Below are 60,948 nucleotides of genomic sequence, written 5' to 3'. Positions count from 1 at the left end.
CATCTGTGCTAAATTATTCTAGAGTTTTTAATGTTTTTACAAATTAAAATAATGAACTAAAAATTATTTAAAACTCTTACAAGTCTTACTACGGAACGAAGAATATTTCACATACTTTAAACTATTTGAACGAGTGTTTGAAATATATTTTCGTTTTAACCTAACCTCTAATTATATAAAATAATAAACGTTGATTTATGTAGGTAAATATTATTTAATTTTTTTTTTAACTTCGAATAATTAATTAAATTCACATTTTACTTATTTATATACATATATTTTTACTTAAAAATTAATATTATTTTCTAATAATAAAAGAATTCAAGTTTTTACTAGTATAAATTTCCGATAATCGCATATTATTATTATTACTTTGATTATTATTGCACACCAGTTTTTGAATACCTATAGAATTTTAATACCAAGAAATTACCTTAGAAATATAGCATAATAATATCATGATATGATATTATAACTATAATATATTTTATAAACTTCAGTATTTACACCAAAAAATTAAACATAACCAACAAATTATAATTATTTTCAGTCCATAAAAATAATAGGTTTATAAAGCACATTAATGATATTTTGTTTTCCTATACATTTTACTCGTTAAAAAATAGTTCCACGTAATAAACATTTATATTAGAATATTAAAGACTAAATTTTGAATTAATTTTTATAATTAAACTTTTTGCACGATGGTAATAAGAGCGGTATAACGGTACGTGTAAAAAAGACCTTTAGCGTTCATTAACTAACAACGTGACGAAACAATGTAAAAGTACTTAATACACTTAAGCATCGAGTATTATTCGAGTCGTTTACGCCAGTGAATGAGTTAACGGCTTAAATATTACATGCACATAATCATTATATTACTTAAAGCGTAACGATTTCCAAAACAGATTTACTTACGAATGATTATTTTTATTTATTCGTTTATAAAAAATAAAGTTATACTATTATTTGAAATCTGCACTTAGAGCCATGTATTGTAATTTGTAATACTGTAATAGTACTATCAATAATCTAAAATTCCAAACAAGCGATTGCTGATGTTAAAAAACATTTAATAAACATAGTGCAAACCGTTCAGAACTCTATACGTCCTTCTGTTCAGGATTCCCTGACGACGTGATGTCTGTTACGCACCAGTACACCACTGTTCAGCCTTCACTTTCGTGGTACCGTATGTATGCATTGTTTTTAACAAGTAACGGTGCTATTTTCATTTGGTCACATGTAGACATTTTTCCATGGAAAAAATCCCACGAGGCAGGGTCCGGGTTAAAAATGGTTTTTATCAGTATAAACTTTAAAAGCTAAACAAAAATAAAAAATAAACGTCCCTACGTGTCTTGAAGAATTCATTTAAACGACTTTACCACTAGAGCGGTAGGGAGTTAGGGGACAAAAAGACATTTCACGACATTGTCTCCGATCAGCTTTCATATGCTTTTGGTATTCCGAAGCGATTCTTATGCCACTACAGCCTAGGTGGTTGGAATAATATCGTTATTGCCACCGTGGGACGATTTTTCAGTTATAAATACGTAAAATATTCACTTAAGCCTCGCGTCGCCATTACTGTGGGCTGTGACCATTTAAAGCACACCGTCAGTGAATAAATGATGGACACCAAATACGGCAGTGTCAAGAATAAATGGTTTTAGGCTTCCGGTACGATTTAAATGCGCTCGCGGTACATAATATTATATACACAGTACTGAAACCACCGTACAACTATAGGCTACTGATCAAATTCCGTGTGGTTTTCCGGAGGTATTTGATACAATTACTTAATTTAATAAATCATATTCATAGCCACAATAGCGGTGCCTGGACTTAACTAATAATAGCAAGATCGTGATTAGGGAGTCATTATTTCAACCTACTACCTACAGTACTAAGTTCGTTAGTGCTATCCAAATATGTAGAAAAAATATAGTGTAAAAAAGTAAGTTGTATTGCCCACGCGCGTACAGGAAAGGTTAAAAATTTGAAATTTTGTTTTACAATGTGTATTTTAGTACTTTCTTTCATTCCTCTAAATTCCACTTCAATACAAGATTATCCAACTGAAATATTTAGTTGTACCTTGTACCTACTACCTACCTCTTAATATGAATACACTGTATGTATATATTATGCATAGACCTATAAAGATATGGACTGCGCGTTGACCATACTAGCTCGTTGTAGCTGCGTCCTCATCATTGTTAGAAAGAGACCATAGACCTATCTTTAGATTTATGGTAAATACCCGAAATATATATCTCACCTGTTACCCAAGATTTATAGATTATACTTAATAGTATTTAGTACCTATAATCTTTAAACCTTGCCTGTTACTCACAGTCCATCACTATACATAGCCAACATGCACGCTATATTACTCTATATTGTCATTCAATTTGCCACCCAGCCACTAGATAGTGTTAAGATCAGCTGTGTACTGACATTATTTGTTCTGTGGTACTATTGACTACTGTTACTAAGGAAATCTTTAGGGCTCGTTTCCAGTGTTTCCACTGTTTCCAGTCCTTATTATCTTAGTCCAAATCCGTTATGATGATACATGACAAAATGAATGCACCATCATTCTGATTTCAAATAACTGGACAATATTTGGAGAAACACTTCTATCGTGTATTAATGATAGAAAGAAGATAAAAATATATTCATCTTCATTTTTTTTTTTTTTGGACTATATAAAGTTCATCATATATATTTAAATTTTAAAGATTATTTTTGTTCTATAATGTGTTCATTTTTATGCCGAGTTAGGAATGACAGATCAAATTTAAAGTATTAAAAAAAAACATGATTTAAAGTCAACAAATATAAAATTACAATAAACTTATTAATAATATACATTATATGGTATAGTAAAGGTAACATATAAAATAGTGTTTTTATATTGTACAACTTCAGTACTCTGCTACCTCTATAGCCTTGTTTGCAGATTCCAAATCTTATATCACATTGGGCAGTTGTAGCATGGTAAAAGATGAGCTATTGTTTGAACCTTTCCACATTCACAGTTTGTCTACTTTCTCACCGATTGAAAACAAATAATAATCAATTCTACATTAATTCTTATGAATACATAAAAGAAGGGAGTATCTGAAATGTTGACAATGTTTATTCTCAATATAAATGAAGAAACTGTTCCATATTGAAATTATTTTCTGTTGTACACAGCACCAAGGATAAAGACCAACAAACAATGTAGTTGTAGCCAAAGTATATTCATCAAATGTAATTGAATTGTTTTCACATCCATTATCAATTATATTTCAGCCATGTAAAATGAACCCCAATTATTTCAGTGCACTTTTCTAGGTTTTTAAAAACAACCTTGTAGTGTTACCATTGTTTGTATTTCCTTTTCCTGAAATATTTGAAAGAGTATTTGCATCTTTATAGCTCATATTTTACCAAATTAAAATTAATTCATTTTTACCTTGTAGCAAAACATCAATCAATAAATCCATTTCTGTATGAAAACTTTCTGGAACGATATTTTTTTCATTATGAAAAACTTATGCATTACCTAGAGGTTCTGACTTATAAAATGTAATTATTATTGTTTAATGCAATAACTGGTTAAATAAATTTTGTATCAGTCTTTAGTCTTATGTCTTGCATTCCAAGCGATATAAACAATCAAATAATCGTACCCATGCATGAAATCTATATAGTCCGAATCTCAATGGTTAATAACAAATTTATTTATTTATTACACGTTGAATATTGTTTATGTCTTTAGTAAAACCACAAAGATGACATTTTTGACTTGAGGTGTCTGTTATGGAAATATAAAATTAATTTATCTACTTTACTAACAATGGTTTAAATATACTAACGGATGTTTAATGCTAGCTACTTATTTACCATTGAAGATAATAAGTAAAACAATTTTTTTATTTGGCTTTAATATCATTTACCATTACATTTTGTAATTAATTTAATATTTAAATTTAGATGTTTTGTAATAATTAATTTGTATAAAAAAAAAAAAAAACAATTTCTTAACACAAATATATTATAGGTTTTCCCTTACCTTCAAATCGTTTGTCGGCTTTGTAGTATATTCTTTCACTTAAAAATGTATGTGTGGTCTCGATAGTCAACACTTAACTGCTGTCTGGTCTATACCACAGATTAAGAAAGAAAAAAATGTACATCTTTATTCTTTTCTGTACAGTCTGCACGCTGATTATTGACTAATGACTAAGACATAGAAGATTAATAACTAAAGACTAACAGCAAACACTATATATGTCTATATACGACGTCGGATAGTACTATTTTGCTATAGTAGAGTAACACTTACAAGTGAGCACTGAGCACTGATTAGTATATTTTAATATATTAATCGTATATAAATATCCGTGCAAATGAGTAAGCGACAAGCATGATTTAAGATAATAATTATCTTAAATCATGGTGACAAGTAACGAAAACTTAATAGTGATTAGTGAGTACTGACTAATTATTATCATTATAATTTAATTGATTATCGTTGCATTGGTTTATGTTTATGAGTTTATGACATAAAAATACCAGAACAATATAAATTATTTACACTCAGTTCAGCATATTTAGATTAAAGCGGCTCTTAGTGGATTTTATTTAGGCTTACTATAATGAATTACGAAAATTTTAATGATTTACATAATTATAAGTTATGACTCACTTAAAAATTAAAATATTAATAATAGCCTATGAGATGTTCTATAAAGATATAGAGTGTTACCTTTATGTTTAATAATAAGTAATTATAATAAATTGGCTCTTAATATTAATGCTAACTGCATAAAATTGATTCTGCTGAACGCAAATTTGCTGTTTTACGTTCATAAGACGAAAACGTCAGAAATAATACCCGCACGGTACCACCATTATCTTAAGAGGACGTAGTACCATCGTTTGTTGTCTCTTGTTTCCGTATTACACACGTACGGAAGTTAAGAAAATAAAGCCCTGTACCAACTAAATACATTATTCGTTATTTTATTATGAATTATTACATCAGTGGTTTTCAACCGGTGTGCCGTGAGCGCTCTTGAAGTGTGCCGCGAAAAATGTATTAATAGTTTTATTACTTTATTAGTATGTATTTATATGTATATAATAAATATATTGCCATATTGGTATTTGTATATATATATAAAATATGCTTCACGTTCACATATCATATGGATTGGTGTGCCATGAAAATTTTGTAGATGAAGTGTGCCGCATGGTTAAAAAGGTTGAAAACTATTGACTTACATAATTAAATATAATCATTACATTATGTACATTTATCTATGTCACAATGTAACACTTCTTTAACATATCTATAAGTATAGCTGCAATCTGCATTTAACGTTTTCAATAATTGTCATTTGCCATATTTACCTACAAAGTTTTAAAAAAAATTGAGGATAAAAATTTAAAATAATTAAAAAACTAAAATAATTTTAAAAAATGTAATGAGTTGTCATTTATTTTATCAAATGGTTGTTAATAATAAATTATTTTAATTATTTTAAATTTTTACCCTTAAACATTTTTTTAAATTATCTAGGTATAAATGACAATTATCGACAATGTTAAATTCAGATTGCACATTGTTAAAGAAGTGTTCAGTGTTACATAGTGTAATAATTAGAGCGCGGATTTTTATGCACGTAAAAGTATCGAAATATGCCATATAATATGCAGTAAAAATGATGAAAATATGCAGTCAAAATTATGAAAATATGTAAAAAATATACAAGAAATTTTTATTTATTTCAAATTAACAATAAAACTTATAATAATTAATTACTTAAATACTTAATAAAAAAAATTTAGGGAATTTTCTGAACTTAATTTATTTTTAAAAATGTATTTATTATTAAAATGAATAATCATATGCATTTCAAGCTTTTCTTCTGTGAAGCTGTGTCGTTTATCGATTAATATATTTTTAAAGACTGAGAACCAACGTTCGACGTCAACCGAAGTTATTGGGACATATTTGAAGTTTACGTCGTAATCGATTATTTATCTAATTATCTAGATATATTTATAAATTATTAATTAGTAACTAGGAAATTTAGTTTTAATTTTTCTACATGACAAAATATTATTTAATAATTTTTTTTAAATTTTTGCTTCAACATGCAATAAATTTTGAATTTTGCCAAAATATGCAATAACCTTTAAATATACAGAAATATGCAAAAAAAATTTCACCATTAGCTTCAAATTATGATGATTCGTGGAGATAACTGAAAAAAATCCAAAAATATTGAAAGGACAAAAATATGCAATTGCATAGAAATCCGTGCTCTAGTAATGAAATACTCACACATCATAATTTATTGTGTAACTTATTATTTTATTAAATAAATAACGATAAAGTTGTCGCACGCAGATAACCGTCAATAAAAACCAATAATCGCCCTTAATCACTGATGAGGGAAACAATTTACATTGTTTGGTCACGTAGGAACTCACATGTAGTTGTGACAATGTAGCACAAAACGTGTGATCTATTTCGTGTGCCGCCAGAGACAAGGGATGGCCCAATGAGCATCTCCGTCGTCGGGGAAAAAGCCGATTTTTCTAAAGACGCGGAGGCCTTTGATGGAGCCGCCTGCGACCATGGCAGGCTTGACCACGTCGTCTTCTCTCATCAATGCAGACGCACCACTCTTTTAGGTAACGTCTCTCTCCTGAGTGCAGGAGCACCAGCAATTTTAAAAACATATTTTTTATGAGTGCATGAGCACCAACCACTTTAATAATATATCCTTCAAGAGTGCATGAGCACCATACACACCCACCACACCGGATACTGCAAGCGACAACTGGACCAATTTCATTTCAACGAAATACTTAAGTGTTGTTCTCTATTTGGATCCGTGTGATTAACACTTTCTAGTTTTATTCATACAACTAGAGGTTAACGAATTCAACAGCGAATAAAGTAAGGTGCATGAGTAACGTAACCATATTTTTTTTTCTTCAAAGCGGGACACCTGTACATTTTAATAAGAAAATCATATCATTTTGCGAAAAATAACAATTATTTTCGTCGTAAAGAACGTCAACTAACTCGAGGTACAGTACAGAGCGTGCCAAGGCAACGGATCTACTAAGATAATAATATTATGTGTAGGTATTCGGCCGTATTCCATTTATCGCCGATTCCCGCAGTTGACGCGGTGGCAGCGACAATAACAATAAGATAGTTATTTTTGTACCATTTTTATCTATGGACTATGGACTATGGGTTTTAGTGTTCTACGTAATACATAATATATATATATATTACGTAGTTATACTATACGTCTATACGATTATACAGTATAATAGTTTAAATAATGTATGATTGTGATTTGTGATCAATAAATACTTACCACAAGTCGACTTTTCTTGAAGCGGGACATTTTTGGGTTCTTTGGGGACAGCGGGACACTTAGCTCGAAAGCGGGACGTATATGCATGAGCATCATTTTATTTGCGTTAATTTGTATAAATCTACTTTTCTACGTTTAATTACTACGGTGTATTTGATCATATTCTCGAATCACGATCTCGAGAGCCCTCCGACCATCAGGAGGAAGGTAATAACAAAAATTTAAATAATTTTTAATATTTACATCTGATAGATAACTATATTCTCCAGCATCTTATAAGTGTAGAGAAAAGGTTCCACAAAACCGACATTTATTCAAGGCTTGGGTCCCTTGTATTTGTCACTTTAGAATTAATATACTCTTACTATAGCTATAGATTTTTACTTCTTTTTTAATTTCGTTTATTTTTGCGTTATTACAATAGATAAATGTAATGATTATATTTAATTATGTAAATCATAATAAAATAACAAACAATGTATTTAGTTGGTACGGGGCTTTTTTTTTAATACTCTTGTAGGATATGGCAAATTTTCGTTCATCAATTTTAAATATTTTAATAGTGAAGTATAATTTAAAGGTAAGGCTATTATCTAAGACTACATGTGGGCTTTTATTGATATTTTTATTTTTTAATTTTTAAATAGGCTACAATCTTTTTGAAATTGTACATTTTAACATGATTCATATTGTAATATGTCATTAAAAGTGCTTACTGATTTACTATTACATATTACCTACCAGTTTTGTCAGTATACAATAATGTTTATTTTTGTCGAAAACAGTCGGTTTCGGCATCAAATCTCATTTGAAGCTCCATTGAATTATTCATATAATTTAATTTAAAAATATTTCTTCTAACAATACAAGATTTATTAAGCAAAACGCTAATTCATTATTCTGTGTATGGTTCAGAAATAGAAAACAAATAGTGTGTTAACATTCTTATTTATCATAATAATAATAAAAATAACTTTAGAAATTCAAATATGATAATCAATTTATTTATTTTAAAAACCATAAACAGAAAATATTGATACCATGCCTTGGTTTGGCTAACACAATAGTGTATTATAAATTATAAAATAATGTATACACAATAAATATTATAATTGTTTAGTTTATTTCAAAATGAATAAATATTCAAATTTAATATTTTACAAATAAATTAATATTTATTGGTAACATTTGCACAAAATTAACATATAATATTAAAAATATAACAGTAATAACATTTTTATTTTTATGTTCCATTTTCCCATTATTTGTTCATATTTTTGGGTAGTTCTAATCATCGATGAGGAATGGGCTGTCCAAAACACCATCACCAGCGTGAACACCACCCTCGTTGCACGATGTCAGTTTTGTGCGCATCATATGTCCCACTTGTTTGTTGATCAATATTTCATCACCGTCACTAAAACATTTGATTCAAATAAACAAAAGAAAAAAAGTACTACCATAACCAGAGTACAGTATGTTAGCTAAAAATCCCCTTTTCTTAGTTTCCCTTATATTTGGAATTCGATAAAACTCATATTGTACCAACTTGCCACTACCAACTAAAGGTACAGAATTATTACAATTATTACTAAAATTCAACACAATAATTAAATTTTTATTTGTACTCTTTGTAAAAATTTTAATTTTTATCAGCTGTATTAATAATAAAGAATTTACTGTGTTATACCTATATTTAAATTAAATTTGTAAATTGTGTTAGCTATGATTTGTTTATAATAAATAAATTTAAGTGTCCATAACTTTTAATGAATATAACTGTTTTAAACCTTATTTCTTTACAATAATAGTAAAATTAATTTAAACTATAATCTTTGTATATTAGTGGATATCTATTTAATAAGGCCAATATAGGTTAATTTTTTTTTTAAATAAATTAATACTATCTACTTATCATATAATACTGTAATATATGTTATAATTAATTTTATTAACAATTTTAAAACAGTTAAACTTTTAACTAATGTACCTCTTCCTTCATATAATGAATATATCATATTATATTCTAGTTTATACATTATACCTATATGACATAGAAAATTACACACCATAATATGATACCAAAGATACCCATCTCAGATACAACTTCGCACAAAGCAGAGTTTTTCTCAAAATCCTGATTAGGTCTAATTAGGTAATTTTTTTGAACAGGAGGATTTATTTTGTCCATCAGAATCCAAGCTGATCGTTCTTTGCTTTTCATGCAGCTCATGAGTTTCTATAAAATGTATAATATATAAATAATGCAAGTATTTAAGTATTTATTAATTAAATAATATTAGTAATATTAGGTACTTTTCTTATATCTTCTCCGTACAAATTATTGCCTCCGCCTTCTCTTTGTGGTTTCAACACGAACCGATCCGGCGCATCTAAAGCCATTTTGACGGCTTTATCTCCATTTTCATCCTAAAAATATGGTATAAAAATAATTCATCCACTAACCAAAACTGTCTTATGGGCAACAATTATCACTTACCAAGTCAAGGGCATACAATCCCGTGAACACTTTTCGGATTTCGGCAACTTTTTGAGGGTCTTTAAAAAAACGTTCTAGCGTTCCTGGAGTCGCCAAAGCTTGTTGTACCTGAAATAAACAGGATACATGACTCAATATCATTTAATATGTGAGAAAATAGCAATAACTTATGGCGGCGTTCGACGCATAATTCTATCATTATTTTAATCACATAAAATTAAAAGCAAACTACCAAATTTGTGGGTGTTTGTTATTTAAATAATTCTATAATTCTAAATATAGACCTAGACAAGATGACAATACATAACTCGTTTCAAACCTCGGAATTCACATTTTATTAACGTACTTTTTTAGTTCCCGCCAAATGATATTGAATATTTGGGCATTTGATAGCTGTTGAACGTTCAATCATCAAACGTGCGGACCATTCGGCCTCGCCGAAATAATGATTAGGCGAATAACCAGCCCGGTAGTACACAACAGCGACTTTTTTCCCTTGGCTAAAAATAAAATATTTATTATTATATTATATTAACCTGTGGACGCTATTTATTAACAGGTCCATGTATCATTTTTATCGATTTACACAAATAGGCCTTTGGAATCAGATAATGTTGCTTCATTAGACATCTGTGTCAGCGTTTTGACGATGACTTTAACTTCTGGTCTTTGACGAGCTATTTCGAATTGGTGAAAACGTTGGTCGCAGATGTTCATTGGTTGATTTTCAATAATTATCAAGATAGCTGAACTGAAACGTTTTAAAAAATGTATAATAATTATATTATTATCATTATTCATCACCTGCTATTATTCAATTAGTGTATAATATGTGTAAAAAAAATCAAACCGGTTTCTGCCCGGGATTTAAATGTATTTTAATTTTTAGATTAATTATATCTAACAATGCACATACTCTTTTTCGTTGAACAGTTCCCAAGCTTTAATAATCGCTGAAGTCAGACCTTGTAATGCATTATTTTCGGGTAACTGAAAAATCGAAAATAAATCAATAAAAAAACAAGTATTACTACACATAGGAACAACGCAATATAATCGTATTATACGCAGGTGACGGGCAGAATTAAGTACATTTAAGTTTAATAAAATAATGCTTACCACGTTCAATTTATCCAACATTCCCAACTGTTGAAATACAAACCTACAAAAAATAAAAAAAATATTTTTACTTTTACCAATAGTATAATCCTATAATGTACGAGTTACTTTTGATATATATATATATTGTATTATTATAATGTTCTTCGTGGTATAGATAATTTATCGATCTGACATTAGACCTCTGTCCTTGATCAAGTTTACAATTTCGCGGCTTAGAAGAAAGAATAAAAAAAGTATCTAAGAGGCGTTAATATATACTTATACAATATATTAAATAAGTATCTCGAATAGATGCGCGTACTTATATCTATATTATTATAAAATATGTGGAGTCAATAAATATAAAAACATAATGTATTATAAATTATAATCATTATCTACACTTATAACTTAAAGATATGAAAATATATAATACATATAGCCGGCAAAGATGCGTAATATTATATTGTTATGGATCCGCTTTATGTCAGTATAGACCAAACGAATTTTTTGCAACTGCTGGTAATTGTTATGTACCTGTGAGTTGGGGCTGAAGATGTCAAACCGCCAAAGCTCGAAGCGATCGTGTTCATTTCCACTTGTTTCACGGAGGTAGAATTGCAAACGTCCAACAAGTAGTCGGATCTCAATAATCCCAGACACCGCGACTGTAAAGCACCACACATCAAAACAAATACACTATGTGTATCTTTCTACAGAAGAGTCATCAAAACCCCGCGCAGATTTACACAAATTATGATTTATGTATTTTTACCATCCATCCAACAAGCATTTTAAAAATAAAAAGATCTCTTTAAAAGTTTTTAGGAGTAACCAGTTGTGCATGAGTGTACATAATACATACGGATGTATGCTAGTATTAGGCAATAGCTAATAAAATTAGATTAAATAGCCAAAAACAGCATCGATACCAATATATTGTTGTATTATAATTATATATATTATTATAATAAAGTGTATGCGCTGCGAAGACGTTTTCCATGATATCTTTTTTTCGGTTAAGAACGGAAGTTTCATAATATTTATGTCAAAAATGCGGATACGATAATACTAGAGCTAATAGAGTTGATGGTGACTGCACGTGAGAAGTGACAATATTTTGTCACCACATCTTTTAATATTGAAACAAAATATTGTATACTGCAATCGTACATTTAAAATTACTAAATCTTTATCGTTGGGAATTTATAATACTTTAACGAATATTGGAGAGACGTTTAACTGTTTAAGTAATAATTGATAAGTATAATCTAAACTTAGAGAATATGTAAAATAAAAAAATAATTATGTCGCACCCCTATTATAATATAAGGTTATAACGGATCTTGAACCGATTAGACCAAATTTTCAAAGATCCAAATACTGAAATATATTTAAGCTATTACCAGAAAATATGAAATAAATACTAACACAACGTATGTAAAGACTAATTAATAATTAGTAATTATGTTAAACCTACGCTTTTGAAGGGGAAGCAGTATAAAAACAATTAAAAAGCCAACAATAGAAGCGTAAAAAAAAAACGAAGAAACGTTCAGTTCAAGCAAAGATCAGTTGTTAATAGGTGCTAGGAGTAATCATAAGTTTACAAAATGTAAGTATAATTAAGAATATAGATGCAAATTATCTACTTGAAATACTTAAGTAATTGATAAAAGTAAAAAAAAAAATAAGACACAGTTGAATAAATTCTGTACTATAGTTTCTGTGACTATAGGTAGTTCTAATTTAAATCATACGTCACATTTATATTATAGACTATGCCTAGCTGGGTATATATTCATAATGATATTGTTATTGTTTATAAATTATAATATATACATTTTTTTATAATTATATATACTTTATGTTCTCCTATTCTCTGCCTATTTAATTTTATAATGCAATTTTTTGCAATTTTTCACGTTTTTGGATTTTTTTTTTTTTAAATATGGTATTTTAATGAACAAAATACTTAACTAAACTTAATTCATTATTACATAAATAGATTATTTAACAATGGTAATTAATTTGATATATAAAATCTAAATACATAATATGTAACTTATTTCGTTTATTTTAGGAAAAAAAGGTTTCTTAAAAGTAATACCATCGAGAATAAATAAATACAGAAAAGAAATGCCGGGTATACCTATATCTTTACCTCCCGATTCCCGAACCTATTATTACAAGTTCGGAAACATGGTTATTGCTGCAATTTTCTATGCAAATTAATTTTGAAATTTTTTTAATTGTGATTTAAAGTTTAAAAAACGATGTTAATCCCCATCAGTGTGAAAAAGCTGAAACAACTTGTACAATATAATGCAGTCAAATATGGTTTATAGTATTCATACAATTACACTTATCTGAGTAATCCATTAATCTTACGAACTTGGAAGAATCGAATTGTGAGCTACTTAATAGTATGAATAGGTTTAAAAACTTGAAGATATTTCAACAAATATTCCTAGTCCAAACAGGATAAAAAAACTATAGACAATTGTATGTATAATGTAGACATAATTGAAAAAAAGTAAAGGATATAACTACTAAATAGGATATAAATCTATTAAATCTTACTATAAAGTCATGTCAGGTAAAGCAGATGTTTATTTAGATATAACGCCTAAATTATTGAGTATTTTTAATATGCACTAATAACTAGAGTAGTAGAAGTAGAACGTATTTTTTCATTGTACAAACATATTTTAAGTAACAAAAGATTTAATTTTAATAAACATAATTTGGAAATATATTTAATTATTAATTTTAATTAAAAAAAGTAATACATTTATCAATTTTTTTTTTAGTTAATTTAATTATAATAAAGAATTTAAAGTTATTTTATATGACTTGTTTTTTTATTGTGCAATTTATTACGTTATTTCTATGTATTTTTTGGTATAATTATACAGTTTTTGTATGTTTTTAATGGAATTAAATCCTGTTTTTTCTTATAACATATATCCTCCCCCCCCATCAAAAATTCTTGGGCACGCCACTGCCAAAGAGTTTCAGCCAATTAAAAATTGTAAAACAAAGTGGGGTACTACTCTAATGTTCAGTAAGTGTCGAGTGGGTGGATTATAGGTAGAGACAGTCTGTTAGCCAAAAGGTATCACTAGGTACATTTCATGATAAATATATTTTTTTAATTTGTTATAAAAGTAATTTATTTTACTATTGGTACTATGATAGATTTATTTAATTTTTGAAAAAACATCGGATTTATTTTATTATTATAATAATGTATACGTATGTTGTATGTATACCAAATTATATCATGAGTATGTTAATACCACCTTACCGTAAAACAGCATGGTATTAATAGCTAATATCTTAAAATTAATGATCTACATAATTTGAAAATTTCAAAAGATCATAATAAACGTACAATTTTAAAGAACCCACAAATAATAATTTTAAATTATGATAAAATAATGTATATCATTAATCATTGTTTAAATATGTAATTTGGCCAATTTAAACTTCAAATTCATAGAAGAAAATGTGCATAATATGTATTTTCAATATTTGTATACACATACAAAAATAACTCATATTTAGAAAATTATATTACATGTAGAAAATACTAACATAAACATTTTGTGAAAACTCAAGTATCTATGGTTATTCATTTTTGAATTTTAACAAAATAAAGAAATACATTTTGTCAAAAACTGGTTTGATAAAAAATTCCCGTTTTTCTTTAAGAAAAGTACATGAAAATGTTTACTTTTGAGTTAGTGGTTGAATTGGGGGGACAGAGGGGGACGGAGTCCCACTTCTATTTTAAAATTATTTTAGCGTACCCCTTCTAATTTCTTTTAATGGGACGCTGAGGACAAGCCAAACATGACATAGATCATTGATATAAACATTTATGGGCATATTTAAATTTATAAAACAAATAACAATTGTTATTATACGTACTATAAAATATTTTTGTTTTTAATTTTTAAATAAAAAGGAATATTTATTTTTTGCTGTAATTTTGTAAAAAAAAATGTCATTGATACTAAGGGGGAGGGGACATATGCTACCACTTAACAATTAGACATTTAAATGTTTGGGGACGCTCATATTTTTTATCATTTTGCATCCCCCTTCTATTTTTTTTTCCAATTCAAGCCCCTTTCAAAAATTAGATCCAATTTTTCAACAGAAATTCCCCTTAAGTTATTAATAGAACTATTTAAATATTTTTACTATTCTACTGCTCCAAAAGGTGATGACACCCGGTGTAAAATTGTTATGTTGTTATTGTTATTAAAATACATTTTTTTTATTAAAATAGAACATTTACAATCTGTAGCAAAGTATGCACATTAAGAGAATAAGATAAATATGATGGAGAATATGTACATGACAATAATATTTATGAGGAGAGAGCTGGGATGCTGTCCAGTGACAGAACCCTCAAAAATAAATTGAAAAGTTGTAAACGAATCCTCCAGAAAAATAATTGTTATAATACATATTATATAATATTCTATAATAGTAATTACTAATTAGTAACACAAAGTGTTTAGTTTTTATTTGTTAATATAGCAAGTAGTTTTATGTACATACTTTTCCATAACAAAACAATAGATCAACTAAGATCCACTATTAATAAATTATTAAATAACAGCACAATTTAATTATCAAATTATTATACTAGTCAATAGTCATATAAGAGTAAGACAACACTATCAGCTATTTCATTATTACTGATGTTTTTATATCAAATTAATTTTAACTTGTATAAAAAAAAAAAATATTGATTATGATTTTTTAACAATAGGTTAAGTTAACTAAAGTAACCTAAATCTACTAAGTATTTTAACTAAATCAATGAAAAGAGAACTAAATCAATTAATTCTTTGTAATTTTCTCCGAATACATTAAAAATATATCAAGAACTTTAATCTTTAAAGAAAAGTTAAAATACATTTGTGTTATGCTTAAAATAGTTAAGTAATTTGAAAATTTATAAATCTTAATGACATTTCATACTAATTTATACTAATTTAAATATAGCTAATCAAATGTATTAGTAAAAAAAAGATTAATACTATAAAAGTATAAAATATTAACTTAAGTTATAAATTTAATAAATGCAAAATAGTAAAAATTAAGATTGAATATTATTAAATTCACTGCAAGTACAAATTTATAGATGAAGCTATAGAAGCTGAATGCTATTATAAAGCCAAGCATATTATACAATGCGTTGAAGATTATAGATTATAAAATACAATAAAATAAAATTTGTATGCGTGCATCCTGTTTATGCACATACTCCCAAAACATTAATTGTTAGCACGCAAATTTTAAAAAGGACTGTGACAAGCTTGAGCATAATCTTACAATCTGTTTGCAAACTAAATTTTAAAACAAATCAGTAAATCAATATTTTTTTTTTTAATATATAATTGAAAATTGTATCAAATGTATAATGTATAACTTGTATATTTGTTTTTTTTTAAGTAGATTTTTAATTATTTAAAACATAATTTTAATAGTGCTCAAAATAGAAATAGTACCTACTAAATAATTTGACATTTATGTATTTATATATATTTTATAATATTTTTTCTACATAAATCATATAAATTGTTTATAAATTGTATGTAATCTATTAATTGTATAACTTAAAAAGTAAACAATTCTAAACAAAATTTAAAAAAATTTGAGTAATAAATTTTCCCATTCATTTAACAAATTTCTGGCCTTATTTTACCACAAAAAATAAAATTAAGAGGACGCTACACCTAGAGTGAAACGTATACAATGTTATAAAAACAACAACAAAAATCTAAATTTTTCAAGACACGTAATAATATGAAATATTTTAAATAAATTAGATATTAATGTTCACCTTATTGGTTATAAAATTGTTTGTTATAACTTATAAGTACTCATGGAAGAAACTACGGTCTGGGCCAACTGGGCTCAGGCTAATTGGCTCGTATTAATGTATACATTTGCTAAGAATATATTATTTTAAATGTAATAAATAAATACAAAAAATAATAGAGAAATTAATTGTACGTAATAAATAGAATACTTTAAATGTTTAAAATATATTTAGTATCTGTATTTCACATGTAAGATTTTTAAAGTGATACAATTTTAGATTTATAAGTTTAAAGCATTTATAATTACTTATGTTATATATTTGTATTACAATAAAATACATTGGTATTTCCTATCGCCCTTCACCCTTTCCTTTGGGTATGATTGGTGCAAAATGACTCACATGAGTGGCCCAGTCTAATGAAAATGTTTAGTTCTGCCTATGTAAGTACTTATAATTTATTGTATTAAACTATACATTTTTATGTTTTTTTATATTTTTTATGCAATCCACATTCAAAAAAGTATTTTAAGTATCAAATTGTTATATGTATTAATTTATTTTTATATAAAAAAAATTAAATAAAGTAAACAATTATGTGCAAATGGGTTGTTAACTTTTGGACACTTATGCGCAAACAGTCTATTAGTTTACAGGCAAAATTGTAAGAATATGCACAAACGAGTTATGCCCCATTGTATAATTTATATTTATTATTAACTGTATAATGATTGATTTAATATGATGAATACATATTCTAAAAAAATTCATCTTTATCGTTATATTGTCAGAACATACAAAAATTATTTAAATTAAAAGGAGCATATACCAATCAGTATCTGATACTTGATAAAGACAAAGGTCTGATATATATACAACAACAAAAAAGATTTGGGTCCAGATATATAGAAAGTTAGGTGTGTTTAATCCTGACCTGTGAATGTCCCCGGAAACGATACCAAGCCAACCAAATCCGCTAGCAATTGTGTTCATTTCAACTTGTTTGATGCGATCATCGCTTGCTTCCTTTTCCTGCATGATGTCTGAGCGCAATATTCCCAGGCTCAAGCGCTTGAAAAATCATACGTGATAAGCATATATGTATATCCCCAATAAGATGAAATGTTATAATTTTTTAGCATCTCCAAAAAAAAATACTAATAATTATAATGAATTTTAGTCTTTTATAGTAATGCGATTATTATCACTAATTGAATAATGGATTTTCCTATTTTAATTATTCAAATTACAAATACAAGTACATTTACATTGCATTCTATTTTTTATTAGTAATCTTTTCATAAAACCTTTAACTCAAGCTATTAGTGTCATAAGCATATACTAAAATTTATTTAAGTATGAATCATGTAATATCTAAATTATTAGGCTGTTATTATATTATTATAATTTAAAACATTTTTATTAAATGTATTAAAAAAATCCAAGACCAGTCCATAAGAGTAGTCAGTGATTATTTGCAAAAGATATCTTACCATCTGCTTACCCCCTTTACCCTGGGGAGAAAGCCTTTCCATTTATAATATGTATTATTATCTACAATATTGATAAAAGAATAAAACTTCTAACAGTAGCCACATATAAACATTTCATGTGCATGTGCAAGAGCATTGTGCACGTGTACATTCTGCCCCACCAAAGTGTATATTTATGGAATAGTTTTATTAGATTGGGACTTTGTTTTGCATACTGTTCAAAATGCTTGTTGAATGTAAAAATGTAGGTATATCTATTAAATAAAAAGTGAAAAATGTAACACATGCCTTACAAAAATTAGAAACTTACCTGCGTAAAACCTTCATTTCTCATAGTTTCATATAATTTAAATAAATTACATGTAAATTCATCAACTTCTATTGTTCTAAAAATAAAATTAATTTTTTTACCAACTATTTAATGACATATACAAATTTATAATACTTTTCTAGACATGAATATAAAAATTCATGATCATTAGATACTCGATGTGTAAGCTCATTCAGCGCTGGTTGTATTGCAACTGCTTTTTGGAATTCAGATCGTGGAAAAACTGATGGTAATAGTGTAAATGGTACCACGGTTAAAGAATCATACGAGAATTGTGTTTTTGACCTCATACCACCTCCTAAAAATATGTGTTAATTAATAACATGTTTATAAAAAATTATAAATATTATAACTACCATGCATGATGGTCCAATCTTTAACCTTCTGTACAAGATCTTGAAAATCATTTTTATCCAAATTAATTGGAAGTGATATACATGGATTTAAATTTTCAGACATTTTATGATGTATTGATGTGCGCTCACAGTTTTGAATCTAAATAATACAACTTTTATAAAATTATTAATTTAATAATGAATAGCAAAATAAATGTATAAAATATTACATAATAGAGTTTATTTATATTAAGCCAGAAAATATGATTTCAACTACATTTGAAAAACATATACATAATATATTGTAGGATTGTAGCTATTTTATATAGTTCAAAACTAATATGGGAATTTATATGCCTATTTTTATAAATATTAAAAAGTAAAAATTGAAATGGTAAATATACCATATTATACCTAAATAGTAAACATTTAGCAATGACTCGACTATTGTAATAATATTGTACAAAAATTTTAAAAAAAATTTTCACCTTCTTATCCAATGCACAGTAATGTTGTTAATTATAATTTAGTTTATATTTAAATTTAATAATAATTTATTAGAGGTTACTAACAAATAACTACATTACATTAATTTCAATTATTTTATCTTGACAAAAACTGTATGAAAAATATTTCAGTTTTATAAATTAATAATAAATGGCATGATTCTTACTAATTTTTTGTTTAACACTTTCTTAATCTTAACTACTTACTTAAATATTATCTCTAATTTGTGAGAAAAAAACAAGTCAGGTCAGTCAGATTAAATAATACTAATGTGTCTTTTTAAAGTATTATAATAGTCTAGGACTAGTAGGACTCATGGTCTATAAATTATACATTATATAATAATAATATCCACTAACTCACCCACACCTAAAACGAGTTATCACAATAAATATGTTTCTGTATATGAATGTTTACAAATATATAAATTGATGGTATGAAGTCCTTTTGAGTCTTATTACCTAGTCTTATTAGTCTTCTGCTTAATTTTAACTTTGTTTTTATTCTAAATCTATTATTTTAATATTTTATTAATATTAATTATGTAAAACCAAATTTTACAATAAATATATACTATTTATACTAACGTTAAAGTAAAATTGAAATTATTTGGAAATATTTAAAGCTTTAGCGCCGAGCGGCTGAGCTCCTGACTAGCTACTTCATTTTATACTCACTACTCCCTACTCCGTAATATGTAAATTAACACGTCTTATCGCTTTCTGATAAGCATTATTACTTAATACTTATTTTTAACCGTTTACACTAACCTAACCGATATGTAGACGACACAGACCATAGAGTAACTTTACTATGAGCATTACTCTATAACACTGACGGTGATTACTATCACCATTCACCAGCATGATTTAAGATATCTTAATCTTAAATCGTGGTGAACATACATAATGTTCATAGATGGTGCTAGTAGCATACAGTAGCGTGGTGAATGACATATTTTGTTTAATGTTATTGCTTAGCTCTTGAAAATTTGTTGAGCTTAAAAATTAAAATTTGTGTGGATGAATGTATAGTTAATTAACATAATATTTTTTTATATTAAATTGTTGATGGCCTATGAGGCTATGACCTATAATGAAAATTTTAAATTACCATATATTTTTAGAGTATATATTATGTTGTAGGGATATTGGGGTGGGTCATTATTTAAATAGGTAGGTACTTTGCTTAGGCTTAAGGTTTGAAATATGCTCGCCATGCCACTGGACTAGCATGACGAAGATAGTGCCTTGTCTTTATCACTTATCAAGAATCAAGACACTCTACTACTCCATAGCTCATAGGTAGTACTCTCTAGGCGAAAGCTGTTTCTTCTTTTTTAGGTCTGTGTCTCACTAAAAATCGGTAGATGAGTCCAAAATGCTGAGATGCATGAATAAGCATTATGTTCATATTGTATATAGTTAGAGACCCCGTGGAAATCCTATTCTTCGATTAGCTTAGCTCTAATTCTAATGAGATAAAAAAATTAATTATCAGTTAAACATTCGTTTAACATAATTATTCCGTTTTCTATGCTAATTGCTAATTGACCAGAAACAATATTACTATAAAACTTAATTATGCTGCTACTAAAATAAAAAAATAGTTCAATACATAAAGAATACAGCATTAACTTAAAACAATTAATCTATTCACTCAATACACAAATCCAAGAATTAAAGGCTTTAAATTATGATCCACACAATTTGGGTGCGTTGTCATTACAGGCCACACACACAAAACTCAACATAAGTACAATGCGTTAATGAGAAATAGAAGTGTCGAAAAAGGAAGTACCAAATATGTCGCCAAAGGCGACGATGGAGTTTTTGAATAAAATAAAAGTCAAAAGTCGATCAAAAATGCCAAAATTATTAACAAGATGAATAATTTTTACGTAAATTAAAAATTTAAAATTCGGATCATCAAAAAAAGACGATTAGACATTTTAATAATACACAAACAAAAAAACCCATACTAAATATCTAATTATTTAAAGTAGGTAATACGATATTTATTTTAAAAAATTATAACGATATAAAATGTTTACTTTTTTCAATTTAATAATGATAATTTGCATAATTTCTGGTTTAATTACGTATGTTGATTGGTAGGGTAATTAAATAGCTTTTTTTTAAAAAAAATATGTTAAAATGTTGAAAAGTTTTGGAGAAACTTGCGTGGTTTTTGTTTGAAAAAAGTTAAATTATCCACAATTAAAAAAATATAAAATTTAAACCCCCTCTTTAAAAGGTATTTTTTCATCATTTTAGGTATACTTTCGTATGACATCGGCCAGTCACTTCCCCCCTCCCCCGAATAGTAAACACATTGTATTTGTATATGTGTCAACAGACTCGCCCAATATATAGATTATAGATGCACGATGCACAATATTACTGACACTTGATATAATGTTAATAATATAATAAAAGTCAATGAATTAGTTATGTAAAAATTGTTAAAAAAAGACGATCATCAAGTAAAACAATGTCCTTCGAGAAAATGTGGTAAGTGCTATAATAGCCTATAAACTATAGTCTATATACAATATACTTTTACATCAAGATAAAGAAACGAACTTTGTAGAAATACTAATGGCAAATTGACAAATGGTAGCACTTCAAATGATATGCGTTAATTGTTGCGCATATAGCAAATGTCAATATCAATAATGGCGATAATCTAACACTGTTAGTAATAGCAATAGTAATAAATGTCTGAAAGCTCCACTAGCAGACACAAACATGAGCGGTCATTACTGGATAACGGCTCGCAAAATAATTTCATTACGAGTAATTTGATAAATAAATTCGGACTTAATAAACGTGAAAAGATATAAATATTCCGACATGTGAAATAAATGAATACAAAAATAATACACAGCATAAAAATAGCCACAGTTGGGGGGCAGTCCTTAAACAATTCTTATACTATCGAGTTTTTACTGTTTTTAGTGTTATCAAAAGTAATACAGAGAATAAAAATACATTATTGCAAACCCCTTCATAATAATGAATGATCATATTATAATGTAAGCATTCTTGACAACGTTACGTGACTGACCTGTCGTTCAATTATCTGGACAATATCGATGTTCTTATCGGAGGAGAATAGGAGATACATACTGGGATATAATATGTGGAGAGCAACTCGTTTGCATACATTCAACATTTTTTACTTGAACATTTACGACTCATTTGCGCAGAACATGAATACTGAGTAAACACATATTTTGTATTTTAATATTTGAACTTTCATAAAGTAATTGAATTATTGGTACAAATTATAAATTTTCGAATAGGTATTCTATAATAGCAATAAAAGTTTATCTTAAAATACAAATATATCTTTAGCAGAAGACTAGAAGAGTACTAAACCTAGGTGTATCAAAAATAATCGTCGTGTATTAAATATATAGATATTTAGATATTGCTAGGTTTCAAACTTTTAAACAGTTGTTCACCAGCAAGTGGTATTATAACTAGGTAAGTACTTCTAACAGTTCTAACTAGGTATATGGTATCCAAGTTTGTATTGTTTCATGTTTGTAATGTTTTTGAAACGCACCAAGGTAAAAAATGGATAAATACAGTTACCTAGTTATAAATTTAGTGATTATCGAACTTCAAAATCTGATGATACAAATAGGCGTGTAAACGAGTTGTACTTTTATTATTTAAACCTAAAATATATGTTCGCAAACGAGTCGAGTCGTACTCAGTTTACCTAAGTCGATTAAATCAAAGGGCGATTGTAAACTCTCCAGGGTCTACTCCAGTAGGTACTACTAATTTAATTTTAAAAATGTCGTGGGCTATAAATGCTATAATTATCGTAAAAATATAAATAAAATGAAAAATCATAGAATAAATCAAATATATATTTAAATTTCGTTTTTTTTTAAATAATAATAATAATATAAATCAATGTCTTTAAATACTATAAGCCTAGACATACATATTAATAAAAATAAATACAAAATATATAATATATTGTAAAATAAAAACATTTAAATTTAATTTTTATGATACTAAAATATAGGTACAGATTTCAAAAAACTTAAGGTATCTATTTTTTGATCTTTATAGTCTATTATTTTTTGTGATATGATTTTGTCTTTACTTTTGGTATGACTGTTTTTACTTATTTTATTTTGTTTATAGCAACTTTGAAGTTTTATGCATTTTTAAAAATCAGAAGTATTTACCAGTTTACCACCGCCCGCGGTAATACTATATAGTTGGCAAAATATTACTGCAAAATTGATGCGAAGAAAAAAATCGGATGAGACAGTTCAGTTCCTTCACACACACAATTTGAATGGGAAAACTATAATTTGCTTAAATGAGCTCAATTAATTTAATATACCTCGTTGGTTGGAATCTGATAATGGAAAATGCATCAAAATACATGGGTTTGCAGATGCATGTATGAAAGCATACAGTCCACGATAGATACAGCGGATAGTATCATTAAATCTCAATTAGGGAGTACAAAATAGCGTATCGTGCCAGTTAAAGTACCTACCTAACCGTCCTAATCTATAGGTACTAAAGCTATGTGCGGCGCTACTTTTATCATGAACTAATACCGACTCATACAAATACTCGTCACCGCAGTAACGGGTAATTTACCAACATTTCGAGTCGATCGGCCGAGTAGGTGTGCTTCGAAAATTGTGGTATACCAATACCTATAGTTTATGCAGGTCCGTTTATGTCAAAATGCAACAATAACCGTCGAAATTCCGCGACTCAAAAAGCTTATATAGTTATATACACTTATATAATATGTGTATTCGTAAGTTTCGCAACAAATAAGGCATAATATTTACGAGAAGAGCTTGTACGCGATTTTAGCACTAATACATTTCTTGCCACTTTAAAAAAATTTATATTTCGCCGTGATATGTGAAACAAATTGTAATCAGATACGCGGTCACTTGTTTCTCAGGCGCAAACATCAAAATTAATAAATTAAAACAGTTAATATTCCGTTTGGAGAATTGGAAATTTGAACGGGTGTACGATTATTAAAGTCACATTTACAAATTAACGAAATGATTTGACATTTTTTCCTCCACGAACACCGCATATAGCATCTAAAAAACTAATACCTACGAGTTATACAATTGCCAATTGATTGACTACCTATTCTATATTCTATTCTTAAATCAATGGTTATACCTACATAATATTGGTACAAATTGAAGCATATTTAAACTCTTGACCACTTACCCCGTTAACTACTAAACCTCTAAACTTATCTCATATCTATCCTAACTCCTTGCTATTTTTAATATGGGACTCGTAGTATCGTTACTAGAACGAGATATAAATTATTTGACCAAAAACTCGTTTTCACGGTCGCAAATATTACACAACAAATTTGAAGACATTGGAGCTTTGAATACTTAAGTTAACTTTAGGAGCGTTTATCCAATGGAACAAATCTAATGGTCCCGCAATAAAAATTGGTTCAATAGTATTAATAAAGGATACTAATTTACTTCTGCTAAATAGCACCTGGTCCCAGTGCAACACGATTGTCCACTTTTCTTTGTTTTGATTCAACGTCTCAACTTATTACAATACAATTGGCCGCCAAATTATATATGTATGTATAATTTTCATATTCATGCATTCAAATAACTAATCATTAGTTAAAATAACAATTTTCCTTCCTAATTACAAGCTTAGGCCTGACAACAAATTATATTTTTTTTCCAAAATGATATACACAATATACCCTATACTCGTATTTAGTACATATACTACTTAGAACTAAAGGAGTGAACATAAGTTTTTATACCATATTTTGACAATTTTTATCATTTTAACTGGTCATCGATTCGGTGTAAGGCAATAATTTATAGATCCTGAATAAAGATACTACCCTATCTACGATATCTACTAAGCGATATCGGTGTTGGATATTGGTATCCACGCTTCATTGGCAATTCATAATTCGTATCGTGTATACAATGAACGTATCACGCGTGTAATAGGCGTAATAGAATAAAGTATTTCAGTGTATAGAGAATTAACTATTAAAAATGGACTTGAAAATTCAAAAGACATTTCTAACTGAGAAAGATGAGGCGTGCATTTTAGCTGATGAACATAAATACAAGGAATTCAAAACACTGGAAAAAAGTGGTAATATCCGATACCGATGTACTTATAAAAATTGTTCTGATAGTCTGCTTGTTAATGATAGTGTTTTAATAATTATTATTTTATTAATATACTTAATAAATAATTATCATAATCATGAGGTTATTGCTAATAATATCATTGGTAGGAAAATTATTGAAATTTTTATTAATGCGAAAATGATTTATTAGCTAGGCCAAATAAAATGATGTGAGCCGAACTTCAAAACAAAGAAAAGTATATCGTACTTGTGCATTCTGATTTAAGATTATGGAGGAAAGGTATGAAGGTACGATATCCATTGTAAATGTATGACTAAAATTTCAAAAAATTTAGAAGAACTAAAAGTTCAAATATTTGATAGACTCGATAATGATAAAAGTAATACTGGGGATGAGTTATTTTCTCACATGGAAACAATTCCAAGTCTGGTAATGTTTACTTGTGCTACTAATCTCGAAATATTAAGTCTATGTTCTCATACATTTGCTAGATAGGATGTTTTCACATTCTCCCAAATTATCAACAATTTTTTATTATTTATGTATTGCTAAATGTTTTTTATATTCCTAGTATTTTGTTTTTTATTTTCAAAATCAACTCAAACATATATAGATATTATACGGCTTACAATTATTGTAAAATTGTGTTTGAAATTTATTGGTTGGTATAAAAATACAATTATGGTTGGCTGAATCAACTTTTTATTTCAATTTTGAAAAATGGGCACGCTGTTGAAGAAATTTTTCCCAAAATGAAGAATTTTAATATTTAGGTTTAATTTAAATCAAAGATAATTTAGACAAATCTAATAAGGTAGTCGAATATAAAATGAGAATAGATCAAGTGCTAAATTGGTTATTTGGCTAAACAAAATATTTGCTTTAGGATTTTTACCAATCCAATCAGTAGAAAATGCTCTCACGTATAATTTTGGATTTTTATTGAAGTACCTATTATGTGAATGAACTTAGTATAAAACTATTAAAACTACAAGGTAAAAATCAACTAATTCCTGATATGAGGTTGCGTGGACTAGTATTAATAAGTCTTTTGGAGTAAAGTAGTTAACTTAATATGAGACATTTATTATTAAAAATAAGTTAATTTACCTTATAGTTTTATATTATACCGTAACTTTAATTATGTGATTATACTTTTGAAGACTATACAGTCTGTACTTCATTACTTCAAGGTTAACCTTGTATTCAATATTAAATATAATATCTCGATTTCTTTAAATTGAATGTAATATTTAAGCTAAGATTTTTGTAGCCAATGCCCAAAGTTGCCAAATAATTATTAATAATAAAAAAAAAACTGTACGAATTAGGACGTACGCACAATTCAAATTATTTGGGGTATAATGTAATTATAATTAAATATTCAATAATTGTATCTATTGATATAGAACCACGAGATTAACTACAATAATGTTCAATTTGAGTTATTTATTTTCACTTCATAGTTTTTATAATGATAAATAAATAATAGTATATTATTTGTTCGTAACTTATTATTTTGTTAGTGTTTTTAAAATTTAAATGCATTCTATGTTGTTATGCTTAATATCCTTAACATATTTAATTAGTGATGGCTGTACATATAATAAGAATAAAATTGTTATAGGGCTTTTTAGTCCGTTTAAATATAACACATATTATAAATAATATAAATAAATAAGGAAAAAATATTAGCTCTGGTAATAACATAAAATAAATTGGTACTCAAAACCTGTTCGTAAAACGAATAAATACCTAATTTAATTACAAAATAATCAATATTTTTTTCGGTATGTTTGGTAGGTACTCACTACTCGCTATATAGTCGCTAGTGTTGTTACACTGTTACAGCGCCGTTACACACGTAATACGCGTTTCTCGAAATGCTTAAAACTTGTCCCTATAATGATGTACACGGGTTGGCTACCCCTGGTCTAACCTAACTGATCGATGTTCGAATGTTCAATGAAAATAATATTTATCACTCAGATTTCAGTGTATACTTTTGTTATTTTTCATTTGACTTGGGTGTCAAAAAATAAGTTGTGATAAATACGTAGAAATATTTGTTTTGTATTCAGTCAACAGTTCATAAATCACGATTGACGTAGTGAAAAGGATATAATGCAACAGTTGATCGATTCGACTTTATTACATTATTTACATTACATTCATCTATTTATCGTTGTAGACATTTAGATACTTACAGATCGGACATTCAACATGGGTATGAGTTTTATATTTTTACAGTAAATAATAATGGCAAACATGGTAGTTCTACTATTACTATATAATATATCATCAAGTGATAGTTGAATATGTGTAGGTTTGATACAAAGACAAATCGTTGTAAAATAATATTATAATATCGTTTCCGGCAGCATTTTATATTTTATAGTTATTGGTTTATATATATATGAATAGTTATCGCTTACAATATGATCGGTCAAGACGGCCAGTGGCAGCCAATCTCTATCTAATTTAGTGTTGTTTGCGCGTCCGTCGTCACGTAGGTGTACTCGGTACTCATGCAGCCGGGTTTAAAATGTTTAAGTTACCGTATCTTATTTATTTATCGGATAAATAATAAATTGTTATTTAAATGATTCAGTATGTTTTTGATTGTGAATCACGTAAAAGCACAAACTATACGAATTACGAGTGACTAGTACCTACTCGGTATAAGTGTCTACACATATTATACTCGTACAGTCGTACATAAACCTACAATCATAGTCACGAATGAACTACTTAAGTACCTACCTACGTAATCACGTATAATTTTAATAATACTATCACCGTTTAAAATAGGTACATATTATGTTGAAACTGATAAAACATTAACTACGTGTACAAATAAGAAATAATTTAAACAAATTAATCACTACACCGTCTACATCTAAAGTTTGTTTTCACATTCGGTATTTTTTATCGCTATAACTTATCTGTAATGTACATTTTTACTTTTTAGGTCAATAACGACTTTTATAAAAAAATTTAACAAAATAGTATTAAAACGATAAAAAAAAATGAGTAGAAAACGATTAAAAAGTAAGTATATTAATGTACTTGTCACATAACGCGCTAATAATAAATAGATATCATTTTGTCGATTGATACGAATAAAATATCATGAATATTATGTTTATTCCCCGGGTGGCTGATAGGGATCCTGATTTCTGGAATATTAAGATATTAATGTTATCTACAGAGTGATACTTTTAACGGCATTATACGAACAATTCTCAAAACATGTTAACAATTAAAAAATATCTAATATTTTAAATTAAAAAATCTTAAAAATTAATCAATTTATAGTTTATTAATGATACAATTACAATTATTACCTCTGAAAATCAAAAATTAGAAGTTAAAATGTCAACTTTATTAGTACATTGGTTCCTAAAAAGCGGGATCAAACATTGTAGAACTTGTGAAAAATTGCGTTTTAAATTATAAAGAAAATGGTTATTATTAAAAACGAAAACAAATTCAATTGAAATGTCAAGAAAGATTTGTTGATTTCAGTCGAGTGAATCATCCTGTATATACACAGATAATATCTTATCATAATGTGGGCCATGCGCAGCTGCTTGACGTCTTTATTGGCAAACGGCTATGTCTCCTTGGCAACAGACTTACATTGCCAGCATTGCCTGTTGCTGAATAGTTTTGATATTTGTCTTAAATATTTCTGATGGGCGTCTATTTTCTTTGGTTTTGAGTATAGTATAGGTATTCCCCCTCAATCAATCGATATTTTTTTAAATATATCCTGATTATCAGTCTGCATTTTTAACATAAAAAAGTACCCATCTAACTTATATTAATTGTAATATTTATATTAATAACAAGGTATTACACTATTTATATCTTTTCAGTTACTACAGAGTTAGAGAACAATACAATTGAAGGAGTTACATTAAATAACATGACTGAACAAAATCGCAACAACACACAGTCTAAAAATTTCACTCATGTTGGTGCATATTCGTCATTGTATACAATATGTCAGGTTGGTATTTTTTAAAAGCAATTATTAATAGATAAACCTTTTTTTTTACTATGCAATTTCTGTTTTAGATAGTTGGATTACTACTTATATTTTCTGTATTTTATTGGATTCTCAATTTCCGAGGAGGATTTGGGTTTACTGAAGCCAAAATCATATTCAACTGGCATCCACTTTTAATGACAATTGGTTTTATTTATTTATTTGCAAATTGTAAGTTTTAATTAACTACTGAAATGAGAAAAATTTAATTTTTCTTGTATCAGCATATTTCAGGATTATCGTAAATTTGCTATAAAGAGTATTAAACACAATTTTAATATTCCTTACTAACTTTAATTATAGAACCTAAATTTATTGATTACAATTTTACTCTTGTAAATGAGTACATTATACAGTGATTACTCTTGTTGACAGTGGCGTAAATTGGGTCCAATTTCTGGTGGTGCAGCACACCAATAATCTAACTTCCTAAGTAAAATCCTTCCCTATAAACTATAATATATTTCTTTAAGTAAGAGATACATTTTGAATTATTTTAGCAGTAAAACCTTTATTATTATAATACAATAAATTCCCGTTACAACGAAAAATCCTGTTAGAACGAAAGCCATAGAAGTCCCCTGCCGAAAAGCAGGGCTTATAAAGAGCTTATTCAAATTTTCGTTATAACGAAAAAAAAATTTGGTCCCCTGGAGTTCGTTGTAACGGGATTTTACTGTATTATTAAAAAAACCAGTCAAAAATGTTTTTTTATTTATTCTAAGTTGAGACAACGTTCTCTTTCCACAGATCTCGAATCGAATTCATCAATTACTTGGTTTAAATTAATATTATTCTTTTTTTCAAGCTGCAAAGTAGCTAAACTGCTAAACTACTAAGCCTTTCTTGTCTCATAGTCGTTCCAAAGTAAGTTTTTAACCTCTTTAGATAAGAAAAAGATCTTTTGCAACCTGCTGTATTATTAGGTATTCTTTGGAATATTTTTAATGTCTCTATAATTAATAGAAACCTTTTTGAATGTCATTTTGTTTTATGTATTCTATTTTGATTCTAATTTGTCAGGTACTGAATTATTGCCATATTTTTGATTTGATTTTACTATTTTAGAATATAGATAGAATAATAATTTAATTGATAATGCCTAATATACACACGAAAATTACAATTTTGTACCTGTTTATATATTATTATATATTTCAATGATTTTCTGATGGTGCAAATGCAGCACTTGCATCACCCAGTTTACGCCACTGCTTACTGATGTATCAATTGGTATTCCTTTTTGATACCAGATCTACGGGATCTATCTATACAGAAGAGTATTTTTATCAAAATCCATTATTTAATTTTAAAAAATGTTTGTACATAATTCTAAATTATTATAAACAACCTTTTTGAATATGAAAAATAGTGAAGCCATAATTTTTTTATCACTATATAACTTTTTAAAATTTTTACTTCTTTATATGACAACTACACGTTATTTAATTGAAGCAAAATATTTTTATGTATAAAAATCAAATTAAAAGTGTGTGGTTAACTCGTAATAATAATAGTAGTTTAGATCAGTGGTCTTCAACCGGTGGGTCGCAATAAGTCTTGTTTTTAAAATAAAAATTAAATTTATAAAATTATATAAGGTAAAAAAATATTTTTTAATTATTAAACTTACACAATTAATAAATGAAAATACAGTTTAAAAAATGTTGTATTGTATTCAGTTTTAATAGTACTCCAGCATTAACTAATTTTAGTTTTTTTACAAAGCTTACGTGGGTCGCAAAAAATGTAGGCCTAAAAAAGTGGGTTGCAAGCATAGGCGCAAATAGGGGGGCACTTAAATGGTATTAGCACCCCCAATTTTAAAAGTAGCACCCTAAAATATATTTTTTATACTATTATAATCGGTAACTATTCAACACTATGCCTGGAAAATGAAGAGACCCTCAGTTTTTTTATTGAAATTCTGCCTATGGTTGCGAGTCCAAAAAAGTTGAAGACCACTGGTTTACATGAGCAAAATAATCAATAATAAAAAGGTACCTTTCATAATGTTGGTTCATTACTTTGTTTATCTAAATAATTATTTGATAAAAATTTAATGTTTATGATTTGAAAATTTCAAAAAAAAAAATTTGCCATTAAAAACTAACAGTTATATTATTCATGATGGTAAAATTAAAAAAAAAAAAGTACATTATTTTCTATTTTTTAAAAATGTTTTTGTTATATAGGTATTTCAAATGATGTGTACATCAATATATAAAAAGCCTATTGTTTACTTTATTTAGTTTTATATTATAAGTTCTCAAATAAAAACTATTCAGATATCTTTGACTGTATCCTATATATAATTAATTCTGAAAATTATTTATTGAAAACATTAACTTTTTTTTTTAGCTATTCTTCATTATCGAACATTCCGCAATTATAATAAACGAGATTTGAAAAATCAACATGCAATTATACATGGTTGTGTAATTGTTCTTGTACTACTTGCTGGATGGGCCTCTTATGCTTCACATATTTATAGTAATCCTCCTATTCCAAATTTCTATAGTTTACATAGTTGGTTGGGTATTGTTACTATTTTAATGTTCCTCTCTCAGGTTAGTTAAATTTTATTTATTTTAAGTATTATGCATTTGGTTAAAATTAATATTCAATTTATTAAATGTATTTATTTATTGTCTGTATACATTATATTAACATTTTAGTTTATAAGTGGGTTTGTATCCTTCATGTATCCTGGAATAGCTGCCCAATATAAGGAAGCTGTAATGCCTTATCACATTTTCTTTGGAATTTTCAATTTTATACTGGCAGTTGCTACATCAGTTCTTGGATTCAGTGAAAAATTAATTTTTGCTTTGTGCGTATTTAAGTGATAAAAATGTAAATTATATATTACTAATTATTAATTTTTTGTTAATTTAGGGATAAAGAATATAAAAATTACCCAAAAGAAGGAATGTTTGGCAATTTTTTGGGCTTACTGAGTGTTTTATACTGTGGATTAGTTGTGTATTTGGTAACAAAACCAGAATATAAAAGAGAACCTAAACCTGAAGACGGTGTGCTGTTAACTGGAGCTTTAGAATAACAGATATCCTATTTATATTTATTTAGTAACAAGTAATAATATAATTAATTTACAAAAATAACAAGTAAATATTATTTTTCCATGGCTTATATTCTATTATAAGTTAACCTGATTTTGCTTTTGTTTAATTATATTTTTTTATTTTGTATTGGAATAATGTTTTTCAAGCATTTGTTTAAACCCACAGTTTTGATTTTGATTTTTGCATTTTTTATTCTCATTATACAAAATTAAAATATTAAATTTCTTCATAAATGCCAATTTTATAAACAATATTATTATTATTTTTTAAGTATAATTAAAAAATTACTGAAATGTATTTTTTCTATCTACAAATATTTGGATAACAATAATATCATTACATTATTAAAGTTATAATATCAACCAATATTTTCAAATTATTGTAATTATAAACTATTGTATTCATCTATTCTTTTCAGCAAATATGTTGGTTATTAAATTAATATATTTATTTTTAAATGGGTAATTCTCAATACCAAAAATATGCATTCATTATAATATAAAAATAAAAATAAAAATATATATATATTTATATATTTAGGGTACAAATGTACAAAAGAATAATTTGTGGTTATAAATTTGGTACATTTAAAAAAATTCATCTTTATAGGCAAGACGCACTATTTTAAAAATTTGTTTGTTACAAGAATATTTTGAAAAACACTGAAGTAATAAATTGGTAGGTTTATACATTTTTTTTAAAAAAAGAAGAGGGACTCCATCCATTAATGCAACTAGGGGACTACAGAGAAGACTTGTGCACCTCCAAAAATAAAAACATTTTTCTATTTTTTTGAAGTAAATATTTTCAATAATAAAATATTTTATACTATACTGTATATTGAGAAAAATAAAAACCTATTATTATGTTCTTAACTATTCGTGCACCCTCAAATACATTGGTCTAGTTGCACCTATGACTCTGTCCCCCTCAATTCAATCACTGAATGATTGAATATTATATACCTAAGTAATAATACAACATACAATCATACGAGTATTATTTGTAAATTGTTTATATTATACATTATTATTCAATTTTATGTATAACCATATGCGCAATTTGAATTAAATTTAGGGAGTACTAGATTAAAGTTGATCAAAGTGAGCCATGGATAACTTTGTCCCCCATACTCCTTTCCTACAACACCATTCATACATCTTCGTTATAATTACACTACCTTATTAATAATTTATAATTAAATAAAATTCTGATCGATATGTATTATTCGTATGAAGATAAAAAGTCTTAGAACCAAATCTATGTCTATCCTAATCTCTAAGACTTATTATCACAAATCATAATTAATAAGTTATAACCAGGGCTTGGGACTTATGGCACTTAAAATCATTAAAATAAGCGCTTAAAAATATCATTATAAGAACTCAAATAAGCATTTAAAAAACTTAAATTTGAGCAAAAATATTTAATCAAAAAAAAACTTAAGTAGGTACTACATATAATTTATAAGTGTGATAAAATAATAATAATGTAATAATATAATTAAAGATTACAAAACATATTGAAAAAAAATGATTAGTTTCTAACTAAAAAATCAAAAAAAATAAAAAAATAAATAAATAAATCTTTGTATTAAAAAAAAAAATCAAACTTCACTTTTGAGACATTTTGTCTTATTGTTTATAGATTTTCCTAGGAATTTTTTGAAAAAACTATAAAAAGTAGAAAAACTGGTCTAAAAACCAAAAATTATCAGAAAAACTGGAAATAATCATCTTTTTTAAAAATCGTTACAAAACACTTTCAAATTTCATAATTGAACGTATTGTAACATGACATACACTTCCATAGCACTGTGCTACATTTTAAGTTAATCCTTAAAAATAAGCAAATGCTGTAAGTCCCGAGACCTCTGGTTAACCAATACAAATTTGTGCTAATATGGAATTTGAAGGTGCTAAGCGCTTATGTGCTATGTGTATAGTGTATGGATTATACATTTATTGTATTTTAGTATTTGTACAATTTTACAAATGTTTTTAAAAATTACTGAGTAGAGATTTTCTATTGACGTCATTATTATGCTCACACATGTGATGTACCTATTTAATTCTACTATTTACCTAATTTTACTTAATAGGTTAACAGCTGACTAAAAAATTATAATATTTTAGAAATAAAGATTGTTTGAAAATCGTAGTTAATTAAAAAGAAAAAATGGGGAAGTAGGTATCGTTGTGCTGTATAGATAGAGGTACAGAGTAGGTCACTATAATGGTTGTATCAAATTTGAATGCGTTGACAGGTATCATTGTATACGAAAAACGATTCTGAACGGAGATGATTTGTCACTTTGTCAATCTAAGATAATTTAATCATCATTATTAGTAGATAATATTATATTATTAGTTGTTACACCTATAATTAAATTGTAATATATTTTTTTTGATACAAGTAATTTATTTTTATCAACTACTGGTGAAAGTTTCAAGTTTCTACGACTTGTACTTTTTGAATAAGAACAAATATTTCAAATCGTTTTAGGATATCTCGTTATTTTACGTAATTTCGTAAAAAATAAATTTCATACCCTCATAAAATATTTTCTATATTGACGCTTGAATTTTTTTACAGTTATCTGAAGAAAAAATTATGGAGAACCTTGTATTGGGGTTTTTAACCTTAAGCATAAATCACAAAAATGTTATGAATTTTCAACTTCAAAATTCCTTGCAAATTTTCACGATTTTGAAATATTTTGTGAACATTTGAACTTTAAATGCGTATTAACAAAAATTGTGACTAACGATTTTTGATTTTATAACTTATAACCTTCTATTAAATTTTAAAGATATTTTGGAATGCCAAATTTTATTATTGGAATTTAAAAAAAAAACTTAGAAAAATCGAAAATTTAAATTGTCTATGAATAGCTTAAAAATTTAATCGTAAATAAATAACGCTATAATATAAACATTTGGTGAAAATTTCAAGTATTTACAATGATTCGTTTTTGAATTAAAAATATCGATTTTGTCAAAAACTGATTATGCGTAAAAACTCCCATTTTTCTGTTACTTTTTTAGGGTTTTTACTTTTGACCCCCCAAAGTACCAACTAGATTCGTTTTCCTTTTCAGAGAGGGGCTGAAGTCAAAAATCAACGCACTATTACTATTGTCTATTTACTACTCCAAAACGTGATGTCAGACACAAAAATAAAAATAAAAACACACATAATTATAATTGTAAAATCAATACATTCATCACTCAGTTTAGAATCTAAAACTAATTTGGTATTAATTACAAATGTCAAATTTGAAATTAGGCATATAGATAATTATATATATCCAGGAAAATATGCCGAACCCCAATTACTTTGTTTCTTACCTAATTACTTGATCCAGTTAGGTACATACTACCTTTAACACATGATTCCTTTTCTTTTACTTGTAAATTGTTATTAATTATCTTAAATCATAACAGTATAGTATTATGTAATTATATTGATTTACATCATATTAGAATTCGATTTTAAACCTCCATGTTACATGTAAAGTGGCCAATTGGTAATTTCTCCTTCAGCCTTCTCTTTTCAACTATCAAATGTTATAATGAATTTGGAATAAATTTCATGACTGATAAATTAACTAATAGTTTTTATTTCATCTGACATCTAGGTCGGGTAGTTATTGATGCAACCAAACTACCAAACTTTTATAAAAAATTCATTTTAGATTTTTTTTTTCTTTCGGTTGTATGCAGATTTTTTTTATACTTTAGCATCCCAATTTTATTTTTTTTTCCAATTTTTTTTTTTTATCACTGTTAATATTTTTAGCTAAACGTATTTGTTTTTAAATATTTTATGCTACTTCTAGATTATAGCGAGAGTATCTTCTAGAATTACATTTAAAATTATAAACATTGTGAAATTTTGTACATGTGCGCAGTGTTAAAATCGCAACGATGTAATATAAACAACAACAATTTATTAATAATAACAGTGTTCAACTTAATATATTGGTTGTAGAAAACGTATAAAAAAATATACATAATCTAACCTTACTAGCTGTTTATACAGTTATAAATTGTTACAACCCGGATTGAAATTATTCTTGATTGAGAAATTAATTGAAATAATTGATTGTATTTTTTCCTCATTATAATTAGTAATCTACCCAATGTAAATGTAATTACCATAAACAAAATATATTTACTGTATTAAAGATTAATTTTTAAAACATTCCTTTGACCCTTTTAAAATTATGTATATTTTAAAATCGAAATTCTAGGTATTTTCTTTTCTTATTAAAATAATAACATAGAACTCATAGGAGTGGACAATAAACTAACTTTCTAAATTAAATCAAAACATAACCGATTTGAATACTTTAAATGTCAAATATTTAAGTAGGTACTTTTACTTATATAACTGAATAACTCGTATAAATAATACCTAGTGGCTAATATAAGTATAGTGAAATAATATAGTATCTATACCTATATAATAAAATACAATAATATTTATCGTCCATCGACAAACTTTAATTGTTATGTTGAGATTTGAGATCGATTTTCCAATTTTATGACACCATGAGTAAAATTTATAATCTAATTTCAAACTTATTAGTATCAATGTATCATGTAAAAATAACTGTAGGTATCCATCGGCGTAACTAGGGGGGGGGGGTCTAGGGGGGGGCTTAGCCCCCTATAAGGTTTTACTTTTTAGCCTCAATTAGCCTCCAAGTTATTTTTAACTTCTGTTTTCTAGGACTCAAGCCCCTGTAACTATTAAATCCTAGTTATACCCATATAGGTATCTCGAAACAGGACAAAAATACAATTAATGGACCATAGCCCAATTGGCCCATAATATTGAAAACCGGGTAATAAACTAATAAGTCCATCTATTGCAAAGTCTAGGTTTCTAATATATAAGTACTTTGTTTTGAAGGTCATTGATTAATAGGACTTTGAACATCTTTTTTATCAAAATTAGAATTTACTATGTTTATAAAAAAAAATAGTGCCTACTCGACATTCGCTGATCATATTTTAATTTTTTATAGAATACCATAGCCGTACTAACGACTGATGAATAAACTTTAATTAAATTGCCAAGATTTTTAACAGAATAATTTTATCATTATAAATCAAAAATGTCTAATGTCTTATTATTCATTTTTGAAAAACAACAAATACATTTAAATCTATAAATCATAATGATTTTGCGTATAATATATTTTCAGTTTTCCATAGTTTTTAATTTTATATAAAGCTTTTCTTGATTATTTTGAAAAATATTGGCAGTTTTCCACTCTTCCTCTTCTATCCTCAAAGTTGAAGATCAAAGATAGAATAATTTTTACAATACTCCTAATGTTTTGACAGACAATAAAAAAGCATGCATCATTAAAAAACTAATACACATTCGTCGATTTGTTAAGAATCTTAAATTATCAGAATAAATTTAAACGGTTTTATTTTGACATGTACGTTAACCTTTATAATTATAATAACAAAAATAATACAAATCATATTTTACAATAATTTATAAATGTATATAAAATGGGTCCGTGTAATCGCGAATATTTTAAATATTTATTATACTAATATGGTAATGTATAATTATATAATGTAAACCTATTATATACACGAGGGGATAGGGGTGACTTTTTTAAATCCAGATTTCTATATAAAAACTATTACCTATATAGTTATACATTTATAATAATAATGTTTTATGCTTATTTTTTTCTGAGTATCAAAAAAACGTGCATATTATAATATTGATATTTTTGAGACTTATTTTGTCGTTCCCGCAATCTCGTACAACTAACCGTCGATGATTCGGGAAGCAATAACGTTAAATAACTTAAAATAATGTAATATACGTCGGCAATAGGTTCAGATCGACTTCGCGCTCGCTGCAGACATTGATACGAACAATCGCAGATTCCTTACGGGCTGTACACGGCGGTCGACTTGTACAATATGTATAAATTATATTATTAGATAGATATGTATGTATTGCACAGAATATAGAGCTCGCGGATATTGCGTGCCGCGGAGGAGAGCACCTACCCATCCGCAGTTTAGACGGGCGGAATCAGCGAGTACGGCGCGTAGGGTATGTCGTGGTGTTGGGGCGGCAGAGCGTACGCCGCGGACGCGGGTGACTGTACCGCATCGCCGCCTGCGCCGGGCGACGGGGTCGACTGCAGCAGCTCGGTCATGAACCCGATGTACGTGATGGCCAGCCTGAGCGTTTCGATCCGGGACAGCCGCTTTTCGTACGCGAACGTGGGCACTTTGCGCCGGAGCTTGTCGAACGCCTCGTTCAGGTTGTACATGCGCCTGCGCTCGCGTATGTTGGCCGCGCGCCGCTGCGCCAGCGTAGCCACCCGCCGACGGATTTTCTTCGACGACGCCATTGATGACGACTTTTGCGAACTTCCTCCGCCGCCGCCTCTGAAACAACAAACATATTATAATAAAACAATAACGACTCGTCCGAATCGATTTTCGACAAAAATACAATATGGCCGAAGCCACGCATATACCTATGCAACATTTCATTCAATAAAACTTTATATTATACAATATAGGTAATAGGTACATGAATATATGATTATATTATGTTATTCTCTAAAGAAAATATTTATATTTAGCTGTATTCCGAATCCCTATACTATAGTAATCATCATAATATAAAAAAAAATATGACCCTGATGGACTCCTCTTTCGGTTACAAATTAAAATTTTTATGAAAAATAATGAAGAGAAAAATATCAATGATTGAGACCATTCAAAATACTCATTAAAATAACCAAACATAAATAGGTACTTATATATATATATTTTATATAATTTTTTATTTTTGATGATTATAATTTAATAAATATAGTTTATATACATGCAAGTATAAAGTATAGTTTTGTAATTTTTAAATTTTAATAAAAATCTAAAATTAGTTTTATAAAAATGAATGTTATAGGAAAATATAAGTAAATAAAAATAACGACTGCACAATAATAGAATACAGTATCTACATTTTTATGTTGTTTTCAACGCATCACCTATTCTTAAAATATGGATTTTGATGGGAAATTATTTTTTTTTGTTTTCAAAAACTAAAATTAACGTCTACTGATCACTTGATATTTTTATATTATTATATTAATAACAATAATTAAAATATAATAATATTACTAATTAGTACATTATTAACTATGAAAAAAAATTACACGGATTACCTATTTATTAATATTTTATTTAAATTTCTACTTTTAATAATTTTTAAATATCTTTAATAATATTTTCTTTTGAAATATTTGTTGAATTATCAACAGTTAAGATAAATAAATAAACTATTTCAAAAACAGTTAAAAAAATTCTATGAATTACTTTTGAAGTTTTGATATTTTATCAACTATAAGAAGAAAATGATGAAAAATTAACTCACTAAACTATATTGAATGTCAATTTGATGAATGTATCTTAAATTTGAATTAAATATATCATCATTGTATATGAAAAATGATTCTGAGCGAAGACTCAGTCTGTCACCTAGTCAGCCTTTATATATGTATTATGTATTCATTTCATTGATATTTTTATTAAAGTAGGTACCTAGTTTATTTTACTATTGGTATATTTTGACATGTTGAATAAATTCTTGAAAAAACATTGTATTTATTGATTTATTATTATTAATTATTATAATGATATATATTATATATTTACCTATACCATATATTATATTATCGGGTAATTAACTTTTTTGTAAACTGTAAATATTACTTTACTTATAACAGTGAACAAGTTTATGGTATAAATAGATAATATTTTAAAATTAATCTAGATATTTTTTAAATAAAGCTAAATTCATAATATACATAAAAATTAAAAATTTTAAGTTCACGTAAGACCACGAATAATGATTTTAAATTTCATAAAAATAATGAACATATACTAAGTATGGTATTCATCGTTCAAATATGTTATTTTGTTCAAATTTGAACTTAAAACATCTATAAAAAAATAAATAAAAATTATATAAGCGGTTATTTTGTATGGGTCGTTGTTAAAACTGCATAACGCGGACACTTTGTATGGTAGGATTAAGAGGTACATTACAGAACACAGACACTTTGTACGGTCAAATAAAAATGTAAGTTAAAGAATGCAGACACTGTACAATTATATACATAAAGTTTATATTAATGTCTATATATAGTTCAGTTATATGCCTATAAGTAGTAAGTATATATAACGTAAGAATTAAATATAAAATATAAAGTAAATTACAAACGTTATAAAATATACTATATTAACTACAAGTTTAAACAATTAGTTTTTCATTAGATTTTAAAAACCCTAACAAAAATATTCACAAAATGACAATAATTTGCTGTTGTATTTACTGTTTTGTGTACCTATATTATTTGTAGAATATAATATGTACTTAATATATTATATTGTTGAAAAAAAATAATATTTTTAACAATAAGAAGTATACTATAGTTATTTAAACATACACAATTAATAAATAACAATACAATATTTGTATAGTAGGTATTGTATACTGCAGTATGTATATATAATAGTAGAAAGTGTCTGCGTTTCGTACTTTTAATGCTCGACCGTACAAAGTGACTAAAACCAAAAATGTAATGGTGTGTATATTTAAACAAATATAAGTAATTTATAATATTATATAGACTTGTTTTTTTGTTCCAGTATGAGATAGACAGAGATAATATTGGATTAAATTTTTAAACTAATTATAACCATTGAAAATAATATTATATATTTTTAACTACAAAATAATTTTCAAATTTTTGCGATTTTAACGAAGTTTTCTTAAACATTTTAACTTTAAACGCATTTAATAATTGTTTGTGAATTTCTATTAATGTATATTAATACTTTTTCAAAAATTTTGATACAAAATGTAATTATTTATTTCATAAAAAAAAAACTAAAAATTGTATCTGCCTACAAATTGATTCATAACAGTCTTTATATGTTTTGAAATTTATAACATGTGTATAAAATACTAATATATTATACATTTAATGATCATTTATATGGTCATTTATTTTTTATTTATAATAATATTATAAAGAAATAAATTTGTCAACAACTGATTTAACGTAAGTACATAGAAATTTCTGTTATTTCTTAATTATATTTTTGTTTTTCCCGATTTTTAAGAAATTATTCCTGGAATTTTTTACATTTGACTCTTTAAAACTGTAAGATTGAGTATAAAACTATTGCGCATATACCTTTTTAGCAACACGATTGAGCATAAAATATTTTATAGGATGTCGATGCCATATTCACGTTGCCAACATTTTGTAATTTATTACATATTCTTATCATTTAATATTCAAGCTTTCAACCAATATTTAAATCGTAATAATACAGAATATTTATTAATATATTTAAGCCAACTTGGAAACAAATACTAAGGTATATCAATTTAATTTATTATTATTATTATCAAACAGATTTAAATACTATTATAATGTGACTAGGTATATTACATATTGACTATATGAAATCAAATAATTTTTTTGATATGTTATATTTTGAGTTATTATAATTATTTTAATAAATATTTTTGTATAATACAGTTCAAAACTGAAAATGGCAACGTTGCAGAGATTTTTATGCTCAATCGTGTAGGTTTTCTTTTGTATTTTAATTTCCTTTGATACGCCGACAATTTTGCTCAATAGTATACTATCACAAGAAATATGTTTTATGCTCAATCGTGTTTCAGGCGTTCGTCGAGTTTACCTCGTTATTAAGTAAATCACTTTTATTTATTGTATGTGTGAATCATTACATACGAAAAAAGATTCTAAGCGAAGATGGATGATTTGTCAGCCTATATTACTAAATATAATTTATGATATATATATATATATTACTATTATATTAATTTATTTTCCTATTATATTATTATAATATAGTAATACGGTAAATTGGTTTAATTTTTGCCGAATCTTGCATTTATTATATCATAAATCATTAATATTTAATTGTTATAATAATATAATATTTATACAATGTATTATTGTTATTTGAGTTAATATTGCCTTACACTGTAAAACAGAGTGAATTCAGTGAATGGTATAATTATGTTTTATGTAAGTTTAGATATAATTGCTTCAAATTGTTTTTGAATTATAACAAAATAATCAATATAGTTATGTTTATTTAAATATTTAATACTATCCGAATTTGAATTTCAAATTTCTAAAAAAAAAAATCAGAATCTAGAAGTAGGTAACCGCTTTATTGTTCACTGTTAAGTTGAAACCAATTGTTCGCCACGTCGGCATTAAATGAGCTACTGTAATTTGTGTGTAAAATTTAAATTCAATAATTAATTATTGCATATACAAATAACAATTTTGTGCGTAGACTGTATAGACAGTCAATATTACTAAATTTATTTTATCATTTACTTATATTGTTATTATAATTATTTATTTTACTATTAGTAATACCTAAAAATAGGCATGGGAGCTTAAAATTAATGTAAATGTTTTTTATAAATATACTTGCGTGTTGTAAAGTATAATAATATAAATATAAAATATTTGAAATCATTATTTTTTATTTAAATATAGATTTTTATAGAACTTGATAAAATACTAATAAGCGAAGAATCTAGCAATCAATGTTCAAATTTTAGCAATGAAAATTGAACATTTTATATATTTTTAACTACGAGTACAAAATAATTGAAGAATTTTGTCAATTATAAATGTAATTAGTATTAATCCTAAAATTTTGATTTATTCTTTCATTATTCTTCAGACGAAAATTAACTTAGTTAGATACTTTTTAATAAAATTAACTAAAATTAACGTGTTAATCTTAAAAAAAACTAACTTTTTAAGTTAAAAGTTAATTAAAAAAAAAATTAACGAGTTAATTAACTTAATTAAAATTAACTTAACGTTTTAACTTAATTTTAACTTTTAATTCGTTAGTGCCCAGCCTATTGAGTATTAGTATAGATAGATACTGTATCAATGAGTGTAGCATATAGGTTTATAATAAAATAAACGAAAAATAGTGCGAATGCAGGTATACTTACCTACAAAAAAAAATAGTACAAATACTTTTGTAGAAACTTACCTGATATGTACACTAGGTACTAGTGACTACTTTATAGAAATCGTATGGCCATTTAATATAAATATTTTAATTTATTAAATTCTACCAATGTGTTATATACTTACAAATTATAAATTTGTATTATAATTATATAGAAGAGATTTAGAAATATCAAATAATTACAGATATAAGAAATAATATAATAAAATAATACATAATAAATTATAGAAGTATAGGTATATAAAATTATCACTATAGAGCACATGGTTCTTCTTATCTTACTTATGTAATTTAATATAGTCATATCTTATATTGATACATACTTGTGTTTCTATCGTTTTATTTGTTTGATTTTTAATAAGCAGTTAATTTCAAATACCTATTGAATATGATTCATAGTCAAAATATAAAAAAAACAAATTATAGTTATAATTGCTAATTAAAATAATCAAATAAAAATGTTTGATCCGGAACTCTAAACAATGAAATGGTATCAATGGAACAATAGGTTTATCTTTAAACATGTATACATACAAAAGTCAAATATCCACATATAGTCCATACCCAATTTACTTACATACTTTTATTTAATGTATCATTTGTTTAAGATTATAAATATCAATAAAATATTTAATACCTATGTAGGTACGTATTTTTATAAGACACATACTTATATGTTATAACTTTGGTGTCTTAGGTAAAGTTTTGATGCCACTCTTATTAAACCTCATTAAAACTGTCCCATTGAAATAATTCTTTAGTTTAAGAGGACGCAACACCCGCATGTGTTGTCTCCGTTCTGCAAGTGCGAAACATAGTAAATTTACGCTCAGCAGATCACGTTTAGCTTCGTTAGTTTAAAAATTAGATTGAATTAATCTATTATGAAACTTGATGGTAAGAATATTATTTGTGTTTGTATCTTATTTTTTACGATTATTCAATTTTATTATTTTTAAGTGGTTTCTGAGTATTTTTAATTTAGGCTATATTATATACGTATAAATTGCTAAAAAATTAAACTATCGTAAAAAACTAACATACAAACAATTATATGATAAAAACCTAAAATAACTAAGTAAGGTCAGTAGGAATGAAGTAGTATAGTGACATTTGGTACCAGATATACATACACACACATACCTATATAATTATATTGTTTATATTATTATGCTCAATAATTTATGATTTCGATTTTTGAGCGTCTGTGTGTCACATATTATAATATAATATATAAATATAAAATAATTTTTTACTTTAAGTTATTGTGACTATTAGGTACTACAATATTTTAAGTACCTATGTTAAAAAAATAAAACTGATAAAACATGGATAAAAAATAATCTTGTATTTTAACTTCCAATTTTTATATGATAAAAAATGATCATGTCAAATAATTGATGAATAGCGATGAACGATCATTTTTTTTAGGTTATGGACACTGGACAGTAAACAGTAATGCTGCAGCTACTAAATGCTTAAAAAATTGCCACCCGCAGAGTTGTACTATGGTACCCTCGACCCCTTACCTTCACCCTTCTAAATATATCTTTGTTTACCTAATAATTTTTATGAATTTACAAAATAACCAATACATCATATTTGAAAAGGGATTTCGGGACGTGATTCGCGTGCAGCTACATACACAACATTGTTGTATAGGTACGTCTTTCACGCTGTGTACTACTTGAGTCTCAATACCTGAACGGGAAAAAAAATTGTGTACTAATCGAATCCGAGGATTATTTTGAGTAAAATATAAAACCAGCTATAATATACGTATATCGTATATGGAGACAACTACGTGATATCGTTCATATAATTTTTATTAGTGTCTAATGAGGACCACTATAACAATTGTGAATCTTTTAATTAATTAATTTATAATTTAATGTTATGTTTTATTCAACCTATGCCTATCCAAACATTTATCAATTTATAAACGTTTTGTGGTACATTGTACTATGTGAAACATATAATATCAAAATTAGAACTTAGAAGTACTCATATTATTAATATAAGAAATTGTATTAAAAATAAATCGAAGAACAAATTGTTGTAATCAAAGAAAATAATATGATTTGATTATATACAATGTAATGTTTATATCAATATATCATATACATTTTTACCAATATAAAAAAATATAATTTTATCATAACCTGTATTCATTTATTAGTTATACACAAGTAGCATTTAAATTATTTAAATTATATTATAGCCACGTATTATTATATTATAAAATATTTAAAAAAATTAAAAAAAAAACATTTTTTAACCACACCTGTAGCATTTTTTTTGTTAAAGACAGTTATAAGATGATCTTTTTTAAAAGTATGATGGGGCTCAGTATTAAAACATGGACTCAATTAGTATATATCTTAAAACAACTCAGGATTCAATTCGTCCTAAAAGATTTTATTGGAATTCAATAAATTCACCTAGTTTTATTTTTAAATCTAAATCATTATATCAATCATACTTAAAAAGAAATACTATATATTGCCATAAAATTAACACAAAAAATAGGTAGGTACTGTAGTGTACTCGTACATACAGTACTATATATTATAGATTAATAATGATATATTACCTGGGTATTGCATTTTGAGTTATACTTTGTTGCTGAGCATGGTTATGCGGGTTTGGCCACATTTGAGATACTGTAGAAGAGTGTTGGTGAATATGGTGGTGGTGTAAATGATGATGGTGATGATAAAGGTGAGCATCCGGCCAACATTCATCGTAACTTTGACTATCCTGTTAATGTGTAATATTTATTATAATATACTATATACAAATATAATATATAGTATATTATTGTAATAATAAATTATAATGTTATAAATATTTTTATTAATTTAGCTAGACCAGGTATTACATTACCTACGAAATTTATAAGCAGGTTTTATCATTATTACTATATTATTACGCACTATTAAGACATTGAGCAAAATAGGACTCTATCCTAATAAATATGAAAAATCTCGCAAATAAGCATAAGTATAGGGGGCACATAATTTATAAAAAGTTTTAAAAACTTATTGAGATTAAAAATAAATAATAATAAATTGTTTATATAATATGAAAAGAGCTGAATTCGACGTCCTTGCTTTAAATTAAGACATATAAGTCAGCGTATATGATATCTAATAACTAATGACGATACCTGTTAAAATTATATTCAAAAAAATTTAACCTGGAAAAGTTATGAAAATATATTTTTCGCATTAACAGCTGCAATAATATATTAATTTTTCTAAATATTTGTTAAGAATTGTCTACTTACTGTATTCGTCAAACTTGAATCCCAAGTGGGTGTATGACCCGTAGTCGCGAATCCGTTGCTCATCATTGTGCAGTGCTTTTGAATATGAGAGAAAGTATATCGAGTTTAACGGGGGCGTATTTCCCCTTTTGTAAAAGCTTTATATTGGTCCATCAGATCAGCCAATGGTGATGCAAGCAGATGTTGGTCCGTTTCAACCCTCTTGGCTCTTACTATATTGAAATATTATTTTGTATAATTCTGTATAAAATCATAAAAAATTCCAACTAAATGCATTACTTGAGTTTTTGATAATAATAATAATAATAAAAATACGTACAATATTACGTTTTTGGTGCATTTTATACTTTAATACATATAATATATTTATTAACCTATACTGCATATAATATAAATAAGTACAATATTTCAAAAAAAATATAAGTATAAAAAAAGATTTTTGTTATGACAAAAAATTCTTTAAACAAATTTTAACAAATCCTTTGTTATTAATTGCAGTTCAGATATTAACTTTATAAATTGATAATTTAAGATTAAAAATACATCTATTTTTTATGTATTAAAAATGGTTAAAAATAGCTTAAATTTAGTCTAAGTATTTTGAAAATTTCATAGACCATAAAAAATGATAACTTAAGTAACCATGATATATTTCAAGTTTCTATGACTAATAATTTTTGAAGTAGATACAACAAAACTGAAATTGTCATTTTACATAGGAATAATCATTTTCGTTAAAATTACAAATAGAGGTTTTACCTTGCATTTTGCTGACACCAGTACAAAGTCCCCCATAGATCTGATGACTAAAAAAACTTATGTTTAATGAATTTTAAAAAATTATACTTATATTAATATTCCATAATATAATATTATATTATCATATACGTATGATAAATTTCTAATTAATTTTTTAAACCCAATAAGTATTAAAATTATGTATATCATGAATTATTAACTATAAAATAGCTTACACGTTTTCATGAATTTGATGGATTTACTTAACAAAGAAAAATTTTTGCACTCTATAATATAGTTCACGTTGTCTTTAATAAAATAAACGAAAAGCATATGCAATTAAAATATCAAATTTAAACTTTAAAGACTGAAATAAAGATTAAAGAATAATAACTATGTTGTATCTACAATATAGACAAAAAAACACTTTTATTAGAAAAACTGAATTTATAAATGAATTACCTACTTAATTTTTGTTAACACCAAATGACATGTTTTAATGAAAACAAAATTGTATTACTATTATACATACTATTGCGGGTAATGGGTAATTTATGAACATACCCAGAATAGATCTATAATTCTGTAAGTATACTATCAAATATTGAAATTGCTCTTCGAATATCTGTCTCTATACTATTTAATAATTAATTAGTATCAAATGTTCGTTTTCTTGTTTCAAGAAAAAAAAAATTTAAAGGTCAACTAAATTGCAAGCAAAAAAAAAATAATAATAATAATAAAATTAGACATACCTAATAAACATAGAATGTGACATAACATCATTTCATCATTACCTATTAGATTATTAAGATATCATCAATGAATTCAGAATTTACAAGAATCAAATCGGGAAAAAACACATTCAAAAATTATTTAACTATGAAGAGTTCTATAAGTGTTATAACAAATATATAATTACCAACGTATATTATGTATACATATTTATCATGTTATTATTAGATATATTAAAATCCGAAAATTTTAGATTCTAAGTGATGAATGGTACTGATTTTACAAAGTTATGTTTTGTGTGTGTATGTGTGTGTGTGTGTGTACGCGATAAGCAGTCGAAAAAAGCTTCGATTTTCAACTTTAGGAATGGTTTTGGATAGAAAATTGGATCTAGTTTATATTAGAGATCAAAATCAAAAACTTTTTTTTATGATAATCGGAATAAATAAACAAAAAATATATGAAAAACGGACATATTATTTATGCAAATTCAATATTGTTATTAAAATAATTGTCTTGTAATGAGGTTACCTTAAAACTTTTTCTGTATTATTCATAAACAAATAATTAAATTGAACAAAAATTTAAAAATATGTATATTAATTTTAATAAATTATACCTACCTATATGAACTTAATCAAACATTTTTTATGGTAAGGTAGTAATAACTCAAAAGTTAATAACATTAAAATAATATGGTACAAATATATACATACATATTTTATTTTAGCAAAATAAAAAAGATACATCATGAAATATACTTATTCAGAATCGTTTGCCGTATACAAAGATATATCATTGAATTCAAATTTAACACATCCATCATAATAGTAAACCACTCGATATCTAATGTACAGCAAACCGGTATCCACTTGTCTAACTTATTTTTAAAATTTTATTTATAAAAAAAAAAAGAAAAAAGTAGGTACATAAAATATAAATGTATAATATTCAGGAATTTTTTTTTTTTTGTACGAAAGTGATTTTTTTTCATTATTTTAGGAACGGACAATTGTTTAATCTACCTATTGATTTATATTGTTTAGCTTCTAGATTACTATCAGCTATATAAATTGATAGTCTGTTTTTAAACTTCTAGAATCTAGCTGTTGGTCTATAAATAAGAATATTACCTATTATAAGTTGTATTAAAAAATTATTTATTATAGAAATTATTTATGTTTTTTGTCTAATAATAAAGATTGAAGGGGTAATATTTAAAAAATGAGAAAATGTTTGCAGATCCTAGACAAGACGGTTAGTATCGACTATCGAGTAACCTATAATGAAATACGTATATTTAGTAATAAGAATTTTTTTAAATAAAAATAATATTTTTATACTTCTATTTTTTTTAAGTTTTTTTTTATTGACAACATACATTTCTAATCTTATATTCCAAAGTAGAATCATTTTATATTATTTATCTATTTAAATATTTGATTAATACTCAATTTCACTAAAAAAAATTTCTACTTAAGAATATGAAGATATTTTTCATTCAAAAAGTATTAAAATATAAAAATATAACACAATCATAAAAATTTAAAAAATATATAATGTATTTAAAAAAATATTAAGACTCAAACTTGGATATAATAATGCTTTACTATTAAATATACCTTGTGCGAGTGAAAAAAATTATAATAATTTATTATTAATAAATATTTTAATTTGCAGGCTGGTAGCTGAATTTTTAAACTTTTTATACTGTTTTTATAAAAAAAAAATGCTGAAAAACACAATGTTTTATTATAGATATAAATGTTAAATATTTCTAGCTAACATAAATAATGAAACTTATCGATATATTTTGCGAAAAAAGTAATTTTGTTTACTACGACAGCAGTAGACATTATAATGACTTATGATGTATGAGTTATATAATATACAAATCCTTCTTTTAATTCTGTATATATATAAAATAATATATTAAGCGCTAGCAAATTATTTAATTTGTTACGGCATCAGTCGTGTGTCGAAACGCATGTCAAATTTAATAAATATTTTGCTAAATGAGGGTATTCGCGCTAAGCCTCCCTACATATTTTGATTTGTTCAATAACACTGTAGCCCTCCGTTTAACCGCGTGTTATGATATACGATTAGCATTACACCCCTAGTTGACTCCAGTAGCATCTGCCGTATCCTTTTCATATATTGTTTCTATCAAGTGTATTACAGTGTTCCTTCATATGTTTTTTACGGAATTATAAATATTATTTTATACATAAAAATAACTAGAATCAGAATTCTAATTCTCTATGAGTTTTGAAAATTTTTAGAATATATTAATGATTAATGTCATAATGTGTAGTCATTTATAACTTATAAACGCATGCCATCACAAGTATCATTTTGTTCATATATTTTATGTTAATAGTACTTAAAATATTTCATTAACCAACTTTCGTAAGTCCCAGTAAACATTTTGAATTTAACTAAAATTGAATTAAAAATATTTATATACTTATGAAATATTAATATATTTTGTATTTGTATATATAAATAATGTTAACCATTCACTTGTTTGTTACCATAGCTAAATGATTTCATATATAACTATCACAATATCACGCTTGAAGTTATTAATTCCCCTCTTGCCAATATACACGGTCTATTGTTATTTGTTATATTGTGTTGCCTTTATTAATTTTATTAAAATAATGCAATGCACCGTGATCTCAATACTTATTATAATATTTAGTTGAGCGTATAACGATTGTTATACGCCCATACAAAAATAATAAATATTTATGACGTCGACGACTACTGTTTATGCCTCGACGATATTTTTATAGTATCTTTATATTTTATTTTATATTATTTTTACTAAGCATTTCATTATTAAACAACAAATATTAAAAGCTCAAAGTATCTATCTGGGTATATTACAAGTATATTGTATTATTTATATATATAAACGATATACATATTGTTTTTTAACATTTAATATGTATCTAATTATTTTTATCGTAAACAACTTATTAGAATATTGATAAATATACAATTCCAATATCTAAATGGTTATTAATGCTTTTTGTTAAAAAAAATATACATTTTTATTCATAAATATTATTTAAACTATATAGGTTATAAGACATGAGTCAATAAAATGAATGGAATTGTTTTATGCTTTAACTAAATTGATTTGTCGAAAAGAAAAATAATAATTCAATTATACAATTTATATTCATATATATAATTATAGAATACTAATAACTGTATTTTATAATAAATAATAATTATTTGATTTGTTTAGTTGTTATTTGACGGGTACATCGTACATATTAAACATTTTCATTTGTAAGTATAAATCAAAAATAACTATTAATCACTCATAAAGTAAGTTATATTAATTACTAATTAATGAATGGCACCTACCTACCTACCTACATATCTACATATATATTATAATATATTAGAAGTAAATCACTGAAATGTCTTCAAAGGTTTTCTTTATAGTTTTCTATACTTAGTAATTATCTTACATTTTTACACTCAAAACTAATTAAAACTTGAATAACCTTTCAAAAAATTCCTCTAATTTTTTTTCTAATTATTATTTGTTAGACATACTGCGTCTAACTTTTTGAGTATTATTTCCACAAAAAAGTATCTTTAATAGAAAAAACCATTTTAAAATAAATACGTTCACATATATATCTTCACTTATAATTCAAAATGAATTTGAGAAAAGAATGTGCAACAATAACCACTTTTGAGTGACTAGAAATGCATTATCATCTCCGAACTCCGACTATTACTGTTACTGTTTTAGTGTTAAACAATATAAATAACAGCTTTATATAGTTTGTTGAAATTGAAATAGTGTAAGCACCTTTAAGTATTTTTATTTATAAATATTTTGTATAATTCTTGATAATTTTTGTTTATAATTTATGTACGATTTATAAATTATCTTATCAGTTTTGATATGTACCTATACTGTTGAAATCTATGATTTTGTTTTTTTGCGTGATTTATCGTGATGTAAATTAAACTATTTAAACTTCAACTTGAAAGTACCTTTACGCTTTGATGTATAAGCACGTGATAGACAATAGGTAAATATTATGATTTTATAATACCGTATATGTAAACATTAAATGGATCCGTGGCTATTTACTTTACAAATGCGTTGTTAAATCAATGACAGCTGGTGTTATGCGTAAATAATCACGTGCAAAATATTAATGATGGTTATTACATCATGATTCATGGTACATAAATGAGTTAACACATCCCAATTAATAATTAAATAGAAATTAGATAATAGTAATACTTTATTCATAATGAATTATGATCATAAAAAAAAAAAAAATGATAAACCAGCTCAGTGTTTATATTTTTATAGTATATTGCGTTAGTACCTATGTTGATACAATTTAAATTATATACAAAATATAATAGTATATTATTATAACAAAGTTATCAATTTAACATGTATACTTTTTAAGTATAAAGTAAAAGGGATTAAAAAACATATGAGGTGTTGATTATTGGTGTTCTATTATCCGTTTTAAATTTTGAAATGATAAAGATTGGATATCGAATGATAATTTATTTGTATATCACAATTATAACTCATATATACTACACTGTACAGTAATAAAATTAATAAAGTAAGGAGTCTTACTTATACTTGTTAAATATAAGTTATTGAATTTATAGATAACTTGCTCAATACATATATATTAAAAATATAAAATTATAAGAACATTTTTTATTCATAAAGTAAAACTCATCAAACATTCGATGGAAATTGATAAAGTAATCTAGTACCAACACCTAGCTGTTACCTATATATTAGTAAATTTACGTTTCAACTATTTTAAGCTTTTTTTAATTTCCCCTCCCCCTCAACTTTTTTTTGGTGAGTGGCATTTATCTTTATTACCAAAATACCACCCACAATAAAACATTTTTTATGATCTACCCGACTACCCCTAAAAAAGTGTCTAGATACGCTACTAACTATGTGTGTATTATACATTCATTCCATAATATATAAGCCTGATATAACTAAATAATTTAAGTTAGGTAATAAACAGTTCTCTTTATCTATAATACTTCAGTAATTATAATAATACATTATAGTACTTTACTATTGGCTTACTAGCTATTAGGTTATATAAGTAATTTTATACATTTTATAATTTTTGTACAAAAAATCAATTTTACTTAAGCATTATGTGAAATATGAAACTATACGTATATGTTAATATATGTTATCGAAAATTTTTATTACCTACGCCGCAGAATAAATAATTCATTTTATAAACAAAAAAACTCAACGATGGTAGGTCAGGGCCTAATTATTAGATTGTACTGATAATTATTATACTGCACTTGATATTAAGTTATACGCACGCGCGTGTTTATAGAATACCATGCACCTGTCATGCCATGAAATGGTGCAATTATTCCTTTATAAATTATAATATGCATAATAATTTAGTAAATAGTAAAAGGATACATGGAATAAGCGTAAACATCACAAATAACACGTTTGTTACTTTCATCACAATCGTTATATCCAACGAGTATATTAAATACTAATAATGGAATAATGAAAATGCGCAATAGTTAATGATTAATTTAATACATTATAACTTAAACCTACTCTTTCCTTTGAAAATATATGTTTTATTTACCCTCATATTAATTTGTGTAATATAAAATTTTTTAAATAATTATTTACGTTATTATTTTACATATAGTTGCAATAGAAATAGTATCTAGTATTGTATTGTCTTATTGTTTACAAGTTACAAAAATATTTAAAAAAACACAGCTAACTACAGAAACTTGATTTTTGAAAACTCACAAAACTTTAAACACACCAACTTACTTTGTTTTATGGATAAAATAGAGGCATATAGCCAACAGCTGAGATTTAAAATCAATCAAATTAAGTTTTATAAACTTTGTTATATAAGTTTAAGAGTCAAGACTGTACCAAGTTTATAATATTAAAGTTCCTTTATAATATTAATATAGTTTAATGTTTATGATCTTTATATATATTATATAATAGTTCTGTAGAAGAAATTTTAATTTTTTTCAATAACTTAAATATTTATAACTGATAACAATTTATTTTATTATGTTTGATTTTTATATTAACTTATTTTAAGTTGTACCATGTCCATTCCAGTAGTGCAATAAATTTGGCCCGGAAAAACTGTTTGACAGACCCTCAAATTTGCTTCAGCCTTGATATATTTAATGATTTTTTTTAGGGTATAAATACATACATTTTTAAAAGTTTTATATAATAATATGTTGCTTTTAAATTAAAATTTAGTATTTACATAACAAAATAATTTATATTTTGCACTTAATAAAAACAAAATACAATATTAAATTGAAAAACAATGTATTGGCATGTAGTTTTATATGAAAAAAATTAAATCTAATTTTTTATGCAAATGCGAATTTTTTCTTCAATTTACCTAAAATAATTTTGTTTAAAAATGTCAACGTTTTATTACACGTGTGGTGTGTCAAAACTATTTATACATTTGTTTTTTGCATATTTGAGTAAAATAACTATAAATCCTATATTTGTATAAAAATACATTGCATTTTTTGAGTTTTGTTCTGATTTACAAAATTAATTATTTTTTTATTTGGCTTTAGTTTAATAAAGCTTTATATTCCGGTAAGAACTGATAAAGTCAACATATTTAATGAAAGATGCAAGGGCAATTCAACTTGTTCAAAAATAATTTAAATATAATTCAATAAAAGATGAAATTGCAATAATGCTTTTAATTTCCCATGCATAACACTAACCATCGTAAAAAACATCATTCTATTCACAAATATAAATAGTTGGAGCTAATCTTAAAAAAACTACTGCAGTGTTGGTTCAAATTATTGAATATAATTGATACAAAAGAGGTAAAGAATTTCTAAACTTAAACTGTCGTAAGTATTATCAAAAAAGCCAAGGTATTCTGCAATTTTAAAAAAATGTGTAGAGAATAAAGTGGAAAAGTAACAAGTAAACTATGTTAGCATTGAAGAATTATTTGTCATCTGAAGAAATTTCTTGTTTAAGATATGCATTATAGACTATAATATAAAATGTTTTAAGTACCTATAAATCTATTTTGCGTAACAGTTTTTTTAAATTGTTGTGTGTACAATCAATTTGTGCATATTCAACAATATTTTTTACATACAAATTCGGGTTCCTACAAATAATTAATAAATTACTAATTTTTAATAGTGTCAATATTAATATTATACAAAATACTTTTCTCTACAGCCAAGCAATTATACCTCTAATTATTGATTATTATAAATAACAGCTTGTTCACTATTAACTGCGGCCTACCGTGGAAAATTCCGATATTCCGCTACTCAGTAATACTAATTACATATTACATAACATTTTATTACTGCAGCTATGAGTATACATAAATCATCAGCTTATTCGTACATTTTTTTTTTTTTATCTAAAAAGGTAATTAGAATTAATTCAAGTTAGAAATCCCGATTGTTTACCATTTCAAACCCTATAATGCTACGTAACCATTTGATAAAATAAAACGGCTCATTAAAATGTAATGGAAATATCCGGGAATGCAAGTAATTTTTTTTATTAATTTAAAATGAGTACTTACATAGTACATAACTTGAATTACAATCAACAATTTTTGATTTATTTAGCTGCAAGCTCATTATTCCCACTACCGTTTGAAGAGCCCTACAAATGTATAACAAACATTTAATATTGTAATGTGAAACTTTACAACTTTACATAAATGCACAATATACGTTATTTTTTTAAATATTCAAACGGTTATTAAATATAATTCTCTATATTCAGCAGGACGCTATGAAAAATATTTTTTCCAAAAAAAATATGTATATTTTATGTACCTGCCCCTAAAAACTTATGTCTTATTGTCTTAATCAGGATCGGCCTAGCCAGGGCCAGGGATTTCTGGCCCTTGCCGTATTATAGTTCCTGGGCCCTTGTACTGTGTTACCCGAAAATACAGTATACAATTATTGGGCCCCAGGAAATAATTCTTGCCTGGGCCCTCAAGTACCCAGGTCAACCCAGTTCTTAATGTCTTATTATAGTAAAAATTTAAGAAAACAAAATATTACAACATATTTTATAAATATATAATTATAATAGTACATATGGTCATATTCAATTCTATATTTAATTGACTAAGTAGACATAAATTAGTACTTTGAAAGTTCAAACTGACTTTATGTACCATTGTCAAAAACGTGGAGTTCACTATAAATATAGGTTCGTGTAAATTACATGATACTATTTGCGCACTTATATATTACCTTTACGATTTATACGTTAATTTAATTTTTTATCTGGTTTTTATGAAAAATGTTTTGAATTGGATCCATTACGGCAGACATTTGCCCTTTGACGAATGCTGCATAACATATATTATAAATTATTTCAGGAGTAAAATTTACGTGTTTAAGATGTGTCCCGTTCCCGCAGACTTGTCATCTGTCGAGTACTGCATGCATGATGCGTCCACAACTGAACTCACTTGAACTATATACGTTAGATTTTTTTTTTATAATTATTTAGTTAATTGTTGTTAAGCATAACATACATATATAAAAGTATATAGGCCATAGCCCACAGGGGAAGTCGGTAAATTACTATAAGACCGATATCCTGTCGCAGAGCTTAATATTCTTACCAGTTACCACAGAATAGATGAAAATATCATCTATTCTGTGCTCTTACGTTTGGCGGCATTTTTGATTTTCAGCTGCCTACACTGTCGCCGTTCCAGGCTTACGCAATTTTTCGTGTTTCTTATCACGCTTATTATCAATCGTAAGGGAAACAATCGAATATTTTATATAATATCAAATTTTAATTAATAAGAAGACATCACTATACGTCAGGAGTCAGGACGTGGTGGTCACTGCCTCAGTACGTCACTCGTCGGGTCTATACCGATTTTTTTACATTCCCAGTTTTTGTAAGTCGGTCACGGTATTTTTCACGAAAATACTATTAATTCTCGTGCGTATTGTTCCATTTAATAGTCTGAATAACGACAACGATGACGATATCTCCACACGATAAACGTGTTGCGATCGTCATACTGCAGTACAATTGTTACTGTTGGACTTCGGACGTCGAATCGTCCCGTTTTAAACGCGTGTTTAATTGGTGTTTGTTGTTATAATCGTTGTTAACAACACCGACACGCGGTGGCCGTCCGGGTCCGTGCAATCGACAATTGCCGCAGTGCGCAATAAACAACAGCGTTTTTCTTTAATAATCGCTATTAATTAGTGTTCACGCGTTACGCGTTCGATTTCCTTTCCGCTATACCGATCGTTCGTTTTGTTTACTTATCGTTTGCCGTCCTACGTAGGTCACAGGCAATTGGCAGTGGGGAACGTGCAACCAGTCCACCCGAACCGTACGCATAGTCCAGTCCCCACTGCGCACGGTCGCGTAAAACCGTATAAATATTTCTGCTCGTCGGGCAACGAGCACCAGTGTTAATCGACGGTTGTTTATAGTCGCAAACGCCTACGAGTGCAAAGGTATTCTTCAAGTCGTGTGTTTTCGTTGTATGGGTGAGTGTCGATCGTAATAATAATAATAATAATATTAATATATTAATGAATAATAATTTAATATGTAACGTAATACGCTTAATCTGTAACTATGACGACACAATACGTCGCTTGTAAAGTTATAGCTGCAAAATATTGTAATACGGCTTTTTCGTAAATTTTATGCATATCCATCTTATAATATGTGAGATACATTGAATAGCGTAGACGTTAATCGGTTTTACTCTATTCGTTTTTGACGCCTACTAGCACACACCGTTATTTTCCACCAAGTCGGTCGTTAAATCACGATTTCGTTACAGTTCAGTTCCCGTGACTGTGTGTAACAATAATATATTCATATTTTAATAGTCAAGTAAGAACAATATGGACCATGGTCACGAACGTACATAACTGTGTCAATGCTTCCACCCGTATTTTACCACCGAACGTTGGGACTATGGAAGTGTGGAATAGAGCGAGTTCAAATTCCTTGGCCCAATTATACATATCTTATATCTACAGTTCGGGCTTCGATATTATTCTTGTGTCATGATACATAAACCCGCACTTTCCAGTACTGTTGTCCACTAAAACTGTCTTCGATTTATGCATGCCTTTCGCCTTTCGATGTTATTATTATTCGTGTCAAATCCTATGTGGCGTGTATTGATTAATTTCATTGAATTTGACCCACACCACCAAACGTATTAACGAATTATTGCAATTTTCAGTTAATAATTATTGCGTGCAGCGAGTTTCGAAACTGTTGTCTTGTTGAAACGATTATGTGATAAAAGCAATAATTTATTACATTCAGTCTTGTATCTACTATTAATGGTCATGCATTATGTAGAAGCTATTACCATTGATTTAACTCAATTGAAGTATACTTAATCAATGCTATTATGCGTCATTGGTATTGTGATATTCATTACAAGTATTAAATTTCATTAACTCCATGGTGATTTTTTATCAACTTCTATTAGAATTTAATCGCGTTTAGTCTTTATTTTTTTTCAGATATCGTCATGTATTAGGTTGATTATTTTCTTCTACATTTTTCTACGAAATAAATATTAACAAACAATATAGTTTTTAACACCTAATTTATCTCTCTGGACATTATGAATCTCCGAATAATTTATAAGTGGAAAATAATATAATTTTGTTTAATATTTTAATGAATCATACTTATTAATAGATTTATGATTATGAGTGTTATCATAAATATTGAGTTAATCTTGATTATTTTTTAATTGTTAGGTATAGTACTATAGTTTATTAATTTTTATTACGTACATAAATTTAAGACTATGTTTTTGAAATTATTTTTTGTTGTCACTGATTTAGCATTACGTCATGACGTTATACTCGTCGTTGCATAAAATTCTATTTACTAAATATTTTTTTTCTAAAATGTAAAAAAAAATATATCATATGCAGTACTATAGTCAACATTGATTTTTGTTAAATATAATTTATTGCTTTTTAGTTTTTGAATGATTTATGTACTTATAAAACTCGTTACAAAATGATTGTGATTTATTTATATTTAATTCAATTCATTGTGTTATATAATATAATTTATATATATATATGAAATTATTTATACAATTATACCAATAATATTATATGAGTTAATTTAACACATAACATCATAATACAACAACATATTATTTTATGATTTCAAGATACAATTGTATCGTTGCAAGTTTTATTAAATATGTAGATTAAATAAACAATGTAAGACAGAGTTGAATGTATATATTTCATACAAACAATAATATCTCTAATGCAGTAAGACAAAAAAAAACTGTTATTGATTATTTCTGAATCAAAATTTTGAGAATCTTTATTTTTATTACTATAATCTCGACTATAATTGACATGCAGGTGTTAATTTGATTTACTATTAATTTAAATTATATTGATAATTTTCTTAGGTTAGTAACTTAAAATCTACTTATATGTATCTTAACATTTATTTTATTTATGTTTAAAGAGCGTGAGAAAAAATTACTAGAAGTAGAAGGACCTGTTGGCGCTGCAGAAGACAGCTGCTACAGGGATGAATCCAGCTACATACCAACAGTCGGTAGATGGGGAAATGAATGGCCGAGTTGACTCGAAACCCGGCCTTCTCCTGACAACCACAATAATGACGACGAGTATGCATTTTGGCTGAACCATGGCCAGAAGGCGGACTGGCCAATTGGTCAGCCAGTGCCCTTGCCAAAATGGGGTAGTTCAAGGCCACCCCTTGTGGTCAGCTCAATTGAGGAGTATGAAGAGCTGACCAGACAATTTGAAAATGAAGTACAGACGTTACTTCAGGCATATAACTATGATTCAATAACAAACTTCATCAAGTAAATAAAATATAAACATGACACACTTCTTGTATCAAATTTTAAATTATACTTCTATTTTAGATTTTATAATGAATTCAAAAATGGAAAATGTGAAACGTTGGAGTTCTTCTTTAGGAAATATAAACCACCATTAACTAAAAATGCAAACACCTGTGTTGGACTTGGTTTGTTATTGATTGGGAAATTGGCATTATTGGAAAAAAGATTTCCTGGTGTTAAAAATAGCCTTTATTTGGTGTCTTGTGAAGAATCTATAGAGGTTAGTGTTCTCTTTCTGCTAATTGTATATATTTAACTAATATT

At 26.5% G+C, this 60,948-nt stretch overlaps 4 protein-coding genes and 1 long non-coding RNA gene across 17 annotated transcripts in view; 2 read left to right on the top strand and 3 right to left on the bottom strand.

Annotated features, from left to right (window-relative positions):
• Nucleotides 1-2,781: 2,781 nt before the first annotated feature.
• Nucleotides 2,782-4,362, bottom strand: LOC113558570. Its single transcript, XR_003405660.1, has 3 exons — nucleotides 4,073-4,362; nucleotides 3,473-3,520; nucleotides 2,782-3,400 (listed from the first exon to the last, which is right to left on the bottom strand). It is a non-coding gene; the product is annotated as an uncharacterized LOC113558570 (long non-coding RNA).
• A 4,197-nt stretch (nucleotides 4,363-8,559) lies between these two features.
• LOC113555497 (glutathione synthetase-like) lies at nucleotides 8,560-28,414 on the bottom strand. Of its 10 annotated transcripts, none has more exons than XM_026959834.2 (13): nucleotides 28,117-28,414; nucleotides 19,033-19,184; nucleotides 18,791-18,974; nucleotides 18,656-18,731; nucleotides 17,787-17,923; nucleotides 11,026-11,068; nucleotides 10,823-10,896; nucleotides 10,493-10,657; nucleotides 10,253-10,406; nucleotides 9,907-10,014; nucleotides 9,723-9,836; nucleotides 9,476-9,645; nucleotides 8,560-8,823 (listed from the first exon to the last, which is right to left on the bottom strand). In XM_026959834.2, the coding sequence occupies exons 2-13, from the start codon at nucleotides 19,133-19,135 to the stop codon at nucleotides 8,694-8,696; spliced, it is 1,458 nt and encodes a 485-aa protein (XP_026815635.1). In that variant the 5' UTR covers nucleotides 19,136-19,184; nucleotides 28,117-28,414; the 3' UTR covers nucleotides 8,560-8,693. The 10 variants fall into 10 exon arrangements, with proteins under 10 accessions (XP_026815635.1, XP_026815632.1, XP_026815641.1 ...); XM_026959831.2 differs by having other exon boundaries at nucleotides 19,033-19,171; XM_026959840.2 differs by lacking the exon at nucleotides 17,787-17,923 and adding an exon at nucleotides 11,545-11,675 and having other exon boundaries at nucleotides 19,033-19,171; nucleotides 28,117-28,411.
• Nucleotides 27,639-32,932, top strand: LOC113555499 (ascorbate-specific transmembrane electron transporter 1-like). Of its 4 annotated transcripts, none has more exons than XM_026959843.2 (6): nucleotides 27,639-27,908; nucleotides 29,563-29,696; nucleotides 29,765-29,906; nucleotides 32,097-32,305; nucleotides 32,414-32,568; nucleotides 32,634-32,932. In XM_026959843.2, the coding sequence occupies exons 1-6, from the start codon at nucleotides 27,905-27,907 to the stop codon at nucleotides 32,797-32,799; spliced, it is 810 nt and encodes a 269-aa protein (XP_026815644.1). In that variant the 5' UTR covers nucleotides 27,639-27,904; the 3' UTR covers nucleotides 32,800-32,932. The 4 variants fall into 4 exon arrangements, with proteins under 4 accessions (XP_026815644.1, XP_026815643.1, XP_026815645.1 ...); XM_026959842.2 differs by lacking the exon at nucleotides 27,639-27,908 and adding an exon at nucleotides 28,663-28,732; XM_026959844.2 differs by lacking the exon at nucleotides 27,639-27,908 and adding an exon at nucleotides 29,294-29,489 and having other exon boundaries at nucleotides 32,634-32,931.
• A 5,454-nt stretch (nucleotides 32,933-38,386) lies between these two features.
• LOC113557388 (protein Fer3-like) lies at nucleotides 38,387-47,285 on the bottom strand. The gene is made up of 3 exons (XM_026962875.2): nucleotides 47,219-47,285; nucleotides 46,523-46,689; nucleotides 38,387-39,258 (listed from the first exon to the last, which is right to left on the bottom strand). The coding sequence occupies exons 1-3, from the start codon at nucleotides 47,282-47,284 to the stop codon at nucleotides 38,883-38,885; spliced, it is 609 nt and encodes a 202-aa protein (XP_026818676.1). The 5' UTR covers nucleotide 47,285; the 3' UTR covers nucleotides 38,387-38,882.
• Nucleotides 47,286-60,406: 13,121 nt separating this feature from the next.
• The window catches only part of LOC113557719, a gene marked incomplete at its 5' end in the record, with an annotated part of 1,652 nt that continues 1,110 nt past the window's right edge, over nucleotides 60,407-60,948 (top strand). The window contains 2 exons of the mRNA XM_026963272.2: nucleotides 60,407-60,642; nucleotides 60,706-60,904. Coding sequence (XP_026819073.2) covers nucleotides 60,407-60,642; nucleotides 60,706-60,904 — 435 coding nt within the window. The remainder of the gene's footprint in view (nucleotides 60,643-60,705; nucleotides 60,905-60,948) is intronic.

The sequence above is a fragment of the Rhopalosiphum maidis genome, chromosome 1 (genome assembly GCF_003676215.2).
Source record: "Rhopalosiphum maidis isolate BTI-1 chromosome 1, ASM367621v3, whole genome shotgun sequence".
Taxonomy (NCBI): Eukaryota; Metazoa; Arthropoda; class Insecta; order Hemiptera; family Aphididae; genus Rhopalosiphum; species Rhopalosiphum maidis.
This window is presented reverse-complemented; position numbering and strand designations above follow the sequence as displayed.

Bases quoted from the DNA above. Each gene is read 5' to 3' on its own strand.
- LOC113555497 (XM_026959834.2), bottom strand. From the start codon at position 19,135: ATGTCTGAAAATTTAAATCCATGTATATCACTTCCAATTAATTTGGAT. The intron at 18,732-18,790 runs GTATTATAAATT...TTTTATTTTTAG, and splicing joins TTATATTCATGTCTAGAAAA to AACAATAGAAGTTGATGAAT. The intron at 10,897-11,025 runs GTAAGCATTATT...TCGATTTTTCAG, and splicing joins TGTTGGATAAATTGAACGTG to TTACCCGAAAATAATGCATT.
- LOC113555499 (XM_026959842.2), top strand. From the start codon at position 28,711: ATGAGTAGAAAACGATTAAAAA. The intron at 28,733-29,562 runs GTAAGTATATTA...ATATCTTTTCAG, and splicing joins GAGTAGAAAACGATTAAAAA to TTACTACAGAGTTAGAGAAC. The intron at 29,697-29,764 runs GTTGGTATTTTT...TTTCTGTTTTAG, and splicing joins CATTGTATACAATATGTCAG to ATAGTTGGATTACTACTTAT.
- LOC113557388 (XM_026962875.2), bottom strand. From the start codon at position 47,284: ATGATGAGCAACGGATTCGCGACTACGGGTCATACACCCACTTGGGAT. The intron at 46,690-47,218 runs GTAAGTAGACAA...ACACATTAACAG, and splicing joins ATTCAAGTTTGACGAATACA to GATAGTCAAAGTTACGATGA. The intron at 39,259-46,522 runs GTAATATATCAT...TTGTTGTTTCAG, and splicing joins ACTCAAAATGCAATACCCAG to AGGCGGCGGCGGAGGAAGTT.